The 72,089-nt window shown below is 32.1% G+C and overlaps 2 protein-coding genes across 2 annotated transcripts in view; one reads left to right on the forward strand and one right to left on the reverse strand.

The window, feature by feature from the left end:
• The first annotated feature begins 408 nt into the window (after nt 1–408).
• LOC124360670 (cyclin-dependent kinase 8) lies at nt 409–40,140 on the forward strand. Its single transcript, XM_046814489.1, has 10 exons — nt 409–615; nt 2,915–2,993; nt 5,743–5,853; nt 6,670–6,810; nt 8,927–9,116; nt 12,014–12,128; nt 15,007–15,105; nt 21,656–21,728; nt 24,082–24,179; nt 31,796–40,140. The coding sequence occupies exons 1-10, from the start codon at nt 485–487 to the stop codon at nt 32,118–32,120; spliced, it is 1,362 nt and encodes a 453-aa protein (XP_046670445.1). The 5' UTR covers nt 409–484; the 3' UTR covers nt 32,121–40,140.
• A 13,848-nt stretch (nt 40,141–53,988) lies between these two features.
• LOC124360671 (casein kinase II subunit beta-like) overlaps nt 53,989–72,089 on the reverse strand; it is a 19,097-nt gene continuing 996 nt past the window's right edge. The window contains exons 2-6 of the mRNA XM_046814490.1: nt 70,059–70,134; nt 64,905–65,007; nt 58,892–59,083; nt 57,833–58,022; nt 53,989–54,399 (exon numbers count right to left, since the gene is read on the reverse strand). Coding sequence (XP_046670446.1) covers nt 54,288–54,399; nt 57,833–58,022; nt 58,892–59,083; nt 64,905–65,007; nt 70,059–70,130 — 669 coding nt within the window. The 5' untranslated portion in view covers nt 70,131–70,134 and the 3' untranslated portion in view covers nt 53,989–54,287. The remainder of the gene's footprint in view (nt 54,400–57,832; nt 58,023–58,891; nt 59,084–64,904; nt 65,008–70,058; nt 70,135–72,089) is intronic.

The raw sequence follows: 72,089 nt of genomic DNA on the forward strand, positions 1-72,089 counted from the left end.
GAAGTACCACAGATTGAGACAACCACATTAGGAAGGTACATGAGATGTCCCAGCCATCATTTTTAGAATGAAAAAATTTAATTGTGGTCCAATTCTGAAACATTCTATAAAATAAACAGAATTTATTGTAAACTTATACAATTAGATTGACAAATTATTTTTAACCGTAAATATGTATAATAATAAAATGTAGTTTCTTTTTAATTTTAAGGGGGGAGAAATGGTTAATTTTATATCATGAGAAAAACTATCCTGATGAAAGCGTTAGATTAGGTTGGAGGACTGATCGTGACATAACTGTAATGCTATATAGAGTAGAGTAATAATACAACGGACAGTGTAGGTTGGTATTAGCGCAGTACGTTAGTTTACATTTTCTCGTTTCTTCTCAGTTCAGTTGACAGACTGGCAGTGACTGTGCTTGTGTCAGTTGAAGTTTATGATTGTTTTGAAGTTGTATTAGTAGCAAATTAATTTGTTATCAATGATGGATTACGAATTTAAAGTTAAAACTGCAAATGAACGGACTAAAGTGGAAGATTTGTTCGATTATGAGGGATGTAAAGTTGGGAGAGGTACTTATGGACATGTGTATAAAGCTCGAAGAAAAGACGGGTAAACTAACCTCATTACAGGCTGTTTATGATAAGTAGAGATTAGCTAGGGATTGTAGTTAAGTCTAACCAATGCGTGTATCATTTTAATGATTTTGTGTGATTTAAATTTATGATTTTACTTTATATTATAGCTCAAAGTTAAAATTTCAAAAAATATTTTTCAGATTACTGTATTTTTAATTAACTTTTTTATTAGCTAAGTGTAAGCTATTTCTACACTTCATGAAAAGTAATCTTTTGGGCTGCAGTTTAGTAAGTGGCCACCACCACCATTGAGGCACCAAATTAGGTATCGATTAGAAATACCTAAACTATGAATATGGCTGCAGTATAAGCATCCAACACTTGAGTGATCGATAATAACGAATCATTGATATTCATGAGTAAAGAATCCTCACTATAACTACTAAAACCAAGTTATATTTTAATTAGGTTGATTTCAAATTACAGTATAGTAATAATAATATTATGGTGAATAAAAACAATTTAGGATAGGCATATATGCATTTATAACATTTTACCAACAAAACAATATAACATTTAATTAGGCCTACATTTGAATATTTTGAAGAATAAATGTGTATGACAGAAACAAAACTTGTGCATAACCACTGCATTTGCTGTCAACATATCTGCAGATTTGGTGTGACAAGTAATTCAGTCGTAACCTTTTACCAGGATATTGTTGTTTTAGTAACAGCTGGGCTGAGTGATTTGTTATAAAAAAGTAATTTTGGATCTTGACCTCTCACATTTTGTTGACTTTTTGTATGGAAGTTGTACCTACAAAGACTAGTTAAAATGTAAAATATAAAATTTTACATTTTTTTGCCTCTAGGTTTTTTAGTGATAAGCTGTTAAAAATCCACAAAAAGGCAGTTGTGGTCATGTCTTAATATTTTCTAAGTAATGTGGTTTAAAGACTATTGAAGCTTAAGTGCTCAAAGCTTTTGCATTCTTTTCTATTTGAAATGCTCTTTAATTTTGATATATCACACAACTATGTTTCATACATTTTGAAATTTAAGTTATTTTGTTCATCCAAAAACTGTAAAAAAATTCCAAAAAATGCCCCCTTCGATTTTTTGGAAAAACATGTATGTTATTTACACTGTAACTGACTACATACATACAACATTTCAGAATAGGGCGAAACTGAGTTTTTTAAAACAAAATATTTTGTTACCGAAGTACACAGTAATTGGTGTGAGCTGCCATTGCTATGTACTCCGCATATTGTGCTCTACCCTATAGAATCACAGAATCTCAGAATTTGATATACAATTTTTAGCTAATTATTTTGACAAACTTGGTTTCAAAACTGTCACTGAAAACCACCATATTATGTTCTAAACAGGATGTCCAGTTATTGAGAGTCAACTGCTTTTGGACAAATGTGGTATTAATCAAACCTATTTAACGCTATTTTAGCAACATACTAGCAGTTACCCGCAGTTTTGCACATGATTTTGTAGGCTTTGTACATGTATTAGCACTTCTTTTTGAGTGATTTATATTTATGATGCCAATGTTGAGTTTGGCTTGTTGTCACGATCAAGAAAATGTATAAAAAGTGTGTATTTATTTATGGCCATTGTAATTTACTCTGATCTTAGTATTTTTGTTATTTTGTAGTTGATTTTGCATTGTTTCCCAATCAAGAAAATATATATATATATATACCATACACAGGTTTGAGAAACCTACTTCTGTACAAAGGCAATAAGATGGGTATTATTAACAGTCTTTAAATTTACAATAAAAGATAGTAACTTTGTCTTTTCGTTTTACACGGACCTAACCCTGCTTTCTTATTATTTGCTAAAATCTACAGGTAAAAGTATATTCGTCCTGTACTCAAGAGTGGTTGCAAAAAATTTTAAATATGAAGTGTTTATTATGAAGCTTAGCTATGGAGATCCAGTGGTTTTTAAGTGATTGAGTAAACACACACAGAAACATGCACACATTACACTAACACAGGAAGACACTATTAGATTTTTATCTAATAGTACAGATTTGATCTATTTTATTCTGATTGTACTCTTCCAGTAACACAAACTCAGATTTGTAGGTTTTCAGTAATTCAAATATTAATCCAACTAAATACTCCAAATTATACCTACCTTTTAGTAAAAAATAGATTTTAATTATTTAAACTTTTTGTTCTCAAATTCTGCAGTAATTTTGTGCATAATAATATGTATGTGACAAGTCACTGTTGAGAAACAATTTCCTAGTTTTGCGATGCAGTCTGTCTGATTCATAGAGAAAATTGTTGTTTGTTTGTATTTCAGGCCAGACATGAATAGAGAGTTTGCTCTGAAACAGATAGAGGGCACGGGTCTGTCAATGTCTGCTTGCAGAGAAATTGCTGTAAGTAGGTGTATGCACTAAGCCAATAATCAGTCACTAAACCTTGTAGGCCTACAAACTGTTTGAGTTGAACAACCTCTGTAAGTTTGTCAATCTGTTAGACCAATATACTAATGTTTGTTTACATCTTATCAATTATGTCTCATTACAACCTATGACTTTATTTACACCAACAACTAAAATTTGCACTTCATTTAAAAATGTTGTCTAGGACTAAGAGTTTGTTTAAATATATTTTTACTGTATGTATTTATAGTTTTAGCTTGTTTTACATGTTAATTGTTGTTTTAAATACTAATCATTTTTTTTCTACAGAATTTGACTGTAAAGATTGTTTTTTGGCAATCAAGAATATGATTATGTCTTTGACTATTACTAGGTCTATTCATCTCTGAATGTCACACTTCCTTAGTTTATTTTAACTTGTAATAGTTCTCTAAGTGGTCTCCCCTTAAAACTAACACCTTTCATTAACATCTAAGTACAACACAACATCTAAGATTTATTTCGTAAAAAAGTTCTTTCTCAGATAAATGATCTGATTAAGCCCTAGAACTGACAATGGTGAGCCTCTCTCTAGTGGTAAAGCGTTTTAAGATATAAACTTCATTATTTATGTAATGTACTGTACCGTACGAAATTCGTCCTAATAAAAACTGTACGTGTATTTAATAAAAGTTTTTTTATTGTATGATGCTCCCATTTTCATCTTTTAGATAATTATTTGCTATTGTGCATTATCATTATAAGTAAGTATACAGATTTCTTCCTGGACGTGTTTGGATTAGTGGGACTCCACTTATATATATATATATATATATATATATATATATATATATATACACACACACATATATATATATATATATATATATAATAATTAAGATGATAATAATATTACCATCTGCAATGAAACTGTCAATTTTATTTATGATCTTGTAAATTTAAGTTTGTACGTTTTAGATAAAAAAATTTGCAATTTGATAAAAATGGGTTGCTGCACAAGAATAATGATGAGTTTACTGAATAAATTGTATTTTTATGTTATTTTCACTGGTGAATTAGTTGTTGAAAAAATACAATAAAAATAATATTTTTTAAAATCCCAAATTATTTATTGAACACATTTTGAAAAGTTAGCTACGTAAATAGTGGTGTTAAAATATTTACATTTACATAGTTTGTCACTAATATTAATTGTCAACTTGTATTTTTACATAAAATTACACATTTCATCTTTCAAATTATACAACTAACATTACATAAAAAATATAAACAAACACTAAACTATCAGATTATAGCATTTCCTATTGTACAATTCCATGTACTTTTACATAGCACAGTAATAACTTATACCAGAAAATATTACAGTTTTCTATGAAAGTAAAAACTCACTAAACTACGCTATATAATAAAACCCACATTTTGAACAATAGAGCAGCAGCAAAAGCAGAAAACAGATGACTAGATTGTAGCGGAATAGTCATAGTCCACAGTGGTATTAGTGGTGTCACCATAGAGGAACAGAACAAATGACTTATTGCGCAGAGATAGCCATTTGACCTTTTGACCACAACATCAATAGACTTCTTCCTTGGACTAAGAACAAACCATATTTATCAATTTTCAAGTCTATGACATTTCTATCGAGTCATATCACACATACGGGTAGACTAACTGACAGATGTACTGCCCTTTGACATTTTGACCACAAGCTTAGTAGTAAACTTTCTTGGGCCAAGAGGAATCTATGTATCCAGTTTCAAATCTCTAGGACCTTTCTATTGAGAGCTATATAGCACAATAGGACGACAATATGATTTCGAGAAGGTCCTGTTGGTCCTAAATAAAATAATAATTGTTTTAAGTTAGCACTCCCAGTTTAAAGGAGGTTTAACCTACAGAAAACTCTCAGTAATGGTGGGTTTTTTTATTGTGAAATGTCAGATTAATATATAAACAAAAATACTTTTCGGTTTAGCTTATAGAAGGCATGCCCCGGAGCAGTAAACAAAAATTATGAAATCATTTACCATTCCTGAGAAATAGATACATAAGTGATGAAAACATTCACTTTTAGAAAAAACAAAAAAGGTAATAAAAATTGTTGGAACTTTACCTATTCATCTCCAAAAATGAGAAAAATTATTGAATAAAAAAATATTTTATGATATTTCAAGGAACTGTAATAACTTACTTACACTAAAAGAAATAACCAAAATTCGATTATTGTGCAGTGCTCTATCTTAAGATAATATAGCTATGCCCTCTTCAATACACCTATGACTAGGGAATATTGATTTATTACTAATTATAGTTTTGGTTTAATTGCCTTCTAAGTAATTAACTGCGTTTTCATCTGTTCATTGAAAATGGCTCTTCACAGTGAGGTCAAAGAATTTTAAAAATGTAATATTTTTAGCAATGTTTTGTCTCAGTGTATCGTACAAGCAGATATTAGTTGTCATTGGTCTTGTAAGCCTAGTAACTAATATAAAAAGCATTTACTAAAAAAAACTTGTAAAAATCAATCCAAAATAAGTAAATAAAGCAGGTGTATAGATGTGTAGACTATCTTACAATAAACAATAATGAATAAAATTCTAAAACCATATTTCTATTAGTCTTGGGATAAAAAGAATAATAGTTTATCTTTGTACCAATGGCATCATAATGCTTTAATATAAGATATATTTCTTCTACCTCACAGTATAAAAGGTTGTTTTAAAATGAATAAATCTGTTTTCAGTTACTGAGAGAGCTGAAACACCCAAATGTAATTAATTTGATTAGAGTTTTTCTTTCACATAATGACCGAAAGGTGTGGCTCTTGTTTGACTATGCAGAACATGATCTGTGGGTAAGTAGACGCAGAGTTATAGTTTAGCTCTTTTTTTATTTAAATTATATTATAAAGGGCATTCTTTTTATAACTGTCTTAAAACCCTCAAGCTCAGATGACTTGGTACCATGAAAAAGTCTCTTCCATGTATTGCTGTTTGGTTTATTTCAGTAGGTTTGGTTTATCTAGTTTTATGCCTAAGTTGTTTAAAATTAAATAAACTCATACTGTACCACACCTCAGGTTGAATATTTTTAGTCAACAAATTCTTATAGATGTGGATACTAGGTAGGACAAATATGTCCTAGTGAGGTAGCAAATAACGTTTTTATTTATTAATAATTTTGTTTATTTCATTTGTACTTAAGTTTTGAAACTACCTTATTCACAGATGAGTCCTAATAGGCTTTGTGAGGGAAAAAGTATCATGTGTTTGGTGATGAGGAAAAATCTTGTATCACTTTTAGAGAACATACAGATATACCTATATATTGTTTTTAATATATACATTTTATTTTTTAAATTATAAAATAATAATTATTTTAAATTATAGTTTTTTTATTATTGTAATAAAGTTATACTAAATAACGTTTATATATTATATACAAATGTGTAACTTAAACAGTTTTGTGACAAACAAATGTAAAACTCAAGTTTATTATTATTATTATTGTGTGTTAATACTAAACACACCAATGAAGCAACTCAAAACATTTTAAGTTCATGTTTTATTGGTTTCTTCCCATATAGCAAAATTGACATGTACATGTAGCTTTTATCTTAATTCCTATATTACAATTAATTACAATTTTGAAATATTTCCTTCTTTTACAGCATATTATCAAATTCCATCGAGCAGCTAAAGCTAATAAGAAACCGGTGATGGTTCCTAAAGCAATGGTGAAGTCATTACTTTACCAGATTTTAGATGGGATACATTATTTACACTCTAACTGGGTACTTCATAGAGATCTGGTAAGAGTATTATAACTCATTAGCCTAAGTTATTACTTAGATATATATAAAAAAGAAGACACAAATGTTCCAACAAACTATAGACCTGTTTCTATATTACCTGTATTTAGCAAATTTTATGAAAAGGTGTTTTAATTAGATTAAACAACTATCTTAATAAATAAAACATACTCTCAAAAAATCAATTTGGATTTCATTATGGTATCCACTACTACTGACGCAATAGTAAAACTTGTAGATGTCATTATTGATGTCTTAGAAAAATAATTTACAGTTAGAGTATTTTTAGACTTTTCAAAAGCCTTTGACTGTGTGGATAAAAAAATAATGCTACAAAAACTATTTGATTATGCAATAGAAGGAGTGCACATGGATGGCTTGAATCTTATCTCAAAAATAGAAATCAAGGTGATATCTCAGGGTTGTTATCTAATTATTTGGATATAAAGTATGCAGTCCCTCAGGGATTGATTCTGGGTCCTTTGTTATTTTTAACGTATATAAATAATTGTGACTCAACTGTCTTAATTCAGTAAATTATACAGTTTGGATATAATACTACTTTGTGCATGAGTACAAAAAATAAACCTGATTTGGAAATTAAGATGTTTGAGGATCTCAATCATTATGCATCCTTTTTTTTTGAAATTGTTTGAAGATAAATCTATTAAAATCTAACTGTAATACTTTCTGTAGTCGCTACACTAATGATGTAGGACCAAAATATTATGTTAAATGACTTGATTATGAATGAAGTCAATGATATCACATTCTTTGGAATATTCCTGGATATTATTAACTATTATTATTACTATACTATAAAACATTCAAAATGTCAAGTGTTTTTAACATTGCTACCAACAATATTGTTGTGAAGGCAATAAAGAATTTATTTATTTACTTTACCAGATATGGCATACATTACTTACACTCTAACAGGGTACTACATAGAGATCTGGTAAGACTATTAGTCTAAGACCTTTGTGAAGGTTGTGATTCCCACATTTTTAGTGGTACTCTGCTTTGCAGTAGTAATATACATTTTTTCATATATTATGAGAAAATAATCTTATAAGCTAGAATGAATCACACAATGTGTTGCTCAGCACTAATATCAACAACGGCTGAACCAATTCAGCTAATTCTTTTTGTAAAATATTTGTTGAATTCTGAGAAAGGTTTATATGAAACAAAGTTCTGAAAAGTTACCTGGAATATTTTGTAAATCGGAAAAGATGGTAATATTTATTTATGTTAAAATCCAAATTGAACTGACACTAAACATCTATTGACACTTTCAGTTGAAGTCCGTCAAAGATGCAGAAACATTTGTTAATAATTTAAATTTTAAATCAGTGGTTGATCAGTAGTGATACAGATTGCAAAGAATAGTTAATATGTAACTTTTATTCCAGATTGTGCCAGTAACAAATTTAAAACAACTAATGCATTTTAAATACGTACTATTATTCACTGTTATTAAACCTACCTTAATAAACCTTAATTATATATATATATATATATATATATATATATATATATATATATATTATATATATATATATATATTGGCAGTTCTTATTATAAGATTATTTCACATAATAAATAAAGAGAAATAAACATACCTAATTTTATAAGGACAATGAAAATAAATTTTTCTGTATTAAAATATATTTCACAATGAAATTAATTTCATATTTTTTGACATGTTTATAATTTATATTACTATATAATGGCTATAGAGTAAAAGTATCTTGATTTATAATGCATTTTTTCATTGCATTAATTTACTGGGTAATGTGAAAATATTTTATGCTCAAATATATGAATCAAGTTGTGACATTTACACATGTACTATATTGCATTTTTTATGATAAAACATTACATGCAATAAACTTTATTTCATTATGATGGTAAAAATATGCTGTATGAAATTTGTTTATTTTGTCAGAACTTGTAAAAACAACCCTTCAAAAATCACTCCTTAAAGAAAGTAAAATTTGTGAATTATTTCAGAAACCATCAAGTATTGTTTGATATAGAAGGCCATAGAGGTAGAGTGCTAATATGCTCTGGTTAAGCCTATGTACACGTTTTACTAATACTTGCATTTCAGAAACCAGCAAATATTCTTGTAATGGGAGAAGGGTCAGAAAGAGGTCGGGTGAAGATTGCTGACATGGGGTTTGCTCGTCTGTTCAATGCTCCTCTCAAACCTCTGGCAGACCTTGATCCTGTGGTGGTCACTTTCTGGTACCGAGCACCAGAGCTGCTCTTGGGGGCAAGACACTACACAAAGGCCATCGGTTTGTACACATTTATTGCTAATAGTTCAAATACATTTGTTTTTACTAAAGATAAATATATTTTTCATCCTAGTTGACAGTTTATAGGCATTATTTGGACAAATTTGATAAAAACCACAACACTTATTAAGTCAAGATTTATTAATGTTCTGATAGTGCGTGATCATAGCCGGATCAAAATTAGTTGGTATTACTCAGCAGAATTGATTTATCCCTAAATGTACTTTGGAGGTGAATTTTCATAGTTTTATTTGACTTTGGAAGGAACCTGTTCAAAGATCGAAATTATTTTACTAGTAATAATAAGTCTTTATTTGTCATACAGATAGTTATAATCATTGACAATGTCATGATACAGCCATTAGGCAAAGTCAAAACATAACATTAATTTGCATTTAAATGACATAATTATCTTTTGATTATAATCTTTAACCTAAAAATTTATGTCACAAATTAAAATTAGATTTAGTGGCTCTTTGGCATTTATATTTCTAGATTAAACTAGTGATTTATCCAATAATGTGTACATAATCAAAGAGTTATTTAAAATGCACTAGAACCAGATGAATAAAGCAATTAATTATAAAAAAGTATTTACATACACACAAACATACACACACTTATACACATAAATACATACACATACTCACATATAAACTGTTACACATCTAAAATTCAATATTTTTAATGCAAGGAATTTATAAAAGCTTTAGAAGGGGTGTTTTAAAAACCCACTATAAAAAAGCTTAGTGAAATTGTTGTGTGGATATTTATTTATGAGTGATTCTAAAGAATTATAGATATTCAATACTACTACTATACATGGCTATTTAAGGTTCTACTAGGATAGTGAAAATCAACTTGTAGCATTATTATTATTTTTATTTTGTGTGTTATATAAATTAATTTTGTTTTTGAATGTTACATATTTTGAATTTTTTAAGTATAGAAAAAGTATACATCTGTGGCAGTTTCTACAATGTATTTACCTCTATGTTAACAATCTGTTCCGTATTTATATTGTGTTATTATGATAAATGGCAACAATTTATGTCAGCCCTTTTGATTCTTGGGTATTCAGATAGGTAACGCCTCTGAGGAGCTTCTCTAGAAAAACGTTACAAAGCTAAACAATTTAAATACTTGAACTACAATCATTTATGTGGGATTAAAGTATTTTCCATAATTTTATTGGATTATTGGCACAGCAAGTGCAGTAATTACGATAAAGCCTATTTTATACTAGGCGTGTTCAGAAAGTACCATTTCATTCTACTGCCGCCGCAGTGCTGCAATCAATGTTCCAGGCATGCGCACTAGTCGTCCTTGTTCACTGGCTATCGACTCACACCATTTTAGTTGTTCTACGTTGTGTTTTCAGTTTTCCTTGAGCGTTTAAAATGTTTAAGACAATTAGTGATCCCGTTGATTGTGAGATTCGTTCTGTAATAAGATTTTAGAACGCAAAGAATGTGAAACCGGCTGAAATTTATCGTCAACTTCGAGATGTTTATGGGGAAGACGTGATGAGTGAAGGAATGGTGAGAAAGTGGGTTAGAATGTTCAATGACAGTTGAATAAATGTGCATGATGAGAATCAGAGCGGACGGCCTTCTCTCGTCACCGATGATCTGGTAAGAGAAGTTGATGAAAAAATCCAAGAGAACAGACGTTTCACTTTGACAACACTGACGATTTCCAACAAATTTCACACACTCTTTTGTATGAAATGGTTACGGACCGCTTACGTTATCGCAAGCTGTGTTCCCGATGTGTTCCAAAAATGCTCACTGACATGTACAAAACCAAGAGACTCGGAAGTGCTTTGACTTTTCTCACACGGTACAGTGATCATGGTGAGGATTTTTGAAACAAAATTGTGATAGGTGACGAAACCTGGGTCCGTCATGTCACACCGGAATTCAAACAGCAGTCAATGTAGGGGACACATGCAATCCCCAGAGAAACAAAAATTCAGGACGACAATGTCTGCAAAAAATCATGTGCACTGTCTTTTGGGATCGGAAAGGTGTTTTGCTGACTGATTTTCTCCCAAGAGGTGAAACTATTAATGCGGCAAGGTATTGTGAAATCTTAAGAAAACTAAGGCGGGCAATTCAATATACAAATGGAGAGTATTGCTTAGTAACTGAATTGTGTTGCTCCATGACAATGCTTGGCCCCATACCGCTGGTGACACTCAAACATTGGTTTGAAAATTTCGTTGTGAGCAGTTCGATCACCCGCCCTACAGCCCAGACTTGGCACCATCTGACCACCACTTGATCCTGCACATGAAGTGTGAGCTAGACGACCAACGCTTTGGAACTGACGATGAAGTGAAAAATGCCGAGGAGTCGTGGCTACATTCGTTGGCGGGAACCTCCTATGAAAAGGGTATAGACAAATTGATCTTCTGCTAGGACATGTTTGAACGCCGGTGGAAATTATGTCGAAAAATAGTTTAAGGTTTGGGCTTTCATATAAAAATAACATTTTGTTGAAAACTAATTGTTCTACTTGTATTTTTTTTTCAAACGTTACTTTCTGAACACGCCTTGTATCATTTAAGATTTAAGGGATGGCGATAAACTAATAAAATATTCAACACTTTATCAAATTCTAATAGTTTAGAGTCTTTTAGACTCTGTCCTGCAGTTGAAAAATATGTTCAATAAGTTGTTCTAAAGGAGCACAATGTTAATAATTTCATCACTGTACAATCCATGCTTTTGGTATTTTCAGCTTCTTCAATAAAATTCTTCTGATAATCTGGAAGTCAATATATTATAGTTGGGGCTGTACTTTAATATAAACAGAATATGTGTGTGAATGAATAGCTGAACAGTTTCACAACAATTTTCTTAAAGCAATAAAGATTAATTTGACTATTTTAGATATTTGGGCTATTGGTTGTATCTTTGCGGAGCTTTTGACGTCCGAGCCAATATTTCATTGTCGTCAAGAAGATATAAAAACGAGTAATCCCTATCATCATGATCAGCTGGACAGGTGAGGAATAGTTGTTATAGTGTTATCAATTAGCAGTTCCAGAAGTTTTAGGAATGTATAGGGATGAGTTTCCTGAATAATCTATAATGTCCCTTTGATTTTCGGTTTCATTCGGTTCAAAGGTATTGATGTGTCTTAAAACACATGTTTATATTTATCTAATAGATAACAGATGTTTATATTTACAATAAAGATATATGTTGTTTAGTTCAGAATAAACTGAACACTATAAGTTTTTAATATGTTTTATTTAAACTTTTAAGTAAGATATAATAATGGCGATGAGGAAAACTAGTGATAACAATGACAAACTCATAAAAGAACTACCAAGGCTACACAAAATGAGAGCTATTTTAAAAGGATAATTTACAAAAGCAAAACGAATGCTGGAGAGTACTTTAAGCACAAATGAGGTTAAGGCAAAAGTGGAGATAATAGAAGAATATTGGGATCGATATCAGAAGATTCAAAAGACGCAATAAAAGATTAAAGGAATAATTAGCAGCAAACGCCCAACTGATGTAAGTGAACCGAGAACTTTTCTACGACTTGCTAACTATTACAAGTTTATTAAAGATCTGGTTTCTAAACTTTTTCCACTAAATCAATTATCGTAAAAGGGTAAACCTGTTGATTGGACTCTAAGGTGTGAAAAAGGTTCAGCAAAATAAAGCAAGAAATTGTTAGTGACAATGTACTTGTATACTTTAACCCGGACTTACCTCTTGTTTTGGCGACCAACATGTCTCCAGTCGGACTAGGCGCAGTTTTATCTCATAGACATAGCGATGACACTGAAAGGCCAATAAGTTTCAGTTTGCGTACTTTAACACCATGTGAACGTAAATACAGTCAAATTGACAAAGAAGCAATGAGTATTTACTGGGGACTGAAGAAGTACTTCTCTTACTGCTATAGAAGGAAGTTTATTCTAGTATCAGATCACAAACCATTGGTATCCGTTTTTCATCCGTACTAAAATCTGTCATCAATATCGGCTACAAGGGTATTTAATTTTGCACATTTTCTCTCTGGATTCAATTACAGTATAGCGTACAGAAGATCAGATGAACACTGTACAGCAGACTTTTCATCTCGTTTCCCTATCGAGTATAGTGCAAAGGACATGGATGATAGCAGTTGTTTTCAAATTAGTTAACTTCAATCTCTGCTTGTTGATAGTAAAATGATTGCTGAAGAAACTGCTAAATATAAGTATTTATCACCAGTTTTAGATGCTCTAAAAAAATGCAAATCTGTAGAACAGTTTGGATATCATAACAGTGAACTAGGACTACAAGACAGGTGTATTTTAAAAGGCTGGAAGATACGTGTACCAAGAAAACTTCTAGATGCAAGTGTACCAACAGCAAGTTCTAGATGAATTGCTTATAGGACATTTTGGTATTGTACAAATGAAAGCTCTAGCTAGAAGTCACTGTATGTGGAAAAGTATTACTAAAGACATCAAATAAGTTGCACGCTCTTGTAAACAGTGTTTTCTTAAAACAAAAATATATTAGCCAAGGAAATCAGTCATCCTTGGCTAACTCCTAAAGGTACATGGAAAAGGATTCAAATCGATTTTGCGGATCCTAATAATGGTCAATACTATTTTATTGTAGTGGACGCTTTTTCCAAGTGGGTTGAAGTAATACCAACAAGGATTTACATAAACATGTTGGTGTGTTAGGAAATTGCAAAAACTGTTTACCACATTTGGACTCCCAGCTATATTAATCTCTAAAATTGGTGCTCGATTCTTATCACATATTTTTAAACAATTCCTGAAGGTAAATGACGTAATTCACAAAACTACTGCCCCTCATCATCCATCATCAAATGGCCAAGCGGAGAGATTCGTGCAAACAGTTAAGAATTCATTGTGTGCCATACAGAAAAAAGGAGGGAAAACAAGCGAACTGTACTATTTACTTACGCAACTAACGCAGGCTGTAAATTCGACTGGTTCAACATTATACCAGTTAATGTTTGGCAGACCTATCAGAACACATTTTGTACTGTTACACCCAAGAGAAAAACAGGAAGAGAATAACGTAACATTTGCTGGCAGATTTTTTAAAATTGGCGACAGAGTACAAGCTAGAGATTACAGCAACGCAAAATCAATATAGAAATTTGGAAAAGTTATAAAAAGAGAAGGAAGTCTTATATTCAAAATCAGAATGGATGCTGGATTTATCTGGTGTAGACATCTAAATAAAATACTACACTGTAAAATGTATAAAACAAATTAGGAGAGGGGATTGATGTGTCTTTAAATACATGTTTATATTTATCTAATATTATAACATATGTTTATATTTATAATAGTGATCTATGTTGTTTATTTGAGAATAAGCTGGACACTCTTAAGTTTTTAATATGTTTTATTTAAACTTTTAAGATATAATAGGTACTATGTATAACTTTTTAGCAAATTTCTTAAAACAGTCTTTCTGAAGGAAAAATTAAAAGATCACAATTTATTATTCATAATTAAATTTTCTATAATATTTTACAAATTTTATGTTTGTAATATTTTCTGAGATATACACCAGCAAAAATTAAAAACAGGAAAATAATTGTTTTGTATCCTTTTTTTAATGAAACTTTCTCTTTTACTTTTTCTCTTATAATATACTTACTGAATAATTAACTCTTTTGTATTTTTCTTTTTTAAATGTTTGTTTATATTTTATGAACACAAATCAATGTACTTATATTTCAAATTTTAATGAGAGCAATAAACTGTACGATTAATATTAATTGATCAACAGCATTTAGCATGATACGTAAACAATTGATTCACATAATTTTTTAACATCTCATAAGATTTCAAGATAGCAGCTCATGAAAGTTTTCTAAATGGTTTCAGAATATTCAACGTTATGGGATTTCCACTTGAGAAGGATTGGGAAGATATTAGAAAAATGCCAGAGCATCCAACACTTCTGAAGGACTTCAAACGCTCCAAGTAAGTGTAATGTTCACCAATAGGGATGAATTTGATACAGTTGGTGACTGTATAAGGTTGAGGTACGGATGGAAGAATGCAAATGTACCAGTCTTAGTAAATTATTAGTTCTACTGGGTATAATTTAAATAAAAAGTAAAGTCTAGTCTCTTATCCATATTTCGTCTAACCTTATGGATCTCTGTCTTGTGCATTGATCTTATCAAATAAGGGAAGGAACCTATATAGAACGTGATATATAGTACAGATAAAAATATGCTACTGTCACAGACAAGAATTTAACTCAAGATAAAACCTGATGATTATCTGTTAGTTCCTATAATAATAACTAGCAGTTACCCACAGCTTTGCACACAATTTCGTAGGTTATTGCACCTGTATGAGCACTTCTGATTTAAATGAGTTACTTTCTGAGGCCAATGTTGTGTTTGCCTTCTTGCCATGATTAAGAAAATATGTTAAACAGTGTATATTTATGGCCATTTATGGTAATTTACTCTGGTCTTAGTAATTTTTGTCCCATAATTGATTTTGCCTTTAGCCCGATCAAGAAAATATATTTACATACACAGCTCAGAGAAGCCTACAACTATTAAAAGACAACTAAGACAGGTTTCATAACAGTATTTAAATGTATAGTAAAAGTTAGACGTCTTCTTCCTCTAAGGGGTGGCCACTGCAATTAAGCCTCAAGGACGTTTTGCGCACTCCAGAAGTATACCATGAGGCCAACCAGTCTACGGTTTCAACAGTTCTACAAAACTGCAGAGAACAATCGATCAAGTCCTCCTGGAGAAATTCACCACCCTTGTCCAGACTACCAAAGATTACATAGCGCTCTCTTGCTATTGCAGGACAGTCAAATAGCAGGTGTTCAGTAGTTTCCACCTGATCGTCACACATTCTGCAGAGCAGATCCTCCCGAAATATGCAGACTTTGTGAAGATCCTTCCTTAGGTGACCATGTCCGCGTAATCAGAGCCATAACACTGATCTACTTAAGGAGAGGTCAGACATCACCGTAGGGGAAGGCGGCTGTAGAACCATTCTGCTCATTCTCAGAACCGGATGCAGCCTCCACCTCCTTTTATGATCAGCGTGAACCTATTTTAACACTTTGAGTGCTGGCCCTAAATGACATGTAACTCTGTAGAATGCTGGGCGTTTTTGGTGGTTTTCAAAAATTTATTTAAAAAAAAGTATTTAAGGTATGAGAAAAATACTTACATACCTTAATTCAGCTTACTTTCGTCTTTCTTTTAACGTGAGATTTTTTTGTGGTTTTTTTAAAAACTACACATAAAAAATGTTTTTTAAAAACATATATTTTTGGAAAAAAAAATTATTTTTTGAGACAATTTTTTTATCTAACTTACTAAACTAAGCATACATACAATTATTTACAATGACCCATTTACAAATATAAACTGTCCTTTGAATAATACAAATCATGTTTTTATGTTTTGTAGTTTTTTGACAAAAAACTATGCCGTCATATTGATGCGTCGGCATCACTTTCGCTGTCAGCACTGTTTTCAGCATCTGTAACATAATAATATACTATGTAAAATATGAATATATTTTTATTTTATTCATAAGAATAAAATATTAGTTGTATAAAGTTAATTTATTATAATACAAATTATAGTTTGATTCACGAAAACAATAACATAACCAAGCTTTTAGACTGATGTTTATATGATAAATAGACTTACTTATTCTTACCTGAAGTATGTGTCTAATCTTCTTCCATTAAATCAGGATCAATGTCAGAATCGTTAAAAATACTATCTACTCCAATAAAATTATCTTTATCTAATACATCACTGATCGCAACGTAGTTCAAGCTGCGAGAAGCCATGATTGCGACATCGACTGCCGGCTGCAACGAACGTCACGTTAGCGGCACGTAAACAACGCGACCGAAGTTGCTTTGTCATTAAGCTCATACAATACATCTGACGCTTTCTAGCGGTGAATTGTGTTACTAAAAACCCAAATAACATTGTAGAGTAGGCAAAACCCGTTTAAATACGGACAATGTAATATAATACCAATTGAAATGACAACCACGTAAAACTACGGGATTAGCATTCTTCGGAAGTTTCGCCGTTCCGTAAAATTACGGGATTAGCACTCTAAGTGTTAAGGTAGTCCTAAAAGATTCACACCTTGAAATACCACAGAAGGTTGAGATCTCATCATATTGGACACTGAGTCTAAGTTGGCCAGGGCATCAGCTCTTTTGTTCCTAGAGATCCCCTCATGACCAGGAACCCGTTAGTCACATTGTTGATTCTGGTAAGGGAAGAAACAGCTTTATAGCAATCCCAGACAAGTTTAAGGGGTGAACACACAAGAGTCCAATATCTTCAATGCTGCCTGGCTATCTGTAAAAATGCTAATCGTCTTACTCCTATACTTCAGCCAAAGATTCTCACAAGCACCTTCCAAAATGGCTGTGAGATCTGCTGAAAGACTGTGGGATAGGATCCCATAGGGACCACCAGCTCCCAACATGGTCTCACAACCACAATTCCAGCGCTTGTGGCACTTGTTGTTTTACAGCCGTCTGTAAACCATTCAAGCTCTGTTGGTGGAAGAGATTTCTTTCCTTTCGTCCAAGCCTTCCTAGAAGGTATAACAGTTCTGAAATGTTTGATGAAGGAAAATCTTTGTGGCTTCTGATCAGAGATCATGTGTAGAGCATTTCCCTGAATCAGGTTGCTAATTCTGCAGTGCCCCCTGTTGCAGTCTGAAGCCGATCAAAGTCCCGCCTGCTGAAGACAATAGACACTCCTGGCCATAGAATGACAATGTCTAGTGGGGGGTGAGGTTGAGGCAATAGTCTAGAGTTGTGCTCGGCGTACTTGGAAATGCCCAAGTTATAGATTGCAAGGCATGTCATCCTTTGGATGCTAACCATACCTGCTACCACCATCTTGGCATCTGTTTTTGGCCATCAGACATCAACCCCAAACATAAGTGCAGGTCTAACCACAGAGACATAAAGCCAATACAAAAGCCTCGGCTTGAGTCCCCAAGACCCATCTATCAAACGTCTGCATTGCATCAAAGACCATTTCCCTCTGGCAATAAACCTTTCCAAATGGGATCCCCAGTTTAGGACCCTATCAAAGATTACGTCCAGGTACTTAACCTCGGACTTTAACTCAATGTGCAAAGACACCAATACTGTTCAAAGACACAAGCAGGTTGTGCGCAACTAGGTTCCAAAGAAGAGGAGAAAGGATGCTACCCTGGGATCAGTCCCTCGTAGTCCTTGTACTGATTCTTGCTCCCATAAGAGTGGTAGTAACCACCCTGTCTGTAAGTAAGGGCCCTTATCCAGTCACATATTTGACCATCAATACCACGTCTCGAGTCCGCATTGACAATCGCCTGAGTGCCTATATTGTCAATAGCTCTCTCAGTGTCCAAAAAGACATCTATGGCTACTTCTTTTGCTAGCAACGCTTTCTAAACCCAGCATACCAATTGGTGGAGGGCTTTGTCGTATGATCTTCCTTGAGTGTAAGCATGCTAATTTAGATGTAGAGGGCGGTCCAAGAGAGATCTCTCCCAATCAAACCTAGCAATCAATCAATACCACGTCTCAAGTCCGCATTGACAATCGCCTGAGTGCCTATACTGTCAATAGCTCTCTCAGTGTCCAAAAAGACGTCTATGGCTACTTCTTTTGCTAGCAACGCTTTCTAAACCCAGCATACCAATTGATGGAGGGCTTTGTCGTATGATCTTCCTTGAGTGTAAGCATGCTAATTTAGATGTAGAGGGCGGTCCAAGAGAGATCTCTCCCAATCAAACCTAGCAATCATGTTTGGCACTCTTGGCTTGTGTAAGCGTGTCTTTCAAGTGGTTGTGCTCGCTTAAGCATTGACGGATTTTGTTAGAAAGAATACTGTTGGAATTGTTATATAAATTGACAAATAGTTGGTATCTTGTAATCTATATAAAACAGCTGGTGCCTATGAAAAGACAAAATGTTTGTTGCTCTTGTGCAAGCGTACCTTTAAATTGGTTATGTTTGCTTATGAACTGACGGATTTAGTTGAAACAAGTACTGTTGGAATTGTAATGAAATTGCTCAAATAGTTGGTATGTAGTAATTTTTTTATAACTATACAGCGTGTTTTGTGATTTGAGTTTAAATATTTTCAATACACGCCCTTTTTGTTAATATTAAAGAAAATAACGCAGTTTTTTATTTTCTTTTTATCTATTTAAACCTATGTGCCAAATTTGGATTCCTTAGCTTAAATAGTTCTAGAGATATTGTTTATAAAAAATTCAAAATGGCGGCTAGCGGCTAAGCAACATATTTTTCAACCTATATTTATAGGACATTTTTTGCTTGAAATGATGAATAAATACTATTACCCTCAGAAGTTTGTGACACCCTTTTGTGAACACCCTGCATATATATATATATATATACAGGGTGACAATTTAGTCTGGAACCCCCTTTTTAATTTTTGAACCACAATAGAAAGAAATACCAAAGTTCAAACGTGCTTACTGGTGATAGTAACGCACACATCTGCCCAATTACCGACCAGATATTCCCTTTGAGGGACGGTCCACAAGGAGTCAGACAAAATTCTTAAATAGCAGCATAGGTCAAGTTTGGTATCAAATTAAAGGTCTCACTTAGCAGAGTACAATGCCGCAAACCGGACTTCAAAAGGTGGATTCATTCGGTAGTTATAGCTATTTGAATTTTATAACAATTTAACAATGTAAATTATTAAGTATTACAAGTAAACACCAATTTTTAAGTACCTGTGATCAAAGTAAGTGTTCAAAATGTTCCCCTCCCATCGTCTGGCAATGTCCTAGGCGGTTTTAAAACCATCCACTGCATTTTGAAGGTAGTCACGAGGAATATCTTGAGCTTCTTGGACTATGAGATTTCTTAGGTGCGCCAAATCTCGAGGCTTAGTACGATAAACTTTATCTTTGAGGTATCCCCAAAGAAAAAAATCCAGCGGAGATAAAGCAGGGGAACGAGCAGGCCACTCTACTGCACCACGTCTTCCAATCCATCTGTGATGGAATATTGTATCCAAGTATTCTCTAACAAGGAGAGCAAAGTGTGTGGTGGCGCACCATCTTGTTGGAAATAAATTCTTTGAAATTGTCGACCAAGAGCAGCTTGTAGTGCAGGAATTATCTCATTTTGGAGCATTGCTAGATACGAGTCACCATTTAAATTACCATTGATAAATAATGGGCCCATAATTTGATTTCCTATAATACCTGTCCAAACGTTAAGTTTCTGTGGATGCTGTGTATGACTCAATCTGCCACTTTCACATTCTAACAGTAATTGTGTTATTGGTAATAATTATTGATTCCTGGCTTTGATTACTACATTGTTAGATGATGGGATGGGAACATTTTGAACACTTACTTTGACTTACATTGTTAAATTGTTATAAAATTCAAATAGCTATAACTACTGAATGAATCCACCTTTTGAAGTCCGGTTTGCGGCATTGTACTCTGCTAAGTGAGACCTTTAATTTGATACCAAACTTGACCTATGCTGCTATTTAAGAATTTTGTCTGACTCCTTGTGGACCGTCCCCCAAAGGGAATATCTGGTCGGTAATTGGGCAGATGTGTGCGTTACTATCACCAGTAAGCACGTTTGAACTTTGGTATTTCTTTCTATTGTGGTTCAAAAATTAAAAAGGGGGTTCCAGACTTAATTGTCACCCTGTATATATATATATATATATATATATATATATATATATAAAAAACTGTCTTTAATATATTGATCTACTCTTGCACCACAATATACCGACATTTTCAGGTAGTGATGTGCCGCTCCAGGACATCTATAGGATTACCCAAATTTAAGTGACACAGGTTTTTGCTGTACATAGGGTAGGTTCAACTGGAAGCAAAACCAGTATATATATTAAGGGTAGATCAATATATTAAAGGCAGTTTACTTGCCTAAAAATAATCTCAACAGAAGGTGGTCTCTGCCCCAACCTTACCCATCCGCAATATCTGTCATTCTGGAAGCAGTGCAAAGGCCCTTTTAGGGCTAAGTGCAATTTTTAAGCTTTTGTCCTTTCGAAAACAAAAAAGTATATTATAATTAAATTTATGAATTTTTTCAAGACTTTCACAAAAGTAAATTAATTGCTTTTAAGTTATATTTTTAATATAATGGTTTAGCAATACTCTTGTATTTTTTAAACACACAATTGTATCTAAATTCAACACAAATTACGTTCAGGATGAATAAAAAAGTATTGATTCTAATTAATAGTAATAACTTACCTAGTACGAAAAGTATATAGAAACAATTGAATTGTTCTTTTTTGTTGTTTTATTTTCTCCAGATTAATACATTTCTTCTAAGTGTTATGCAGTAGCTTGGCCAGTACCAGAGAGTACATTGAGATAGATATCCCTATCACAAAGGCATAGTAAATAATTAAGCAGGGAATAGAAGACACTACATTTATAATTAGACACAAGAGTACTACTGTGATATCAATGATTACAGCTACTCCAACTGCTCTTTGGTGAAGTATATGGATCGCCACAAGATCAAGCCGGACACTCGCGCCTTCAATTTGGTATGTCCTTCAGTATGTTACTTTAATTCTTTAGTTTGTACTTTCTCTTCCACATACAGTATAGAAGACAGTATTGTAATAGTAAAGCTTTTGAATTTTAGTTTTCAGTGCCAATATCTATTTTTTAACACCTCCCTCCGCAAGTAAAACATAGTGGTTATTGAAAATGTCAAACCATATGGTGTTAATGGGAGAGTGTATGTGCATACCTGCACATGCAATGCTTGCATTGGATGTGACTATACAAATGTTAATTTTGACCAAATTTGGTATGTTGTGGTGTTAATATCAAGAAATGTATTTTGAAAATTGTAATTTTAATTGTTGTTGTTTTTACCACATGCACATTTTTATTTGATTAATAATTTTTATAGCCCATTAGATGTTTAGCTCTTGAACAGTCTGTGCCAATGTGACGATTGGTTTTACTATAAAAAGGATTGCTGTCGCATCTAAGTGGTCTGTGTCATTTACCATTGTTATGTGATTCTGACTTATACTAAAGCAAAATATCCAGTTGTACCATTTTGAGAAAATTGCATAATAATGTTAGTAAAAATTTGCAATATCTATATTAATTCATCGATTTTGGGTATTATTTTTTTACAGTTGTTTTATCAAATTTATTGAAATATAAAATAAAAAATTCATTTTTTATGGATTAGGTTGAATAAAATTAGCCTTTAAGATGTTAACAAAATGAAACAAACTGTATCCTTCCTGAAATTCTCGTTCAAGAGTTACAAGAGGTTAGATACTAATTGTGAGTGAAATGGTAGTGAAACTATTATAAAACTTGTACGGATGGTATGATATTAATTAAATTCAAGCTGTATGTCTAATTTATAAATATCTCCAGACATCAATTTAATTTTTGAATATTGGTCATTGTTACAGAAAAAAGGTTCTGTTCAAAATAGTGTTTTTTTTTTTAATATGCAGCAAATTTGATTATAGCGTCACCATTTATAGCACATGCAATATTTAAAGAAAAGTAATGTATAACATCATTATATAAATTCTTTAAAAAATGGATTTATATAAAATTTAAAACATAAGATCCAAACACCATCTGAATCTAGATTTCTGTAATATTCTGGTAGTGTGTATACAACGGTAGCATAAATGATACATAAATGGTGAATAGTTATGCCATATTTTTCAGTATTATAGCTTTAATAACCATTATTATAATTCAGCTACCATTAAAAAAATAACTGATATTAAATTTCACTGTCATATAATGTATAGATTCTGGTCAAAAATTGTCTCATAATTATTGTTAATTTAGTAATAAAAATTGTATTTATAAACATTTAGCTGATTACCTTGAAATTATTATTTTTCATTCACAATCAATAGAGATGTGTTATCACTTTCTAATCAAGAGTTTAAAGATCCATCTGATGTCATCTATTTGCATTTGTATAAAATTTTGAACTGGACTCTTTCTTAACCCTTATAGTGCTAATGTCCTGTTATCTGGAGGACAACTAAAAACTATGCATAAAGCGCCAACATCCTGTTTACTGGACGTTGTAAAAGCTACAATTAAAATGCCAACGTCTTGGTGAAACAAAACAATAATTAATAATTCATAAATAAACATTTTATTTATTTAGAAACATTTTCTTATTTATAAACATGCACAAACCTCTCACAGACTATAATTAGCTATTTCTCTTGTGGATGACTTTTCAAGACAGTGGTTTTTAGAACAAGAGTCTAGACAAATGTGGCTGACCTAACAAATGTTATACTGAGGCATCCTGCTAGAGGTCTCGGAGGAGATACAAGTCCCAATATGTGTTTTAAAAAAATTCTAAAAGATGAAGAACTGCTGTATCTATACACTATTACTACGCACTATTGTACAACATTGTTTAAGGACATTTCTCATGATATTTCCTTAGAACATTCTATAGAAATATTTCCTTACTTTTCACAATTAATTTTTTTATGTTTATTTTACAGGTTTATACTAAATAACAAAAGAAAAACACTAATATTAAGGGTTGTTGAAACATGAAGGTACTATACATAGAAATACTGGTAAGCACTCATTAAAAATCAATATTGCAGCAAATTGATTTGTTAACATGACAAGCAGAATAACACTGAGACTTATCATAAAATACTCTGTACCCTTTGATCCATAGGACACTCCCATTGCCATGCAGGGGTCAATGGTATATCCACTGCAATGAATAGTACAGTAATTCAAAATCAAGGTCACTTTCTACCCTTGAGGTGACACACTTTATTAAATTTTAATGAATATTACAGTGCAATGTTAATTTCCAACAGTTTATTCTTATGGGAATCATGTATGAAAGTTTATGATTGTATTCAGCTACAGAAGCTACTGCTGATGGACCCCAATAAGCGAATCACCTCAGAACAAGCTATGCAAGATGGCTACTTCAAGGAGGAACCATTACCTACCCAAGAGTAAGTTCTGTGTAGGGAATAGTCCCTAATAAGTTAATGTGGTGTGTACCCTTATGCCAAGAACTCTGTATTAATTTTTCTAAATTAGTGTTTAATTTATTTTAGAATTGTGGATTTGCTGGCCTTATTAATCACACATTTTGTTTTGGATTATTAGGGTTTATATTGTGCCTTAATAAAGACTAGTACATTTTTTAGGTGTTAAATATACTAGACCAGTTAAATATATTGTGTGTGTATAATGTTTGTGTGCATGCACACACATGTGTGTATGCACTAGCAGTTACACATGGTTTCACATACAATTTCTTAAGCTTTCCACTGCTGAGTCAAGTGAATTATATATATGATGCCAATGTTCAGTTTGCCTTGTTGGGACAATAAAAAAAGTATGTTAAAAATATGTTTATGGATATTTTAATTTAAATTTTCCGGTCTTGTGTACACACACACACACACACACACACACACACACACACACACACACACACACACACACACACACACTCTTTCTCTCTCTGTCTCAGGTCTGAGAAAAGACAACTAAAACTAAGATGGGGCAGTCTTTAAATTTATAGTAAAAGTTAGATAGTAACTTTGTTTTTTATATGTAATAGTTAATATTTGCTAAAAATGTACATTTAAAAGTAACTAAAACTTTTAATTTTATTTTCTGGATATTTTCTTACTTAGTGCTCAACAGCAGTTGCAGAAAAGGTTGAAATTATGTGTTTGTTTACTGTCAAAGCATATTCTATGCTTTTGCACTATAAATGTAAACAAATTTGAAATAGTGGTTACAATAATTATGCATTGTGTTGCATAAAACAATGTTTACACAGAATGGTTAGTTGCATTTAATAGGCTACATAACGGTTTAATTACATTTAACCCATTGCGGATCGTGAAAAACGGCGCGCGCGCGGGCCTTAGAGTACGAATTAATCCGTATTACAACGCAGCACCCGCAGTGTTTGCACGCGCCATACCTGCCTGCTTAGCGCTGCTCGCTATTTATACATGTTTTGTTTGTTTATGTTGTTATTTATGTTATATAAACATTATACAGATCATATTAGACAAGTATACTATACTAGAAAAAATTTTAAAATACAGATATGTAACATTTTTTACTAACGTTTTTTGCGGTGTTGTAGCTGCTTGATGTAGGACGGATCAAATGTTTTACCACAATAAAAAAATGTTTCTAATATACTGTCACTTTCAAGAAACAACTAATCTAATATTTACAAAAATATTTACAATGGTATTTACATTAGTATCCGCGGATAATTATGAAAACGTGGACAAATACGCGTGATAGAACCGTCTCCATCCTCAATAACACTATCGATATCACTTTGATCACTTCCACTTTCTAATAATAGTCTATCTAATTCAGATGATCGTAAATTTTCACCCATTTTTTTTTTTTTATTTTTTTTTTTTAAACGTTACACGCACAGGAGGCAAAGGAAAATCGAACGCCACGGGACTGTACGCCTCAGACAAACAATTTGTTCGCAAATAATAACGTTATTGACCGATAACGAGGGGAGTATTTGTTGGACAAGTCTCACAGAGATTAGATAGGAAACCAGTCCAGGAAACAGACTATAATAATCTCCGAGGCTTATAACAGCGATAAAGCGTTCAAAACAAATGAGTCATCCGTACCACGTCATCCGCGTGAGGAGTCACGTCATTGTGCTTTTGGTCCACGCCTCGCTCCGCGGTCACCCTCACGTCGTTGATCCGCAATGGGTTAATAAGCTATTTCAATTAATATTTTCCAGCTTTAGAAACTAGTGGGAGCGTAGACCAGAAAGATTAAAAAAATAAGAATTGGTCTATATTCCCACAAAAATAAGCCTGTAATAGGCTGGTAAAATAGGACATCTTTACTTTTGCCTATATTCATACCAGGGAGACCCCGCCACGCTCTGCCGATCACTAATGGGAGAAGTTGGGATTGCATCAACACTAAAGTCTACTTTGAATGTATGTACATTTTTTTAAGTTGGACTAAAGTTTTAGGGCGCCAACCCCATATATTACGGCATCCATTTAAAACTCTTAATGGGGAAACAAGTCCTAGCCGAGCCAGAGCGAATATTGAAAAATTGTAATTAGGCTATATTTGAGATTTAAATGTTTCATTTATATGGGTTAGCTCACATTAAATGTGTTTCAACAATAATATTTAAAACGTTTAAGACCTTTAGAAAGGTACCATTTGAACATAAAATTTAAGTTATAACACGTAAGAAAACCAGTTTCAAATAAAATAATCTGTATACATTTATATTGTACTACAATAGTTATTACTAAAATCAATTAATATTTAACCCATTGGGAACATGCCTTTGCCCGAGCGTCTCTTGTTGCGGTCAAGCTGAATAATCTTGCCCGAGTGGCACTCGTTGTGCTCTTTCTAGACGCTAATGATCACTTATTTGTTTGTGTTTTCCACTAGATCACAGTTTTGTGCCCTCCAGCATCCTTATGAGCGATTATTCTGTTTCGATTTGTTATGTTTGCACCACTGGAACCACAACTAATAGCTTATTTTTTTATCATTTACATTTTACCATATGCTCTCAATGTTTAGTGTTAAACTGTTATAGTTGTTGAATGAGTTTTTAGTTCTTCCGCCACCTCATGGACAAGACAATCTGCGTACTTCAGAAATTAGACAGATACTTGGACAGCGTATTAAGATATCAAGATAGACTGGACCCAAAGTGAATTATATAAATTAAATTAATGGTCATTATATCTAATGTAAAAAGTTTATTTTAATTATCATCTCAATAATAACAATTAAATGTAACAAACAGTTTTATCTCATCTCCTAGACAACTAATTCAGGAGCTTGTAATAAAATTAGTCAAAAAAGTGGGGAAAAAAAATGCAAATACCATATTTTATTGTTGTTTGTTATTATGCTAATGATTATTTGTATTTTTTTTTTTGGGGAAAGCCATCAAACACTATTTAATTTGTAGAGCATCCAAACAGACTAAAATGTCCTGAAAATGGACTAATTTATCCGTATCCAAACTCATTCTGTTAATATTTTAGTGTACACGCATGCATTTTTGCCAAAATCACGGTTAATTGGTTCCTCAATGGGTTAAGCACACTTTAATAGCTAAAAACAAACACTATTTAACCTTTGACCGCCGTGAGCCACTATAGTGGCTCGAGATGTACGGTACCTTGACCGCCATGGGCCACTATAGTGGCTCGCCGTATGGCGGTATCTTGAGCGCCGCGGGCCACTATAGTGGCTCTGTGAACTTTACCCCTTTGTCCTTATAGTGTTTTTAAACATATATATAAAATATATTTATATTAACTTTGAATTGTATTGCTCTGCTTTCATTTCAACTATAAACAAGATTTATAAATTTACTTGTTTCTATGAGTAACAAAGTGTATCTTCATCTACCGTGGAATTTTTTGAATTTTACATTACACATTTGTTTTATGCAATTTCTGTGGGAATATATTTGTAACGCTTTTAGTATATGCTCAAAATAATACGTACTTTTTAGGTTTTAAAAAACGTTATTGAGCCCAAGTTACTTATTCAGTGTGTATTTTGCACCTCTCAGAACTTAACCCTTCCAACGCGGCTAACGCCTGTAGACGCGGAAACTGCAATGCTTTAAAACGCGGATAACATCTACAAACGCAAATAAGCTTATTTTTGAAAATGCGAAGAATTAGTTTGTTAAAACTTCCGTAAGAGAGCAGGTCGATGTTCCTTTCGACTGTCGGGACTAGACAAAAACGCTTTGTCACCGTTGGTGGACGTTGTACTGTATCTACTCGAGGTTTTGAAAGCAATCGCCGCCAATTTTTGTATGGCCTGTGACGCGGCATACGACTACAGACGCGTTCGTTTCATTCAGCTTGTTCTACGTGTGTGTTTTGGTCGTATGTTCTGTTTATATTGTTAAACAAGAGTGTTTTGAATCAGTACATTGTTACTCTTAATAGTGTTTTAGTTTGTTTTTACTAACATTTAGTATAATTTTTTGTTATAATGGCTAATCCAGATGATCCAAGTTTTGACAGAATTTGTTAGTAATATTATCAACATATTTTTGTATTTATTATGTGTAATTAGTTTTTCAATTATTTGTTTTGTATTTTATACCAGTTTCACCATACAAGTCCAGTTTTATTTATTCTAAATAAATAAGGTTTATAATATAACAATATTTGTTTCTATGCCCCTTGTAGGCTATCGTATAAATAAGTTTGAGTTGAATTTCCATATTATTACATTTCTAAATCTTATACTGAACTTATTTATTTTTATGTACTAATTATACAGTAACTTCAGTTACAATTTACTTATTATAAAATAACCTGTATAAATGTAATGTAATCTGTCAAATAGTGTTGCCTATGTACATTATCTCCTGCAATGCAGTTTATCAAAATTTCAAATGTTTTTGTGCGTATAAAATTCTTCAAAAATATGTAATATTACATGTTTATTATTTATTTTCTTATAAAGGTAATACCAAGGAATATGAAACAAAAATTAGCATTGGAAAATTAAAAAAAAATTTTTTAAAAATCTTAACGTTTGACAGTTAAATTTATATTAGCGCTTTAAGGGTTAAGATTTTTTTTTAATTACTACAAGCATACATACTACTAAACAAATGTAAAAAAAAAATAAAACTGTACTAATTTATTTACATCAACTGAAAGTACATCTCCTCCCCCTTCAAAAACAAAGACCAAAACTAAAAGGCTCTAGCTCAAAATTTATGAAAATTATTTAATTTAATATGTGACCATGCAAAAACGGGTGATTTTGCCGTGGCGGTTATGGATACCGTGCGGTTGCTCAAAAACATATGGCGGGTCTAGCGAACGACTGGCGTGCGGGACGGCGGCGCACACACTAAGGGTTAAACTAATACAGTTTTTGAGTTTGTGTGAAAAAACAGTTTGTACCTAGATATTCATCTAGAGGTCAGAAACAGAAACTTAGTTATAATTATTATCCCACCTCCAAGAATGTTTTAACATTTAAAAAAAAAACAACCATATTAATACAAGGTCTGTTCAAAAAATATTACAATTATTTTTTTTTATTCAAAAAATTATTTATTTATTCATCAATCTCAATTATGTCCCCTTTCAAAGTAATCTTTATTAGATATTATTCACTGTGTGCCAACAGTTTTTTCCAATACCTTGAAGTAAAGCACTTTCAAAAAGTTGTTTTTTTATCATGTTCAGTTCCTGTTTTGATGCGATTCTGTATCTCGTCAATTGTAGCATAGCTTCATCATTTCGTGGGTCTTTTTAGTTTCGGAACAAGAAAAGGGCCCATGGGGGCAGCAGATCTGGGGAATAGGGTGGCTGCAGCATCATTAAAAAAAATTTTTTTATGGCCAAAAAAAAAAAAAAAAATCGTGCACAAAAATTCGTGCACTGTTATATGTCTGATCAGGGGGCGATATCGTGGTGTAAAAAGTCAATTTTTATTTTTCCACAAATCCATGCTTTTCCCGCAAAAATTGCGCATATACTTATTGACAGTTCTACGATGTGGCAAGGACTTTCATGCACTACGCTCCTGCAAATAAAAAAAAAAAAAAAAAAAAAAACTTAAGCAAAACTTTCACATTTGTCTGAACTTAGTGCACTTTTTTCAGGGGTCTTGGCTTCGTACGGCAGCTTTCAGTCAGTATGATTGAGCTAGGTTTCTTACGTCATAACCTTAATACCCTTGATTTGTCACCGGTTATGTCCCTTTGGATAACAAATTTGGGTCATCGCGGACAGAGTCAATAGAAATTGTAATGTGCAGTTTTTGGTCGGAATTGAGCAATTTTGTACAAATTTTCGTGCAAACACATCTCATGCTCAAATTAATGGTAAAAATCAAATGGCATGAGCCAATCGATATGTTCTGCTATCGATATGTTCAGATCGCCGATATATATATATATATATATATATCGGCATCTTCTCTAACGGTGATTCGACGATTGGCCAATACTATTTTCTCCACTTCATCAATGTTTTTGTCTATTCTTGACATTCTGTTTGTCGTTCATATCTTCTCGGCCCTCTGAGAACTTTTTGAACCACCGATAAACGTTGCTTCCTGATGTACAAAAATCAAATTTTTGGAGATCAGTCAAAATCTTTATCAATAGCCAAACAGATTACGTAAACATTACAACCCGAAGAATGTCCATGTACAATTGCAGTCAAATCGGTTAAATAGTTTACTCGTGAAAGTAAAACAAAGGCTCTTTTGCAATTATAATATTATTAGAATATACAGGGTGTCACAGAACTCTCTTCCAATATTTTCATGTATTATTTTCTGGACCAAAGGCAAACCAAGATATCGTATTAAAACTTTAAAAAATTACATAATTACTCGAATAACCGCCATTTTGTTTCTTTTCATTAGCTATTTTAAATTTGAAATGGCTTGTTTTAATAAGTTGAAATTTGGTGGTACAACTAATGAACAAATACAGTACAAAACAATTGTGAATTTAAACGGTTAATGTTTGCTGTTGGCTGAACAGTTTCAGTCCAATACTCAACAATCAATGTTCAATATCGCTACAGCCAGATTTATTGCATATCTTTTGTACTGTATCAGTAGAGTTAGCCCCACATGTCCAAATTCGATTTTGTATTTTTTAAATAAAAAACTTAGGATTTATTAGCAGCCTTATTTAAATAAATTTATTATTTTTGTAGATTATAAACATTTTTAGTTTCTTATATTTTAATCGAAAGATTCCTAAATCCTGCATTAGATAAGGATATTATGACTGCAGTTCAACAATGTAACATTATAATCAGCTAATTAAAGCGGTTAAAATTAAAGCAGCTGGTTGTCGCTCACGAAGAGTGCTTTCAAATAATGACAGTGGATATTGTTTAATACTTGGTTTTTAAAAGCACATTATCTCCCTTATTTATAACCAATTTTCTTAAAATTGATATCGTTGAATTTGTAATTAAATGTTCTAACTAAAATTTAATAGTTGTGACTTTTATATCATGTTTTTTTTCCCCCCAGATATTTATGCTTAAAAATTTTAGGAAGTCACTATTTTGAAAATAAGGCTTTACAAAAATTGAATTTATATCTGTAATTAGGCTGAGGTTAGACGAGTCGTTGCAATAGTAACAGTGCTCAGTACGAGAGGAGCTGCAGGTTTGGACATTTGGTTTATGCATTTGATCGAGTGGCCGTTGGCTACCATCCGTTGGATGATATCACTACACCACAAATCCTTTACTTTTTTGATTAAATTATTTTGTATTTGGCTGTTTCTTTCATACATATTTAAATAAGCAAATGAACATGTGATCAGAAGACCAAATACCTGAAAGACCAAATACATGTCAAGTGACTTTAATACTCATTAAATTTGTATGAAGGCAATAGCCTTTTGTGAGCAAGTACTTTTTGTTAATAAATCTTGACTTAAAATAAATTAGGTTATTGCCAATATCAATAGTAATATTTTGTTGTTGACAAGATTGCTATTTTAGTTGAAATGTTTTTAGTTAATCCATGAAATTATATTTTATGTATTATGTTTTAGTGTGTTTTCTGGTTGCACCATCCCGTACCCAAAAAGAGAATTCATCACTGACGAAGACCAGGAGGACAAATCAGACACGAACAAAGCCCGGCAGAACCAAGCCAACAATGGAGGTCAGGGTGGCCAGTCTGCAGACAGTCATGGTCACAACCACGGTCATGGTAGTAACGCCAAGCGTGTCCGTCTCACCGCTCCTCCCCACCCGAATAACGGGGCAGGCATGGTGCAGCAGCAGCCACCCGAGTTCCATCATGTGACCCAACAGGGCATGATATACACTTCGCAAGCCAACACTCAACAGGGCAACTTCAGCCAACGGTTCTAGCCAAATTAGTTTTGCCGGACTTATTATTTTGGTTTTGTATTCTGATAGATCTTATACATTATTTTATTACTGTATACAATTGATAAAGAAATAGTTACTATTTTAGACATTTCAACTTAATGACAATTTTCAACATGACTGCATTTGACTGAATACAAACCATTAAATTGTAATGCTATTTATGACCTGTAGGTTCAATTTATTGCAATAAATAAATAATCCAATATGTTGCATGAAGCCAATATACATTCAAACATGCTAAGTACATATATTTATATTATCGTAAAAATATTGATTTATTGGAAGATTTGTTTTTTTATAATGATGTAGTAAAGTAAATAATGGATATTTGTCCTTATTAATAAAACTGCCAAAAAAAGTTTTAACATAGTATAGGCTTTGTATTGGGTTTTGCAAATTATATGTCCTGATTTTATAATATGTTAAATGAATTGTATGTGACGTAAACTATGTTGCACAGAAAGTTAAACAGTTATATTATATTTCATGACTAGTCACAATATGCAGCCATCATGGCATTATTATTAAAAAAGTCTATATTTTCTGTTTGTAAATTCATGGTAATTGAAGTACAATAACACTTTGCTGTTAAGAAAATCTTTGAATGTCCAACACTAGTTTTAATGTTGAAGCTTAATATCGCTTATTAAATAGTACAGAAACTATACACTCTATGAGTGTTTGGACAGTAACATATTGTGTTGATTGGTTGGCCATTTACAAAGATATTTAATGTATTATCTTTAAACAAGATGTTATTATTACCATTCAACCCTGTGTTATAATATTGTATATATCTCTTCCTATTGATCCGACTGACATATCATAAATTATATGCATAATTTAGTGTTTTATTCCTCATTTTCTACATAACAGTAATAAAATGTAAAAGTTTTTCTTACCATGTTGCATAGTAGTGACATGAATAGTAAAATAGTACTTTAAAACACTATGGTAATGAGATCAGAACACTGAAATGTAGACAGTTCCCCTTTAAGGATGTAATGATTGTAATGTAAGGATTGTAATGATTACAATGATATTTTTGCAAGAAAATCATTTCTTAATTGTTTTATTTGGAAAAAGGAAAGGACATTTCATTATCAAAAAAATAGGTCATGACGGTTTTTTGTAGTAGTTTTTAGGCCTATTTTGGTTTCACTTTACACTTTTTAATGATAACAATAAATTGGCATAATATTAGTTATTAACACTTTCAGTGCCAGTCATTTTTTTAATGTTAATCAATAGTGCCTAACGTATTTTTGCAAGTGCTATCCAAAAGTACCTTACCATTTTTAGCAATTTGCATATTGTTATTATAAAATTTCATAACTTTATTATTTATTGGTAATTGTTATATTTGTTTTGTTTTTTGTTGTGTTGTACAAAAATGTGTATATTAAAACTAAATACACTCAAAACTACAAGAAAAACAAAAAATAACAATAAAATGTAAAAAAATGTTTTTTGCTTTTCTAATTTTTAGGTTTGACACTGAAATAAGAACCCCAAACAATTCTCACACTCAATAAAGTCAACCACACTAAAGAACACTTTATTATAAACATAATCACTAATTTTTATCAAATTAACACCAAAATAAACATACTATAGCATTTTTTTAATGGTCACTTCTTTTATGAGGACCTAAAATGCATATCTTGAATAACTATAACACTGTAGGATAGAACAAAAGAAGAATAGGCCTATGATGATTTAATCTGTTTATATATATTTACAGAATAAAATAAATATAAGTTACAAAGTTGTCATTTAGGTACTCTTCCTCCACTACTAATCTAAAGTATTTTCATTCAATGGAGACCTTTAACAATTCATAATACTTCACTACACACCTAAACTAGACATATACACTATTTTTTTGTTATATTATACTTATAAAAAACGTAAACGTAACCACAACATTCTAACAGAGCATTCTCTGAAACAGCTAACTGACAAGTACGAAAACAAAGTGTCTCAGCTGCAACATCATTGTCGACTGGCCAACTTCATCATAAACTTTTGTTATTGTTACTGATAGATCAGCTGTGTTTGTACCCTATATATCATACGTAACAGAAAGTATGTTTCTTTTAATGCAAATTGATATAAAATACACATAAAAATATTATGTATTATATTCTTAATATATTTTCTTAAAAACATCCGGTTTACGGGACATTGGCAATTTATGCACGTTTTTACAACGTTCGGTTACCCGAATGACGGCACTTTATGCATATTTTTAAAATTTCCAGTAACGCGGACATTGGCACTGAAAGGGTTAATTTACGATTTATCATGCGCACATAGTACATATACAAGTATTATAATATCTTTAAGATTTAACTGAAATAACTGTACTATTGATGATGAATTATTAAATTTGGCAATTTTTCTCCCAAGCTGAATTTTTTTCTAATTTTATTTATTTTGAACTACAGTATTTTTGTTCAATATTGATGCTTATTGATAACATTATTAAATTTTTGGTACATACAAGATCTATTCAGAAAGTAAGGAATGTTTTGGAATAAAAAAAACCAAGTACAAGAAAAACATATTATTTTATACATATGAAAGAAGGACTAAAATACTACTCTTCTACATAATCACCATATAATTCAGGCACATATCATAGCGGTAGTCAAGCTTTGAAATTCTTGTGTCATAGAATTCTGCCACCAGTTATCTCCGTCACTCAGTTACGTGTACCTGGAGCTCCCCATTGTTGTCAAAACACTGTGTTGCTAGCCAGTTTTTCTTTTGTTGAGAACAAGTGAAAATAATTTTGAGCAAGATCAGTATTATAGGGGATATGAGAAAAACCTCCCAGTTGAACGAGTTCAAGAGTTCTTGAGCACGGTTTGCTGTGTGAGGTCATGCGTTATCATGCAAAAGCAAAATTTTGGATGACAATTTTCTTTGGCGCAATTTAAAATAATAAAGCTGTGAAACTTGTGACAGACATAGAGAAAGTTTAGTTTTAAATTGTAAAACAGCAGTTTTCATTAATCTTTTTGTCAACTTTGGCGACCAGATCGTAAGTTACAATTCTCAGACGTCCACTATTCTTTTGATCTTGAAAGTTTGTTCTGCCATTTTAAAACTGAAAGAACACTTTCTGACAAAACTTTCAGTCATTACGTTGTTTCCATACACTTCACACAGTTCCCAATGAATGTTTTTTGCCAACAAATAACTAATCACAGACCACACTTCACAACTGGCAGGATTTTCGATTGCAGCACACATTTCAAATTTGAATATAAAAAAAGGGCAGTGTGAAGATGTTCCAGTTCTTATGGCTGGACGCTGACTGAGGTGCCGAGCACGAGCACACCAATATATATGCGGTTGGCGGGCGATATCAGGTGGAAAAATTCCTTACTTTCTGAATAGTAGAGCTGTTATTTTGAAAGATAGTTTATTAATCATAAAGTATGTAAGGTATAATTCTGTTTTATAATAACTGTAATTTTAAAAGTATGTAATTTTTAAGTTTTCCATACCAGAAAAATTTGTAGTATTAAAATTTAATCTAATAAGTTATTTTGAAATCTTTTATGAACATAAAGAAATATGCTTAATATGCCATTGTTGAGCATAAAATGAGTTTTTACTCATTTAATTCATTCAACACATAGAAATTAGAGTGCCTATAAACTCGCTCTCTCACATTGAAGATTTTATAAAAGCTCTCATTAAACACTACGGGAGCCCACCCATTCCTGTGCAGAAAACTAAACCTATTGACCTACCCTTTACTCTAGTATCTCGACATTTGCGGTTAGTGATATGCTGCTTCTACAATTCATTGAGTTGCCTAGATATAAATGAACATCGGTTTTAGCTCTATTCCATTTAGGTTATACTTTTACATTTAGTATACACTAACCAATGGGGAATGCTCCTTTGGGGGTAACTGAGGTTCATTTTTAGGTAGGTTCCATATAAATCTGACTATTGCAATCATTGGGCACACTAGCTTTTTACTCTGGTCCTAAGAGATTATAAATCCTAAATATACTACAGTTACCTCTCAATTATCTGTAGTAATCAACGGCAAGCCTTCCACAGTTAAATCAAAAACACGGTTAAAACAAAGGAAGCCAATAACAATGTTAACCTATTAATTAATTGTTGTATAAAATGGTTTTATACTAAACTTACTTAATAAGAGTATTTTGTGATCCATTTATATTGTCTATTTAGTTGAGAGTAAAACAAGTTACTCAATTTAATACTTACGGAAATTAATAAGCAATTTTAAAAATATTTACAATTTAACAGATGAGTTATGATTACTTTTAACTCAGAAGAAATTGATAATTGTTTTGTGTGTTTTTGCAGCAACTTCTTTCCTTATTATTGTCAAACGTAACTTCCGCTAAACCAGTTTGTCACAAAGCAAACTTTCTTCCTCCCCTCCAAATACCTGTAATCTAGCAAACACTCAATGTGATTTATTGCTGCTCTGTGCACGACCTAGGGCTTGCCCGGCAAACCCTCCTCACACACTTACCCGTCACTTTCACTATCATCAATTCCCTGTGTACGTCTCCCAATTTCATCATCTGTAAAATTTTCAAAGGCTGGCAAGACTTTTAGTATTTAACCATTCAGTGACATTTGCCTCATCAACATTCTCTCCATCTTTAGCTATCTGAGTCAAAGATGCTGAGGATGTTACTTCATCATTATCAAAGCCAGCAAATCCATCCTCCTCAGAAATATATGGGAATATTTTTTTTCTATGATTTTGTCAATGTGGAAGCTTTTACTTTGTTTCAAGTGGCGGCAGAATCATATATGGTACGTACCTAAGAGGAAAAAATAATTTAAAATCTTTTCCCTCATTAATGAATTTTATAAACATCCTTGAGTGGTAATTCCGCTTAACACTTGCAATTACACCTTGGTCCACAAGCTGAATCATTGCTGTGACTTTTGGGGGTAAATATTTCACCAAATTTTTCATCTAACACCAAAACAGCTTTAAATTCTTTTGTTTTCAGAAAGTCATGAACTTGTGGACAGATTTGTTATCCAACCATACCTGCAAAATAAAATTTTTCATCCACCCCTTTTTTGGTCATAATAATGTACAGGCATGTTTGTCGCCCTTGTACCTTTAACTAATCTTGGTTTTTTAGCTTTTCCAATGATAAGCCTTAATTTATGTGTCCTGGTAGCATTCTCAGGTAAGTGTTTTTGTAGGTAAACATTTCCAGTAAATCTGAATTTGTATACATTATAAATTTGTTCTAGTAATAGATTTTAATCCTAAACAAATTTATTAAACTCTATTGAGGTTGATTCTGCTGCAGCCTGATCCCCACTAAATTTTTACCCCTGTATGTCATCAATATAACAGAAATACAGGCCCAGTGGCTTATATTCATCCATATAAGTCTAGTGCACTGAAAAATAATTCTATTTTTCCGCACATATTGGTCCATTAATTCGATGATCGAGAACATGTTGATTAAACCATTCAATCATGGCTTTGTCTAGATCATCATATTATGTTGATTTTTTCATAGTTCTGCTTTTCGTGGCGGCAGAATCACATGTACATGCAAATTTTAAAAGATTATCTTTTTTCTTTTTAAGTCTTGAACAATTTTTTTCACTGATCCCGTATTCTTAAGCTAGTATTGTTGCAATTCTACCCACTTCTACCTTTTCTAATTTCTAAACGATTTTAAGTTTTTGTTGTATAAAAAAAACCACATGTTTTCTCTTTTTTCCATTATAATAATGTATAATTTATATACCTGTACGAATACATTTTCAAAGAAAACCAACAAAAAGATAATAATATGCACTGTATTTACTGATCACTGATTTAGTTCATTCTCCCATAAAAGATTAACAACAACAAGTTTTTCGACAATTTAATTTGAACAATGGATGGGTTGAAGGAAAATCAAAAGGTTGTCTATAATAACCATAATCAAGACTTTTGCTACTAGTGAACTGGCAGACAGATACAGCGGTTGCCGGGTCATGCAGGGTACATGTGTCTGTCTGTGTGTTGTTACTTTTAAACATTATCTCTCCTCTTTATCTACAAATGCTGCACAGTGGTTCTTTTTGTAATATTTAGAATTAGTATTATTAAAACACAATTTAAATAAGATCATTATAATCATATTGGAAAAAATATATACACAATTGTTTTTAATTTGCATTGACTGTACAATTAATTTTTTACTGTCACAGAATTTTTTTACCCCAATTAATCCGCAACACGGTTGATTTGCTCCTGGAAAATCGGGAGTTGATTGTACTATACAAATTTGCACAGCCTATGATTGTTATGCTATATAAGTGAAATCTTCTACCCAGGAGGGTTCACTTCTGGCTGGTTTATACCTTCCAGTTGAACCCACACAGCAAAAACAGATGTGTCACTTAAATCTGGGCAACCTTATGAATGTCTAGGAGCGGCACATCACTAACCACAGTATTGAGATTCTGGGGTGCAAGGATATTTCAATAGGTCTAGTCTACTGTGTGAGATGACTGTTGGAGTTGGTGGGGTTCATCCCTTAAGAGTAAAAGGTTCTTGCCTGCCTAGATGTGTGCCACCCCCTGCTTGCTTTGACTGGAGAGGCTGGTTCAGAGCAGGCTTCCCCTTCTTCTGAAAGGACATGACAGATTAATGCCCTAAATTCTTCCTCATGGATCTCGACAGGAGGTGGTCCCTACCCCCAACCTTATCCATCCAAAATATCCTGTCATCCAGAAGCAGCGCTAAGGTCCTTAATAGGGCTATTTCTAAGCTTCTTGTCCTAAGAGAACAAAAATGAAAATTAAAATTTTATTTTTATAACATCATGATATTCTTTAGACATTTTCAAGATTAATTACCTATTTTTGGATAATAACCTGAAATTAGCATTAATATTCCAGAAGTTTTGGGGCCTATGGAGTGTGGATGTCTATTAAATTTAGATGTTACCCCCAGGGAACATGAAAACCAGGGACATAATAAGCATGAGATGCAAGGATGACTAAACTCACTTGCCAAAGGATGGCCTGTTGTTCTACATCAATTGCTTTAACTTTTAGCACATTAAAAAAAAATATTTATCCTACTTTTTGGGCTCTTGGATGTATCACTGGTCTACCAATAACAGTTAAAACTCTTTTTTGTAGCCTATATTGTAGAGCATCCAAACTATAAATTGTAGTAATAATTGGAGAAGCTTACTAAAATTAATTGTGTGACATTGTAGTCAAGTGTAATTTATTAACTAACAATATTTCTATAAAGTAATTTTATTGTTTCTGGTTTGGGTTTTGTTTGTTGTGATTTTAATAATGTGTTCAAAGTGCTTATTTTATTTAAAACATTTGTTATATTACTATCTTAATTGATTACAATAAGTTGTAACAGGACATATTAATCTGTATTCTCTAATTGCATAAATGTATATTAGTACATTGTAAATGAAGAAATAAAATCTCAAAATTGTTTACTTAAGTTTATATAAAAAATACTCCTTACGGATTTTTACTTCTAAAGTAGCAAAACCTATAATACAATACAACATTTCTTTTTAATAATATATTATTTAGTGTAATATTGTCACCAATGTAAAATGGTGGAACCAGTTGCACTGTTTGAAATAGATGTTACTGAGAAACTGATTTAAACTGTGATATAGTACTGTAGTATAATGCTAGGATTTTAAAGTCAATCATTTAATGCTGTTAACATTTAACATGTACAAAACATATAAAAATGTAAATATTATTTATATCATCTTTCTATGTACAAATGTTTTACCATCAAAATGTCATATTTAATTTAACATTTTTTTAAGTTTTCAGAAATTTTCTTAAATTGGCATAATTCTTATTCATACTAGGGTTATAATAATTTTAAAAAAATATCTAGAATTAGGTTTTGTTTTTTGAATTATTTGTTATATACACCATTGCATGTATTTTGGTTATGCATTAAAAATTTTTTCATTGCTGTTGTTTATATTTATCAAATCCTGTAACTCCCCTTATATGATATAATATATTCTTGTGTGTTGCAATGTAAAGCAACACAATACATTAACCCATTGGCCTTGTATCATGGAACGGTTCCGTGACAGCTAGTCTGGGCCCAAAATTTATATCACGGAACCGTTCCGTGACAAGTACAGTGCCATCTAAATAAATTTTTTTTAAACTCCTTTTTCAACCAAAATTTAGTATACATTAGACTAATATTGTTGTAACACATAAGAAAAACTGCAATACTACAGTTAATTGAAATTTAAATGAATAAGTTACTATAAGAATATTAGTGTACTACAAGAGAAAAAAATCAATATTCTTGGAATTTTCAGTATTTAGAAAAACATTTATTCTGACAAACTGCATATATAAAATTATATATATATATATATATATATATATATATATATATATATATATATATATATATACACATATTCTAGTATTGCTAGGTAGAGAAATACATTTCAAATAAAATAAAAGCAACAATGGGGTATTTTATTTTATATTATTTGAGTAAAAAAAAATTAAAAACAAAAAAAATCAAAAACTTTTTTAGTTTGTACAACATTATTATTTTTAAATTATGGCCAAATATATCACTATCTATTTATTATTAAAGCCCATTTCATGTTAATCCAAAAAGATATAAAATATAACCAAATAACTTGAAAAATAAATTTTTTATAAACATATAACAAAACTCTTACATTTTTAGCATTTTTAATAGGATAACTCCAGTTGAGCTGATAGTAAAAATATGTATAAGCCAATGGGCTCCAGCTCACCCTTCCATTAAAACAACACAGTTTTTTGCCAAAAACAACATGGCTACCAATCCACGTCCTGCCTATTCGCCAGATTTAGCCCCTTGTGACTTTTCTCTCTTTCCAGATACGAAAATGCATATGAAAGATCATTTTGACAGTGATACGTATGAAAAGAATGCTGGAAGTTCTTGACAGCTTGCGAAAAAAGCTGTTTTTTAATACTTTCAGTCGTACAAAAAAAGCTGGGTTCATTGTATCAACTTAAATGGAGCTTATTTCAAAGGGGATAACAGCCAGTAATAGCGTAGGGAAGAAAACAAAAATTAGCAGACCTAGTCCTGAACTTTCTGATACCACCTCATATGTTTGTGGATTAGGAAAAGAGTATGTTCATCAACACTGAGTATCTAAAGTTTTACTAAGATATTAAATAAAATAGAATCAGAATCATCTTTATTTATAATCTTAACCCGTATGCTCTGCTTTTTTTGTTTGTTTTTTTTTATAATGAAGACGGCACAAAAACTTCTGTCCTGTACAATTTTCTCATTCTGCTTGTATTTAACTGCATACAAGTTGACCACTCAACTCTGCAGTCCAGTGCAACTGGTCAAAACTAAAATTCTGGATTCTCTCTCTTGTTCAGTAGTGCTGCACAACTGCGAAGTTATTAAGTTATTTTCATGAATTTGACTCAGTGTTTCATACATGTACACACAAGGGACAGTGAGGATCTTCATCTTCTTAAAAGTTTCTTTCCAAGAACTTCTTCTGGGTGAAAATTACATTATTCTTTTAATCTTTTTTGGGATATTTAAAGCTATTTCTGCTAGTTCTACAGAGCTCCATAATATAATGCCATATTCCATAATTGAGTAAAAATAGTCATTGTATAGAATCATTTTTGTTTTTCAACTTGTGATGTGTGTAACACAATCCATATTAAAATAAATAGTATTGAGTTTTTTTTACGTAAGCTTTGTATTTGTCCTGTATGTCATGTTCATCAAAACAAACTCCTAATAATTTTACACCTTGCAGCTATTTATTTGTTTATTATATATGGTAATTGTAAATATTTCTTCTCAATGCTGTCTGTTTTTAAAGTGAACGTTTGTGTTTGTTTTCAATATTGAGAACCATTCCATTAACTTTAAACTACTTTTTTTAATTTAAGTAACGTTTGTTCTACTAATAATTTCATCAAATATAAGTTTTTTTCCTTGATTATGGCTGTGTTGTCATCAGCATATAAAACTAAATTCGTCTTTATGTCTTGTGATAGAGCATTTTTATACAATGTAAGCAGTAATGGTCCTAAAATTGATCCTTCCAGCACTATGTTTTCATAATGATACTTTTTATGCTCTGTATAAAAGTAATTTTTTGTCAAAGCAATTTAAAAATGTGGCCTCCACTCCATATATTTCCAATTTTTTCATTACGATCTCATGATCTACAATCAAATCCTTGGATAAATCACAGCACACTACCAATGTAGACGGCGATACATCTAAAGCATTATAAACTTCCTCTCTACAAGGTTGATAAGTGTAGTGTCAGTTGAGTAATTTTTTTCTAAATCATGTTGACATTCAGTAATCAAACTATTTTTTTCAGTATTTGTGTAATTGATGGTTTCTACTTTCTCTTTCTCATATAGCTTGGAAAACACTGGTAAAAATGATACTGAACTATAGTTTTTGACTTGAGTTTTCTCACCTTTTTTATAAATGTGTTTCACTATTGAATATTTAAGCTTGACTGGAAAAACACCTGTTCCTAATGATTAATTAATTTTAATAAAATTTTTTATTGGTTATGATATTCCCTAGTCTCTTACAATTATTGAGGGAATTTCATCCCAGCCAGTAGACCACTTGTTAAATAAAGCTAATGTTAATTTGTAAATTTCTTTTGTTCGTTTGTGGAGCTTTCTCTTATTTCTACTTGAAATTTGTAACTCTTTTATTATTAACTTTGCCCATGTTCCCTCTAATTTTGACAGATTTAAGTGGAAAAGAATAATTAAAGATGAAAGGGAAATCTCTTAAGAAATGATAATAGTTTTCATTCACAATTTTGCACTGCTGAATTCCCATTCTGTATTTATAACATTAATGACAAAGTCATATCTAGCTTTAGTATATATTCTCTGAATAACATACTGATACCTATTTCTATTTTCAAATACGGGCAAAGCTGTTATGATAGCATTGTGGTCAGAGAGGCCAACATCATTCTGTAACTACAAAATTATCAAGAATCAAGATCTTTATTAGTCTTCGAACACAGTAAACATATGCAATTGACTTCGTCAAAATACTTATCAGTAATAATCACAGTTATTTTGTACAACCACTCTAAAGTTTAAAATATTAGTAAAATAGAAGATTTAACAAGGATAATAAATATTAAATAATTAATAACAAGAACATTACAAAATAACAATAACAAGAGAATAAAAAACAACGAAAGAATGAAACGTGTCTAAAAATTTATATCACTAGTATCACAGGCAAAGTATTCATTGACACAATAAAATGCTTTTTCTTTTAACCAGCTATTAATTACAGACAAACCTATTAGTACTTACTAACCAAGCTCCTTCTGGCAATTTATTAAAAAGTTTTATTTCCATAAAAATGTGACTTTTCTTAGTTTTTTCTAGTCTAATTGGTGGTAAGTCAAGCTTACATAAGTTTCTTGTATTATAATCGTGAGTATGTCGTGAAATTCCTTTAAAATAGGCAAACATGTCTCTCTGTCTGGTACCCTTTTAATTATTCTAATAGCTTTCTTCTGCCATATAAAAGCTTTATTAGATACTCCACTGTTACCCCATAAATTGATACTGTATATCAAATGTGTGTGAAAAAAGTATAATAAGATATAATGAGCATTTCGTTACTAACACAGAACTTAAGCTTACGAAGTAAAAATACAACTCTAGCTAACTTTTTACAAACATTTTGTACATGGCAATCCCAATTTAACTTACTATCTAAATAAATACCAAGCAGTTTAACAGTTTTAAAATTTTCAAACATATTATTCATTGTAAAACAAGTATTTTCAGTTTTATTTTTATTACTACTAAAAAGTTAGCTTGAAATCACTTAACCGTCATTTTTAACATTGCATCTTGCTCTAATAAAAGATTTTCAATAACATTATTACTATGTAAAAGTGTGGTGTCGTCAGCAAAAAGGACAGATTTACATGGAACATTACAGGAAAAGTCATTGACTGCTATAGTAATAAGAAATGGGCCAAGTACTGAGCCTTGAGGCACTCAATTTTTAATTTCATTTAAGTTAGACTTATCATCACCTTGAACAACCATTTGTATCCTACAGCTAAGATATGATTATAAAAGATTCAGTTCAATTCCTGTAATACCTTAATGAGTCAGTTTATCCAAGATCAAACTATGTGAAATACAATCAAAAGCCTTGGACAAATCAATTAAAGTTACAGACTGTACAGCTTTATTTTCAAAACTCAAGATTATGAAATTAATGACAGATTCAACTACCATTACAGTGCTACAACCAGGCATGAAACCAAACTGTTCATTACACAAAAGATAATTAAGCGAGAAATAATCATACAGTTGCTCCTTAATACAATACTCGAAGATTTTACCAATGATGGGTACCAAAGATATGGGGCGGTAGCTAGATGGATCTAACTTGTCTACCTTCTTATATATAGGAATTATTTTTACCAGCTTGAGAGCATTTGGAAAAACGCCTTGTTCTAACATCTTATTATATAAATATACTAGAGGATCTATAATAACAAAAATGATTTTTTAACAAAAAAATTAGAAAACCCATAAAAATCTTCACTCCGGGATGAAGTAAGTTTAGATATACACAGTTTAACGTTCTGTTTTACAATTTTTCTCCATGCAAATTTTTCTCTTCAAAAACACCTATCACGAAAATTATTTTACGGTTGTAAAGCCTCACCATTATTTTAAATAATAATCTTATTGAGCTCATCTGACACACCCACAAAATGGTCATTACACTTTTGCGAATTTATATTAGATTGCTGACACAGGGTCAAACTCTCTACAGTCGGGGCCACCAAATTAGGCGGGTGGGTGAAATTGCGCCGTTGCCAGATTGGGCAAACATCGTGAAATAGAATAATCCCTGAATTGTATCCATTCTAGAGCTTGATGTTGTTTGCTTTCTCCTGAGATTTTGGTGACATCTTACAAGTTACAAAGATGAAAATCGTATTATTGGCTTCAGGAGAGACAGCTGATGATAACAGTATATAATTTTTGTATGTAAATACAAAAATGTAATTTTGAAATACTAAATACCTACAAACCAATTTTAATTCATTAACATGGTGTATTAAACATTTCAGTAAGCGAGGAAGTTTTTTATTTTTTGGTTAGGAACATTTTTAATGTGGCAAAGTTTTAGACAAAGGTATAAACTTTATTTTTTGTTCCAAACAAATTTTTCTCAGTTTACTAACTTCGCTGGGAAATGCGTGCAAACCTAAATTATTGAAATCAAACACGCAGAGCGATGCGTGCGCCGTGCGTATACACACAGTTTCTATACAACTATTTTTTTTAATAGCAATACTTTACTTTCTATTATTTTTATCATTACTCAACTATAGTACTATGTATTGTAACCATAGCGAAAATTAAATAAATATTTTAAGTTTAATAAAATTAACCATGCTTAAAACAATCTGTTTTGCCTTCCTTAGCAAAATTATTTTAAATATAAACATTTTAAACACGTGTATTAATAGAAATAATAAAGAAACATTTTTAAGTAATTATTATTAAACAAGTGACATTGTTAGTACATACTATTACATAATCACAGTGAAACTATGTCAGTCCATGGTTGATTTGATCACTTGGTGGTTCCGAGTTACTTGCTTTTAATCACGGTCACTGTCGCTGTTTTCACTGTCTGATGAGTCGTCACTAAGGTTTATAATAAATGGTTCCATTATGTGTTCAATTAACTTAACACATCATTGTTAATTGTTCCAAGAACACCAGGATCAGCTAAACCTTTCAGAAAGTTCAGTACATTAACTAGAACACATTTAGTTTGACTATTTAAATCACTTTTTTAATACCCTCTAATCGTCTCCTTTTCACAGGTTTTTTTTTTCATTTTCACGTGAACTACCAGCTTCCTCCATTTTCATTTTTTAGTTAAAATCACTAACTAGTCAGACAGTACAATACGACTGGCACTGGCACTGGCAGGGTGGCGTGTGGAAGCTGCAGCGTTGGCGCGACGCTTGGACTAGGCAACACTGTGTGCACAGTGTTGCCAAATTGTGCCTGAGAGCGACCGATTCTCGACCTTCCTCCGCTTCACCGGTCCCATACGTGGCAGCAGCGCAAATCCACCCACCCGCCTTATTTGGTGGCCGTGACTGTAAATTAGTTTTTATAACACTTCATGTAGCTTTACACTTATTTTTGGAATTTTTTATTAAATTATCATTTGTAGGTTTTTTTAACTTTGTCTATTTTATATCTGTATCTTTACTTAGCATGGATATAATCTTTTTTGTACAAGGCTTTTTTCTACATTTACACAGTTCTTAAACTTATCATATATAACCATTAAAATATCTCTCATTTGCTTTAGTTCTGGGGTAAACCAGTTTATTTTATTTCCAGATTTGGTTGATACTCTTTTTACAAGTTTAGTAGCACAATGTTACTTAAAAGTATCTGTTAAATACTCTATAAATAAAGTAAATGCATCATCTATATTTGAGAATTGTGTTAAATAATTCCAATCAGTTAAAAATAATTCATCCTTAAAATTATTAACATTATCTAACCTTAGGTTTCTAGCAGTACTAAAGTAAACATTTTCATTCTTGACACCACTATTGTCAATAAATTTTGCCGAAACTCCAGCATGGTCTGATAAGTTTGGCTGATATATAATACAATCCCTGTTCTCCACTCCATGGTTAGTGATTACATTATCCAGACACACACTCTTTCGAGTCAGATGTGAATTGAGACAAAATAAATCATGAGACTTCAATAAATTTTGAAAACTTTCGGCTTGCTGAGTATTTTTATTGATATCCATATTAAAATTGCCACAGATTATTAGTTTATCCTTATGTTTATTTTTTGCAAATTTAATAAAATGTTCAAGTTGATAAATGATAAAACATACATCAGAGTCAGGCGTACGATAGATGCTAGCAATAACAGTACTATTATTGATCATAGCTGCAGTAATTTCAAATACTTTCTCAATACAAAAACTATTTACATTTAAACTTTTAAATTCAATACCATCCTTCACAAATATACAAGAACCCCCTCTAGTTAGGGCAGGACATCTACAATAAATGTCGGCTATTTTGTAACCAGTAGGAACATATAATTAACTTTCATCTTAGTGCAACCAATGTTCATTTAAGGTTATGACATCACAATTTAACTTATCTAATGTTAGTTCTAAAGGTAAAATTTTACTTCTCAAGGACTGAATGTTGAGATGAAACACTTTCAGGAGCCTGAAGTCGTCTGTGATGACTGATGGTGGTTTGCCACAGTCGTTGTCAGCTGATCACTTCCCGCAGGTGTAGCTACACTTGCAGGTTGACTGTCACCAACATCCAGTGCTTCGCAGATCCTCTCCGCCAGCCACCGTTTACCATTCAGATTGAAATGCATTCCATGAGCAGTATGCAAATGTCGTTTCGCACTACTGGATTCCACAAAGATCACATTTGAGTAGTCCTTGCTCATGATTTTTAGAGCAGTATTTGTTTTTCTTATCTCAACATTAATTACAAGACCATTCTAATAAATCATACCTGTTTGGGATGTCCACCAGTACTACTCTTTTGTCCCTAACTTGGTCTAAAGTGGTTTTAATAACTGAAAGAGCCTTGTCTGCCTCATTCTTTGACACGTCATTTGTGCCACAAATAATGACCAGAACATCCTGATTTTGTGTTAGTTCTTCTTTAATGTTTCTTTCATTTAATACACGATCCGTTCTGCCACCCGGACTCAAAACCGACTGGTGTAAATTTCTTAGAGTTTTTGATTGAGTTCCGCAATTTCTGCCTTAGATACCAGGCCAAGTCTCTACCATGGCTATCTGCGCATAATAACATTTTGTTTTCCTCTTGCTCTTCATTTTGGCGTTCATTGCTTTTATCTTCCTCCTCGTTGTCAACCGGTCTTAAGACTTGATAAGGATTGTTACAAACAAAACTATTTTGTATTGTATGTGAGCACAAGGAGTTGGTATAGGTGTAGCCAGTTGTTTGGATTTTCCAAGAACTACAGATGAATATAGTTTTTCTTGGGTTTTTTTTAATGTTGAATGCTTAGCCCTTGATATGTTGCTATTGATTTGTGTAGAGAAAAGAGGTAAGCTAATCTGGTGGCGCTGCGATCTCTTATGTGAGACAGTGATAAAAGACAAGCCAGTTTCCTTTTTATTGCTTTTGTATTTCTCAAGTTCTTCTCTAAGCTTAATGATTTCTTCTTCCTTTTTCCATACTATTGTTTGTAGGTTTATTTTTTGATTCCGTAAATTTTTAATCTCTTCACGAGCTTCAGACAGATCTTTATCTAATGTACTCAAGATATAGTTGACATTTAGGTGACATTTTCAAGTTGTTCTCTCAAAATCTCTTGATTAGTTGTATTAATATCAGATTCATCATTACTGCAATCTAAGTCATTTATTGAGCTACATATGTCCTTTTCATAAATTTTTGTCATACATGCATTGCAAGACCATTGTACGTTTGATTTGTCAAGTTTACTAAATTCATTAGTAGTGAGGGTTGTACATCGAAGATGAAACCAAAACGAACAAGTTTTACACTATACTGCTTTAGAATTACCAGTGCTCTTTTTACATTTCCCACAAGGATATTTACTTTTCACCATAATAAGAAAAGATCAGAAAAATACTTAAATATTATTCAGATAATAACAGTTCACTTTTTAACATATAAATATTTAGTAAAAATCCTTTTTTATAATTTCCAATTAAAATTTGTCCATACAGTAGAGTCCTAAACTTGCAGTTCTCAGCAGGAAACAGTAAAACGTGTACTATGAAAATATGAAACTTTGTGTTACTGATAAAAGCTTCCTCAAGATTTATTGCTAATAAATTAATTAAATTTAGTTCTCTAATAAACAAACTTTTATCATTATTTGCTAATTAAAGTTCATTAGTGTTTATTAAAAATATAGGTTATAGTAACTGCAAAAATGTTTTTCAAAGTTACATTTTAATTTTACTTTAGAAAAGATAAACTTCAAAGTTTTTTGAGATAACTATGTATTTATAATTACCACTGGATAACTTTCACCTCACACTACTATAAAATCAAACTTATTATATCTTTTATACACCTAATTAAAATCACACAGTCATTGAAGCAGGTCCAAACAATCTCACAATCAATCTTAAATCTATGGTTTGTTATTATGTTATAACAAATAACAAGTGTTGCAAGTTCCACTTTTGTTGGTTTGGTTACTTCAACAATACTCACTTTATAGCTATTATAAGTATTTCAAATAATTTTTGTGTTTCTTCTTTATTTAATACATTAATGTTGCAGTACCGCAAAAAATTTAATATAAAAAATTTAATTTTTGTATTTTTAAACTTATTTAATAAACAACCCAGTTTTTCACGACAAATATTAAGGGTAAAATTATCTAAAGTTCTGTACAAATATATTAAAATTGTTGGGGTTTTTAAATCCAAAAGTTCTATTATACAACACTTAAAGTAATAATTGTCATTGTGCATTTTAAAATAATTTCGGGCTTTAAAGGTTATTCCGGAATTTTCTGACCAAGATTACCAAACCTCCTCTAGTACAGTTTTCTCTAACATATAAATCACCTAATTTGAAATATTCCATAAATGTACATTTTCTTTTAAAAGCCAGTATTCATTTAAGCATATCATTCAGATTTTTCTCTCAAATCTGCAAGCAATAAGTTAAATTCATCCAATTTGCTTATAATTTCCTGAATATTAACAAACAACTAGAATTAGTATGTAAATTAATATCACTAAAACTAAAATCTATCTTCACAGTGCAGGTGTTGTCCTCTACTTCCTGGTGTAGGTGGTTGACAGTTTTCCTTCTAGATCATCAGGTCTCCCTCTCAGACTGAGTTGTCTGCTTTCCACTGTAGTTGAACTCTCACTTCCACAATTTTGACACTTTTTTATGCATTGACGTGATATCCTTTACAGCCTTCTTGTTTCTTCAATGACACATGACTGGTGTGCAGTACCGCATTTTCCCTATAGGCCCACTAGGCCCAGGCCTAGGGCGCAAAATTTTAGGGGGCACATAAATTTTAAAGTACACAAAAGAAAAAAGTTGCGGCGGCGGGTGGTGTTGGCGCTCGGCGGGGCGGGTGGCCAAGGTCAACTAGGTCCGGGGTGCGACGTTGACTCATTCATTGGTTCATTGCTTTTATTTATTCAAAACACTCCTATATATATATATATATATGGAAATTATGGAAATATATATACTATTGTAATTATCTTTCATCAAAATTACGTAATTAAGAAATGTACTGGATTTCTACGTCAGTGTAATCAGAGTCCTCTGGGGGGGGGGGGGGGGGGGGGGGCGCTCTTTGGTCTGTAGGCCTAGGGGCGCCGAATTTGTAAATGCGGCCCTGCTAGTGTGCAAGATCATATCTATTTGGTAAATCTACTAGGGCCATATTTTTCTTCTTCCAATTTTTGTAGTGTCTGAAATGCAATTTATGGCTTCTTTTGATTCATTTCGCACTACATCGTTTTTCCACACATTATTACTAAAATATCTCTAGTTTCCTGAATCTCAGACCTAATGTCCTCCACATTTAGTACTTGTTTTGAATGACCACCACGTCACACAAAACCGATAGTGCTAAAAGAATGATGCAGTTTGTTTAGATGCCAGGCTACATCCTTACCATGACTATAAACACACAGAAGTATTTTCTTCATTATTTGTAGCAAGAGCTTGAAATCTGCTAACTGAAAACAAGGTTAAGTCCATTTCAGTGGTAGAAGTTGTAGGTTTAATTTTCCTTTGATTTATTTTAGGCTGAATAAAATCTCCCAATGGCAATGGTAAACTAGACCTTCGCTCTACACAATTTGTTTTGTTAGAATTTTTCTTGGTAATTAGTTTTTAAAATTTTATAAAATCTTCTTTATGTAAAATTAGATTTTTAATTATTGTCTTTCTTCTCCAGCTAGATAACCTTCTTTTACGCATTATCAATATCTGCACTCAATGATTTATCACTAAATTCATATTTTTTGGTTCTTCCGTTAGGGCCAGATTACATTCCACCTCATTGACATCCTCATATTCACTGTCAATACCATATACCGCTGCAATACATTTTGAGCAACTCCAGCTGACATAGTTTATTATTTCCTTGAAATTGTTAAGTTAAATCAATGCATTCAAGATGATGCTATTGTAAGCAGGAGTTATCTTTTTTTATCTGAAAATACATTTCTCTTTTAAAAAGCGTTACAAGTACATCAGCTCAAATTGTGATAATTGACAACATTAACGCAGATTTAACACGTTAACTGCCACCATAAAGAATTCTAGAGTTCCCTGTATTGCCAAAATTTTCTGTAGTCATTTTCTATGTGATATTGTTTTTGTGGTGAATATCACGGCAAATGAAAACGATTTATGCAAATTATATGATAATGGGATGTGGGGCTTTGGACCGATCGGGTTGGCAGATTTATTTTTCATCCGAAATTGTCTTAAAAAAAGTTCTTGCCAACCCGATCAGGCCGACATAGAAATTTCAGTACACTTTGGGATATTTAGTTTAAATGGCTGTGAAGACAGCGTGCGTTCCTTTTTTATTACTCTATGGTGCGTGTGCAATGAACGGATGACTGAACAAACATTCCCAACTGCTTCCTGCTCACAGCTGATACGTCATGTAGTTCGCGCCAATTTACATAACCTCACTTGCACTCGCTGCTTTCATTTTGGCTATTCGTTACATAGTTGTATGGTTGTTTATGTTAGTCTAAGCTTTATTAAATATCAGAGATGAATGGAAACCTGGATGAAAGTGATATAGAGATGTTTTTGGACGAACCAAGAGTAGTGAACGCGATAGATATGGAGGTAATTATGGTGAATTGCAAAATTACAGTGTATCTGAGTTTTCTGATTTGGAAGACATTGTCGATGCACTAGTACCACAAGATTGCAGAAGAACTGCTTCTTGGAACAGCTGTTGTCAATGCGTGGCTAGTGTACAAGAATGATGTAAATGTTACTGCTCAACGTAGAAGAAGTCATGTCAAACTGTTCAGAGAAAAGTTAGCATATTCAATCTTGGGTCTAGAAGACGAAATTCTGTCTGCATTGCCATCACTACATTTCTGAGTCAACAACTTTCGTTGGCGAGGGAAAAAGCAAATGGAGATCAAGGAAAAACTGCAAGATTTGCTACAACAAAGGTGTGCGTGAGCGAGGTCGACAAACAAAAAATCTGAAGAAAGTGAAAACTTTCTGTGAGCTGTGCCCAGGAAAGCCATACCTCTGCAAAGACTGTTTTAAGAAAGTCCACAAGTAGACCTAAATCTGTATTACAGAAGTATTAATCCTCTTTTATGTATCCAATTAAAAAATAAACTTTGTTTTTATAAATATTGAAATATTAGATATTTTTAACATCCAATAATTCCAATATAAATGCTCCCAAAATAGTCTTTCTAATTTTATTCACAACGATAATGAGGTAAATGAAGCGAGAATAATTATAATAAAACAATATAATCACATAATAAAATCAATTAATGAATGTATAGAAGAAAAATATATCAGCAATTGGCAAAAAATAAATTTGCCGACCCGATCGGGAGATAAAAGTTCATAATATTCAGCGGTGTTTTAGTGAACCTAAAAAATAAAGAAACAACTTCAAAAAACGTTCTCTGTTCATTCTTGTATCTATTTAGAACATTTAGTCCACTGGTTTGCCACCAGAGTCAAACGCAATGCTCGTAGCTGCAATAAAGTAAAACTATGTTATCGTTATGGTGAGGCCCGATCGGGTCGGCAGTGCATAGTAGCAACAAAATATTCGCCGACCCGATCGGTTCGGCATGGCAGTTAACTTGTTAAAGTCCTTTTACAGTTCCAAGATATCTACTGTGATCAAAGAGACCTTTGATACAAACTTGTCCTTTTTACTTACCACCATCTTGGAAACCAGAACTTAATTTATTTTGAAGATTAGTGCAAAGTTATGTAACTACAAGTAACATAACATTTTGAGACCTATTCCAAACTCTTCTCTAATTGTTATACCTTGAATATTTAACTGGCAAATTTATTAACCGTTATACAGTTTAACAACATGTGCCTGCATAATTAAATTTATTGATTAGTAAATAATAGAACATTTAGAAAACGTTGGGAAATTGAAAGTTTTACAACAAAATTTAACTTTGTTAAATGTACAAATAAAATTCTGAAATAATATTTTTTCTAAAGATGATTCTTTGACTATATTACTGTTACTTAACTTGTCTACGTAACTGGAGGGAATATTCGATGCATTGATAGGTATACTACGAAGTTTTTGTGCTAGATATCACCTAGATATAAAGAATGAGATTTGCACATCACACACCAGGATAACAGAATAAGTAAAAAAACACTGCATAACACATCAACGTACGTAATAAATCAAAATAGTGTAACAGCATTAGCTATTCTCCAGCAAGTCATGCTCCTTCATACTGAACTAAGCAGAAAATGCTGCATGCTCTCAATTGGCCATTCTTCTGTGCAAATGATGATAGTTCAAAAAACAAAAGAAAAAAACTACTGCGTTCTCTGAGTCCCAGGTGACAATCTCGTATCGCTGGAGAATCACATTTGCTTACTGTTAGAAAGTTGCTACAGCAGTGGGGTTGTCTCAAATGTTACTCTAAACAAAAAGAAGGGGTAAGAATAACATTCAATCCAATACTGAATACATTTATTTTTACCATACTAAAACACAGTTAATGTTGTTTTTAGCTAACAGCTGTAACTGTTGAATAAATCAATAGTTTAGTCTGTGATACAGGATTTATTATAAAATATAAGCAGCTATCTTATAATGACCACAACTCAAATATCATCTGTGTCCATTATCAGAGTGTAGATAACAACATAAACCTTAACGATGTCAACATTTGTTATTTTTGTCTTACACTTCATCTAGACACTTCCAACAGTAAGAAACACAGTAAACCTACTGTCTATTGATGTTCATAGGTCAACGCTTAGTACTGTTGCCATAGTTTAGAGCACGGAGTGGAGCCTTGAAGTTGGCTGCTGCTTGCTGTTGAATTTGATAGGCCAAAGGATGGATTTTAAACCCATATAACCTGCAAACATAAGACCAAATTTAAACAACAGTCTTTATAGTTAAATCACCTGTTTTCAGTTGTCAGGGGAAATTAAATAGATTAGAATAGTAACTATTTTTTGCTTGACACTTTCAAAAGTAAGACTTTCTGTCAGAGTTACTCTAATCCTATAAGTGAACAATTTTTAAACAGTTTGCACCAACACAGTATTGACGTTTGTTATTAAGGTCAGAGCTTGGAGTCACAAGTAGACAAATCAGGTAAAAAATTAAAATTACATCGTGTCAAAATGACTTCCGATTATTTTCTTTAGGGCAAAGGGTAAAGTTATATGGTGACAAATGAAATTCATCAGATAAAAATGGTATAGCAGATAAAGACATCTTTGATTCATTTGTCTTTTTAAAAGTCATTTGTGTTACACGTACTTCTGCTTTTCGCAACTAGCTCCTATAATATTTACTTTTTACATGCAATTATAATAATTGAAAATACTAATTGCATAAAGAAGCCCCTCCCCTCCCCATTAGGCAACAATTACAATACTGATGAAATGTTAAACACTTTAACCATTATTATTTGTTTTAAACTGTTTTTTAGACCTACAGAAGTCACAGTTTTACTCCAGGTACTATGCGATTCAATTACATAATACAAAGACGATAACACTGTCAACATTTCTCGAGGACTGCAAATTGACAATAATCTTTGCTAAGAATAAAAACTATATACTCATTTTATGTCTTTGTTTTGTATTTATTTTCTAACAAAAAAAATCAAATATACTTTCAATTATTCTATTTTTTGTTTTATCTAATTGGTTATTACAATATTGATACCTATTACAGGATTACCAAAGACCTTAAAAATTATATATAACATTACATGTGTTTAGAATTTAAAAACTTGGGCTTCCAACACCCCAGACCTACAGATTGTGGCAACCCTGTAATTATAAATTATAAATATATTTTAAATTGTTTTTATGAGTTGATTTTGTGGGGAACCATTAATTTCACTACTTAACAATAATCTATTCTATAATAATCCCTTCTCTCATAATCTATTTTAGACACCTCATTATGTAAAACACCTGGTTTAGCTGCTGTAAAAAGTGAATTTTTAGAAAAACCATGATCCTTAAAGCCAAATAATAACCATAATCAAAGAAAAATGCATAAAGATTACAAATAAATAAATTATATGGTTAAGCAATTTTTTCAATAGTCTTGATCATTAGAGATTGTCATTTGTAATTTAATAATCTTGCAACAGAAATTAGAAATAAAGATTTTTGTAAACCAACAAATAGTATTAGTTCTCAGTTATCTGAACCTATTAATATCACTAGAAAAATTGAAAGTAATAGGTTGTGAAGGTACTGTAACTAACACTGGATGGAAGAATAGAATCACTGACCAACTAGTAAATCATGTAGGACATCTGTTCGAGTGGAATATGGGACGCCTACATTTTAATGAGCTTTCTTTTTGACACATTTTGCACAATATCAATGGTCTAAATTTAAGAGCTAAAATCTTTTTCTTGGCCAATTGGACAACACTGGCTATGAAATACTCCTTTGGTAGATTACACAACAATGGATTGTTTGATTCCTGATGAAGTCACGAACATATTGAGCAAAGTTCAACAGCATTTGTTGAACATTTCAGGGAGATTGCCTAAAAGACTTGGAAAATCGGGACCCTGGTGATTTGTTCCATTTTAAATGGCTAATAGCAGTCAACAAAAAGTTCTTATGTTATATGCAAATTCATCAGATCCATCAGAAAACCTGAAAGAAATTGTCTTCATCTTAAAATCATATATGCCTGCGTGGTTATCAAAAAAGGGAGCTTGGTTACAGAAGCATCTTAACCTGTTGACGAGTGCGCACGGCATTTGCCGTGCCGCTATGACGGTCCATACTGAGTGCCTCATTGACCAGTGACAGACTTTTAGGGAGTAAAATAAAAAAAAAACTTTTAAATGTTAATAAACTTGTTTATTATAGTTTAAATGTACATAAAAATACATTGTAGATTGTTAAAAGCAATAATCTTGATTTAAAATTTTGCTAGTGTGTGATACTGCTCAAAACAAGGATATATACAAAGGGCGACCTCACATGTTGAACATTCATAGCTGGTTTGTTTTTCTTCTTTGTCCAGTTCAAGTGGTGTGTTTGCACACATAGCACTGCCTGAGTAGTTTACGCTTCTTTGTGTCATTCTGGGGGAGTGGCCTTATGAAATGGCGACCTTGGAGGCGTAGCGGGTCTTGTGTCCCGCCTCCGTAAAATAGTTTTAAAAGTTATCACCAGGTGCCACCACAATACAGGACTAGCAACACTGTACAGCGACACTATTAGGAACAACTGAAAGTTCCAAAAATCTCCGCTAGACGTCACAGTAAGTCAGTGAGAACAAACTGACAGTCATTAGTCTGCAATGGAAAATGCCGTGCTCCCTCATATGGGACCAAACGGCAAATGCTGTGCGCACTCATTTGGGTATGTTTTGCTGCACTCGTCAACAGGTTAAAAGCAAGGCAAACTGAACCAAAGAAGTTAGAACTTTTCTGCCCCCAAAGATGAATTTTCAAGCACCTGATTACACTGAAATTATCAATTTGAACTCTTGTTTGTCGTATCCTCCAGAAAATATTTTTTAATACCACGCACAACAATTAGATGTTTGGTTGGGTACAGCCGTGGGTGGAACTTGACGTCTAACCACCTCCACATGGTGAGTTCTGGGCTGTTTTGTATTAGCAAGATGAGTGTTGTACCAGAAAATATGGTGAATTATTGGTAAATTAAAATTAAAATTTGCTTCAAACTATGAGATATAAAAAACTACAGTGTATTTATCTAAAATGTTTCAATGTTAAAAATGACCAATATCTCTTAATTTTCCAAAAACTTCAAGTGCAATGCACAAACAGAAGATATTGACTGATTTTGATAATTTCAGTCACTTTTATTTTCATTTTATTTTTATCAAAACATAAATTTTTCCGCACCTTGTTCAGAAAAATATATTGATATTTTAATTCCACCCCATTGTTTCATTCTAGCCCAAGCTGTGGTCCGTGAATATGTACGCAGCAGATTCGTGGTGATGCATAAACATAAATACAAAACCAAAAGCAAAATATTATTTATAATACTACAATAAATTATTTATTAGATCACTAATCTACAAGTTTTCTACACAAAATCCATCCAAACTACGTTCTTGTGATTGGTAATTTGAGTAAAGCCAATAATTTATGATGTAGTGGATCTCTGTAGATTCAATTGTTGAATCTTGTAGATCGATTCTCGAATCCGAATCTTTGTTGAAGATTCTGAGGATTTGAGATTAGTTAACGGGTATCATATGTTATGTTTACATGTCTTAAAACAAGCATAATAGTTTAAAATATATCCGTAAGAAATAATATTTACCTTGGAACAAACTGGTTGGCGGGACGTTTAGGTCTGTATTCTGGATGAACCATAAACAACATGTGAGGAAATCCTGTGCCGAAGTAAGCTCCATCTGAATGGTGGAACCTTGACGACTTAGGCGTGTAAATGTCCATACACTTGGGACAATATGATTTCACCATAGCCTCGCCAGGTACATCTGATAGCCCTAGAAAATATAATTTCATTACTTTTTTAAATAATAAAATATACATTGTATTTATCTAGTTTGGGAGCTCCGATGGCCGAGTGGTCTAAGATGTCAGACTCTGGAGCTGAAATTTAAGTGCAATTCCCACACACAGGATACCCTGAAAACCTCGTGACAGCCATGTCCATGTTAATAAGGAATTACCCACTTTTATGTACAATTGCTATACCCATGTTAATATATTTCTTATATATGCCTGATAATATAATGCTAAACAGCTGTAAATTGATAAATTAGTCACTAGCAATATTTGCTTGAAATAAAAGAACACAGTGCTTAATACTAGTGATTGCTACAGCACTCTAATGGCTGGTATAATAAACCATATAATATATGGTAAATGTTCATATTACATTACAAGTTTCCACCAAGGTGTTTTAATTTTAACTAGTAGAAACAAAGTGGTGCAATGACTTATTTCTTACTTCTTAAAATGCAGATGAGGATATATTACTGTATTTAGATGTATCTAATTCTGAGTTAGGTTCTAATCTTGAAATAAATGTTAAAAGCTACTTTGAATGGGACTGTTTCAATGATCCAAATTTATCATGCAAACTCAATTTATCATGCTTTTCCCAACATAAGATGCAAACATCCATTTCAACATTTCAGTTACCTTAATTGCTACTTGAATTTAAATTATTTTTATAAATTATTTTGTATGATTGTAAAAAATAGAAAAAGCACATCTGGCATGACAGTTATTACAGCTCTAACAAAAACCTGACATTCAAGGGGTTAAAACAACATTAGTTGAAAATACATTAATGATATAAATAATAAAATTATTGACTATTTAGTACTAATCAGGATACAAAAATTACCAATAGGAAGCATGTTTTCAGAATCACAGTAAACTCTTGGGCAAACTCCGAAATCACAAGCCTGGTATTTCTCAATCATCTGTGCAATTCCATGGTTTGTCAGGATATAACGAGCATGAATCAAACCATATAACATCTCTGCAGCTTGTTCGATTAAATCAGATTGATTTGGGTTGTCTTCAAGTTCCTCATCTATAAATAAAACAAAACCATCAAATAGACACAAACTCTATGTTGAAGTAGTAACAGACTGATTTTGGATTGGGTTGTCTTCGAGCTTCTCATCTACAAATAAAATAAAACCATAAAATTCAGATGGAAAACACATAACAGCAAATTAAAGACGTTATAAATGTTGAAGTCTTACTAATGCTAAACATTTACATATATTTAACAAGCAAAAAATTATTTTCGTCACAATGAACAATCAATACTTTTCTGTTCTAGACATTTGGTATTAATGTTGAATTAAAAACCAAATATAAATATAAACAAAAATGGTTTTTAAATACAGTAAAACCTGTTATATCCATTCTAATGTGGTGGTGGAATAGGTAGGATATTATCGTGATATCCTAAATTCGGATATGGAATTCTAGTATAAAAACATAAATATTTATAGCAAATTTACTACTGATTTTGCAATTTTATTTCAATTAAGAAATGTTGAATAGTGTGCTGAAACTGTTTTCCATGAAAGTTTACATTAATTAATTATGATTGTACATTAATTTGTGATACAAAAATAGTTTATTCTATTTGAAATGTTTAAATTATATATATACAGGGTGTGCAAACCTTCTTAAAAGGGTGTTACAAACTTCTGTGGCTGATAATACTCATCATGTCAAACAAAAAATGTCATATAAGCATAAGTTGAGAACATGTCTTGTTTAGCTGATAGCTGCCATTTTGTATTTTTTATAAAAAAATTATCTTATAATATATATATTATATTATCTCTAAAACTAGTTAAGATAAAGAACCCAAATATGGCACATAGGTTTGAATACATAAGTGGGAAAAAAATTATTGCGTTATTTTCTTTAATATTAACAAAACGGCATCCTTTGAACGTTTTAAAAGTCAAATAACAAAAAAGTATAGTTATATAAAAAATGTACTAGTAAACAATTATTTAAAGTTTCATTACAATTCCAATGGTACATGTTTCAACAAAATTCATCAATGTATAAGCGAGCACAACCACTTTAAAGGTGGGTTTGCATAAACCTGGAACAGCAAACATTCTGTTTCTTGATAGGGATCAACTGTTATACATAGGTTATATAAAATTTACAGCAAACAATTATACCTCTTAATTACCTCACAAGAATATCTCTCAATTGCGACATGTTTGGTGCTCCCGTCTGGTTCAAGCATATCTTTAACACGTTCGCTGCGGGCGGTAACTATGGTTACCACTACTACGCTGCGCTGGGAGCGGGCGGTAACTATGGTTACCACAGTACCTTTGTTCTTAAATGAGGCCAGTATGCGGCCAGCACTCGAGCTATCACAACGCTGTATTTCTTGCTTCTCGGGAGGTATTTTTTCCGCATTTTTATGCACTTTGTTTTCACATTAGACTTTTTCATGATTTTTTAAGTTTTTATAGTAGTAAGTGATTGTGCAATACAATGGATCTTCCCCCGGGACCAAGTGGTGTACAACAGTTCTAAGTGTACAACAGAGCCAGTATTGAGTTCAGATGATGAGAATGACAACATGGACGATGTGGAGTACCAGACAGACTCGGAAGTTGAAGATCCTGATTACGAGACCAACCCACCCCAATGGAGCTCTCATATCTTTCATTCCGGATTGGAATGAAAGATATTCCGTTAACTAAGACAGTTCCTTTGCCAGTTTTAGACAGTTTTAGTTCCTTTGCCAGATGACAAATCTCCTAATTAGTTTTTTCACACTGCTTGTGGATATAGTTTTTTTAGAGGGAATTGTTAAGGTAACCAACAAGTACGCACTTGAGTTTTTTTGTGCGCCCCATACTGTACCTGGCTCTCGAGTTGGTAAGTGAAAAGACCTATTTATCGAAGAGTTGTTGGTTTTTCTTTGTCTTATTTTACACATGAGCATAATACAAATGCCCAGACTCTAAGATTATTGGAAAACGAGTAAGTTATTTTCTTCTTGTTTTCCGAATTTCATGTCACGAGACCGATTCTTGATTATCTCACATTGCTTGAATTTCGAAAGCTATCCTGATCTATCTAATCGCTCATCTAAAGTCCAGTTCCTTATTGATTACTTCAATAACAAAATGAAGTCTGTGTACTACCCACAACAAAACCTGTGTATTGATGAGGGCATGGTACTTTGGCGTGGTCAGCTGTATTTCCATCAATACAATACATAAAAGGAAAATGACACAAACATGGGATCAAACTGTACAGTTTGTGCGATCCCCATCGTTTGATTTTAAAGTTCTTTATGTATTGTGGTGTACTTGATGATTTTGGTGGCAAGGGACATGCGGCTAACATTGTACTAAAACTAATGCAAGGAAACTAAATTGCGGACACAGCCTTTACATGGACAATTATTATTATAATAGTTTTTCTCTCTCACCTCCACTCTTTTGAGAAGAAATACGAGCAGCACAGGTATCCTCAGATTGGATAGGAAGTACATTTCAATGGATGTTAAGTCAGCTAAGTTGAAAAAAGGAGAAACCATTGCACGCTATGCCGAAAGTGTATTGGTAGCTAAATGGAGGGATTAAAGAGAGTAGTGTCTTACATATCCAAAGAACACACTAATGAAATAGTAACTTCAATCAACCGCAACCAACTTGAAAGGAAAAAGCCTTTACCAATTATGAAATATAATCACTTTATGAAGGGAGTTGACCGAAGTGATCAGATGATGGCCTATTATCCTTGTGAGAGGAAAACTATTCGCTGGTACAAGAAGATTTGTATTCACGTGTTGCAGATGTTCATGATGAACGCCCATTACCTCTTCAACAAAATGCGAATTTTTTTAGTAGTTTTTGCTTAACAGGTACATAAATGAAATGTGTATTGTTTTCCCTTAACCCATTGGCCTTGTATCATGGAACGGTTCCGTGACAGCTAGTCTGGGCTCAAAATTTATATCACGGAACCGTTCCGTGACAAGTACAGCGCCATCTAAATAATTTTTTTTAACTCCTTTTTCAACCAAATGTTAGTATAAATTAGACTAATATTGTTTGTTGTAACACATAAGAAAAACTGCAATACTACAATTAATTGAAATTTAAATGAATAATAAGTTACTATAAGAATATTAGTGTACTACAAGAGAAAAAAATCAATATTCTTGGAATTTTCAGTATATAGAAAAAACATTTATTCTGACAAAGTATGCTTATATATACACATATTCTAGTATTGCTAGGCAGAGAAATAAATTTCAAATAAAATAAAAGCAACAATGGGGTATTTTATTTTATATTATTTGAGTAAAAAAATAACATTTTTCATTTAAAAAATTCCAAAACTTGTTTAGTTTGTACAGCATTATTATTTTTAAATTATGACCAAATATATCACTATCTATTTATTATTAAAGCCCATTTCATGTTAATCCAAAAAGATATAAAATAAAACCAAATAACTTGAAAAATAAATTTTTTTTTAAAAACATATAACAAAACTCTTACGTTTTTAGCATTTTTAATAGGATAACTCCAGTTGAGCTGATAGTAAAAATATGTATTAAGCCAATGGGTTAAACATGTATCAAGGTTTTCATATTTTCTGCAAAAAGTGACTGTTTACCACAATATTTCTTATGGACATCAATTTTTCACAATGGTCTAGTTTTGGAACTTAAGTAAAAATTGTTTTACACAGATTTAAAATTTCCATTCACAATCTTTGGAGACTTGTATAAATGTATCAAGATGTAGTCTGTAGTGGGTGACTTTTAAAAGATTCTGCAATATGATTCAACACATCAGGGTAAGAAAAAAAAGGTAATTTTTATTGAAGTCAGGTGTTATTTAGACCGCCAAGATGCAGTATTGTGTTTCACCATATTAGTTTTTCTTAACATGTTGCCCATCAAACAGGCACAGTTTCTAATATTGGGAGTGACACCATATACACTAATACTAGTTTTGGGAGTACACATGTTAGACCAGTGGTTCCCAACAAAAATTTTTTCAAGGATCCCCTCATCAGTCACTTTACTGACACAGACACCTCAAATTCTTAAACTTACATGCATAATAATCTGAGTTACATTAGCAGGGTGGCCAATTAAAACCTATTTTCCAATTTCCGGGTTTTTCTCGGTTTTCCCGGTCAAACATTTCCAATTATCTAGTCTATTTTCAAACCAAATAGGCAACTGTATTTCAGTACTGTATTTAAACCTTACGCCAAGTGCAATGATGACGTTTTATTGTCACTAGCGATATGCGAGAAATTCGGTGACGATTCTGTCTATCACCTATTTTAAGCTCCGTAGTTTGTATCTCTGTCTTTTGATGTATCGACATAACATTGTGTATACCTAATAACTTTCTTTTCTGTGATGTTTAAGAAATACATGTATCCAGTTCGGAAATACAAAGATAACAAATAAATAGCAACACAGCAGTCATTTTTCCTTTTTAAGTAATAGAAATGGTAGGTTATAAAATGAGCTTCCAGAATATATTACATTGACGTAAAAATGTATGGATGTATATTTATAGAGAATATATTTATTTACAACTACGCAAAGTATGACGTACGAATAAAATACGAATTAGCGATCGTCTGTTTACTATCGAGGAGCTAAAGTCCGCGCATAGAACCAGCAGACACGATAGCATTGAAAAATATAGACACAGAAAAAACCTTAAATTATAACATTATTTATAAATTACGTTATTCTGTTGCTATATGTTTATAAATAGTTTTATACACAAATAACTACAAAAATATGTTTCACCAATCAGTAATATGAAGTTCTGTCGATAGTTTTTGTCCACGAATAGACAGTGCAGACTCAGTCAGTTAAATTACATACAGTCAAGCACTAGGAAACAAGAAGACATAAAGATCCTCATGCACGTTGGATTATTTGGTTTGAACAGTTCGAATCGTCCGAACGATCGTCTCATGAGAGCTCTTGCGTCTGTTTAGACTAGCGATGTTTATTTGTCATGTATGGTTTTTACCACATTTTGCAATGATGATTTGAGCTCGCCTAGTTTAATTTTAAAATAATTTTACTGACTTAGTTTTGTGTTCTTGGTGCTTTTATTCTAAATGCCAAGGAAGCTTTGCAGGCTTTATACACTCATTAGAAAGACTTTCATAGCAAATCATATATTGAGGTTTAGGTTCATGTTCAGATCCAGTATAATGTAAAAACAAATCATCAAACAATCACTGTTGTTTTTTTCTAATTTGTACAGTAGGTGTATAGACACTCATAGATGTAGAAGGACTAGGTTCACCTCATAATGACTTATCCAACTGAACATTCACATCAAATAACTCCTTATCCTCTTCGTCAATAGGTCTATCACGTTTCAATGATCCATTGTCACTTGATAAACCTCGCTGAACAAATTAAACGTAGTGCTATAAACACGTGTACACTGTCGTGGCCGACTGTTGTTGACTGAAATGCCAAACATGCAGCACGCACGATCTCTAGTGGAAATTGACAAAAATACGACTTAGTAGATTAACATTGAGCTAGTGCTAGCTGGGTGTAATGATGAGTAACCTGCTGAACTTACACAGTAACTATAATACAATAATGGCTACTGAAAGTGAAGTTAAATATAAAATATTTTAATTTCTTAGAAACAACTTATGGTCCGCGGACCACCTGTTGGGAACCACTGTATTAGACTACAAGATTATTCTTAAATGTTTAGTATGTTTTGTTCAGATTAATTGATCTTTTTACTTTTTAGCTCAATTTTAAGATTGTATTTTATTTTATGCATCATCTTTGTCCAAATATATTTAAAATTTGTATGTTACAGGTAGAATGTACATACCTGGCTCCAAATCCAGGATCATATCCAAGGCTTGTCTATAATGTGGAACTTGTTCACTTAAACCTGTCAAGTTGAATTTGTCTTGTATATAATCTTCATCAACCTAAAATCATAACAAATGTGATTTTTTAATGTAACATCTAGTAAAGCTGAAGACTATTCTTAGCACAAATATAATATTAAATTACAGTTTGTTCAACGTAGTGAAGCCCGACACTCATTATACAAAGACAAATATTTAATCACATCTCACTTTCTGCTTGTCAACACTATTAAGAATTATATTTCATGTCCGATTTTTTCCAAATTTGTTGCAACACTTTCTCATGTAATAATCCAAACTTAAAATTTGTTATTCAACACAATGGGACTAAGGTGGCATAACTTCCCTAATAAAAAAAAACTATATTCAGCAAAATTATCATACATTACGTACAATAGCAATAGAAGTGATTTTTAATGAAATTTCCCAAGATCAAGGTCTGATTTCAATATTGCCAATATTGCCACCCGGGATGGAAGTGGTGGATCAAGAAACTGGTCTGCGCTTCTTATTATTAAATATATCTTATAAACATCTGGTATGGATATTGTACTGCTTCTTTCTTCCTGAAGCCTGATAACAAACACGTTTCAAGCCAAGGGAGAAAGTACCAAAATGTTCGACTTTTGAACTACTTTACTCGGAACTTAAGTTATTGAAGAATAATTTATAAAACTTGACTACTAAGTGACTGTGAATAGATTCTAAAGTCAACATCTGATTTCAATCAACTATGACTGGAGGCAACTTCTAAAAATAGTGAAAAAGAAGAAAGGAAAAAAAAGAAAAAAGCTGAAAGTAATAAAGCCAAGCTTTAATCAAGTGACTGGTCTGGGCTTCAAAGAAACTTCAATTGAGACAAAGACAAAGTGTAAACTTATCTTTCAAGTTCAATTCTGGCTAACCTATAAGGTTTGACCTAAATTCAAATGGCAAAATCCAATCAAATTTCATAATTATGTTTTTTCTTTGCAGCCAAATAAAATATCTCTCTATACAACTTGTTAAGTTTTTTCAAACACACAATATAGTATGCTTACTTGGTACTTTAGTATTATACAGATGCCACTATTTTTTAAACAGTTTTCTTTACCAAGGACCTAAGAAAGTATACTATTAGAGAGAACAGGCTTTATTTGACTCAATGTGATAATGAAAATTACATGTCATTATGAAAATTGGTTCTTGTTTACTGTCTCCCAAAAGGAAGCGATGTCGACTAGAAGGAGGCTACCCTGTTATTAGGCAATACGTATTTATAAATATAAAAAGTAAAAGTTGAAATTTGCAAGGGCTCAAATTATCTGAGCTTAAATTTTGGTACATCTCAAGGAATGTTTTTCTTTTTTCACCAGAAGTGCGGGGTGGTACTATATAGGTGTAATCTGCGGTCGGAAAAGTACCGATCAGAAATGCCCCTGGACATCAGTATGGAACTCGGTGGTGCCTCGACATAGTACTCAAATTTAACCTTAGATCTTAGATCACGTGAGTGCTTGTAAAAGTTATCTTAAACTTTTGTACTACTAGTAACAAATTTTCTAAATCTATTTACATTACGTATTAACAAGAAGTTTACAGGGACAGAGTGATCAGAGTTTTTTCTAATAATGTAATTTTTTGGCTCCTGGATAAGAAAAACTGTTTTAAAAATACTATAGTGGCCTCTGGATGATACTAAGTACAGTTTACTTTACTATTACATCTATTATGATTAAACTATTAAGTGGCGTAAAAAAGGTCGAAACCTTAGCAATTTGTAATGTTTTTTATTCCAGATTGGATATAGGTCGTATTGTCTATTTAAAGTTAGTGACGCTCCATTGGGTTGCCAAGATGTTAGTAACAATATCTGCTATTGCTGTACCCTGTGTAGGTTCATCTGACAGGTATAAATCAGCCAGTAATAAACTTTCCTAGGTGATAACAGGGACTAATTGGGCCTCCTAGGGGAGTAATTGGCTTGGGACTCTTTTTACTGAAAACCTATAATTTGGCATGGATTTTTCATGGTTTATGCGTTAACTGTATGTTAATATCTGTATTAACCCTTAAAATGTTAAAGAAAATTTGGCCTGAATACAGAAAGTGTGCATTTAGAAATTTTTTTTAAATCTGTGTTTACCAGTATTTAATTTATTTTCTGTTTCTTCGAAGAATAAATAATAAACAAAAACATATTATTTGATAAAAACTCTACCAATACATAGGTGGACGCTTTCTTAACATAGGAGTACCTTATATGTAGGTGCATGTGTGCTGTGGTGTATCCGCATGCTACACCATGTATTGCCCAATGGATCCATGATAAAGGAATAGCATTGGTTATTGATTTAATTTTGGCGCATTACACATTCCTGTTTGCTTCCCAATAGTCGTAAATCGATATATTTACACATCTGCGGCACTTTGCTCGCTCCACTTACATAGTTTACTTGCAGTAATTTTAAATGCACTATTTTAACACATTATAAACATTTATGTAATAATATAGATTTATTTATTTATATAAGTACTAAACTAAAATAATAAAATAAATCTAGAATAAGATTCAGTTTGTTTGTTGAAGGCTTCACACAGCTCGTGATTTTACCATTTTCTCCGTCACTGCAACTTACTAATAACAATCTGACAAGTTCTGAAGAAATGAGGTTATCGCCCATTGTAAACAAGAAACACGACCGACCGCCATTTATTACAAACAAAACTGAAAGTGAATGTGATCATATTAGTAACAGCTGATACCATTCCAGCATATATTATTTGTAAGCTACTACTGCAATAACTATACAGTACCAAACATAACTGTGAGCATCCAAGCGAATTCTAGGAGAAATAGCATGAAATAACAGTAATTGCTAAATGGTGAAAAGAGGACGCGTAGCTCACATCTTTTGGCGTTTGGTACACTTAACGGTCGGTTGTGTAGCGTGCGTATTTCACCCACAATGGGTTAGGGGTTAATATTGTTATAAGCTTAAGACATAGTTAGTAACATATTAATAACATAATGCTCCAGGTAAAAAATCTGAGAATAAATGCTTTAATGGTACTAATTACCAGTATAACACAAGACAGAGAGACGAATTAGCTACTCCTTCTCATCGATTGGTACTTTTTGAAAAAGAAAAACTACAATATGCTGGAATTAACTTTTACAAGAAAATACCTGAAAATATAAAATCAGAAACTTCTTTTTCAAAATTTAAAAATAAACTAAAAATGTATTTAATAAATAAAACCCTTTATTCGTTCAATGGACTATGAGGATAATGTACTGTACTCTATTTGAATTTAGTAAAAGATCATAAATACATGGTCTTAATTTGTAAGTTTTTGACACCATTCAATTGTATTCATGTAATACAGTGTGAATAAAGAATATTTGGACTTGATTAATAATGAAAATGTTTGAGACAAAAGAGGTTACGTACACATAGAGTGAATAGATTTTTACAACACTGTTATGGGAACAAATTGTTTGCAAAAAAATCCTTTACTAAACCTGACATAATCTGTGTTTGCCCATAATCCGATATTGGCAAAATACTATTTGTCTCAAATACGACTTGGTACTAAATATAACATTTATTAATTCTTTGAAATATGAATTGATGAATGTATCTTGATAGTGATTACACGACTTATTCTAGAGTTAAAATTTAATAGACTATAAATTAGATCATTTTTTCTGATAGTGTATTTATTGACTTATTTATAAACTTCTTCTTTTTACAACCAATAATTGTATATTTCTAACCTTATATATAGCAATTAGAAAAGGCCACCAACACAATCAAATCATCGATATTCATGACCATCTAAAAATACTGAAAACAAAATGTCGGATCAAATTAGGTAATGACAATATAGTTCTGCTGGTTTTAAATCTTAAAAATGAATATATTAATGAGAATTGAAAAATACTATCTATGCAATCTATATTTATACAATTTTACAAACAAAACAATTAACATTTAATTACCTTTTACTATTTTCAAAGATAAACATGACTCTTTGTACATTATATACAAGAACAAACGTACATCATCATTCTACTTGTCAATATTAGTTAAATACCAAACACGATTTTATTTTAAATTAATTTAGAGCAATAATGAATTAAACTGAATTATGTTTTGGGCTTTTAAAATTGTATAATAGTGAAGCTATACTTTTATATGCAAGAAATGAATTTGTTTCAGATTATTAACTAAACTTATGTTTGAGTAGTGTAGTACTTACGATTTCCCTAGTTTTTTAATCTGAAATGGTATTTCTTCATGTACAGATGCCGTCAAAACTACATTCATTAATTAAAAAGTCGTAGTTCGTTTGATTCCAACTAAAATGGTACACAATTTTCAATATATTCATAACACTAACTACGTTATTAATTCCACATTATAGGGCTATCTTTATATTAGAATAATGAATGGTCAACTAAAACCCTTTTTTTTAAATTATTTTATTTCGAGACACGTCAATTTAAAGACAAATCAAATCAAACCTCCACTCTGCGGCAGGGGCAGGGGAGCGCCCTTTGTCTAACTCCAACCACCTGCGCGTACATTTTGCGTCTCCTACAGAGCCACAACCAAACATATCCATGGCATGTATTACTGCTTTCTCGGTTGTCAAAAGTACACATCTACTACGTATCTGGTTATTATTCTCCATCGTGTGGTAGTGTTATGATTAGTTAGTTTTTAAATATTTAACTTATTTCATAGTAAAATGTTATTAAACTGAATTTTTGTTTAGTTACATTTTATAATGAAATTTAAATTTATTTAAGCAGTTTTGTAAGTAGTTCTTATTTATTTTTATCAATAAATACACTAATTTTATGTATAATGCCTTGTTTTATATTTTTTATTTTCCTTTTACCTTTTATAATTTAGTTACAATAAAAATTAGTGTTAAACTTAAAAAAAAAACTTGTTTACTTGTCTTGGTGTTATAGGAAAGTTAATGGATTTATTAGTGGCGATCGAAGGGGGAATTATGAATATCTATAGATCAAATGTCGTATTAAATAGTATCGACAATCATGATTCAATTGTATTGGTGGCAGCTTATTACCTTGAAGCTACACAAAAATTTCTTACCTCACAAAAAAATTCATTTCCTCGAAGACCACAGAACCAAGATATCCATGAAACTTCCTCAGAACTGCTCATTTTTCTGAAACATAAGTTTTTCCAATGCAAATATCTAACACTGGTGTGAATATACTTTAGCATGAATTAGCTCAATAAGAATTGTAATTTAAAAAGTATAAACATTTAAACCAATTTCTCCTGTATTTGGAAGATTATTTTTCTCATATACAATACACAACGTCAAGTAAAGGCTATATTTCTAATAAACATTTTTCACTTTTAGAATACATGGTAAATACTTATTCTACCCACTTCACTTTAGTTTTTGTTTTTTCCAATAGAAAATACCTAAGCAGCATTTACATTTAGTTAAGTTACTTGATTCAAGTTTAGTTGATTGTCAAACTTGAATGAATTTTACCTATGTCAACGCTTTGTGAAGTACTTAATTACTTTTCCAAGAAGTACTGGTACTTGATTAATAGATTCAAGTGGCAAGTAAAAATTAAACACATTTACTTTAGCCACTTTTGACACTATTTGTCAAAATCTAAACTTAAAATGAAAAAATAAAGATATTGTAGATTAGTACAATGAATATAAAATGGAGGAAAGTCTAAATAATAACTCAAATGAGATTGCAATAGTACCGATCGAAATGCCCCTAGGTATCAGTGTGGACTTCGATAGTGCCTTTGGTGCCAACCTGCACTTCTGAAAAAAAAAAATCCTCGAGAAATTCAAGCTATGATCACATGAGTGTTCAGTTCATCCAACTTGTTCTGTCATTGTCCCTATCTACTATTTGTTATTACGCAATATAAGTAGGTTTAGAAAAAGTTATCATAAATATGTTATTAGTTGTGCGAAAGCTGAAGATAACCTTTACGAGCACTCACATGATCTGGCTTGAATTTTGCTACTATCTCGAGGGATGGTTTTCTTTGTCGCCAGAAGTACGGGGCGGCGCTAACATCGAACCCTGCACTGATGGCCAGAGGTGTTTCCAATACTTTCCTAATCTCAGATCACATCCCAGGAGATCATTCAAGTTTTCCGACAACAGATCAGTTGGGATATCTGACACGTGATCTGAGGTCGGGATAATAACAATCAGAAATGCTCCTACGTTTGTATGTATAACCCTGGAGTATGAATCCTTCTGAGGATCAAGGTTATACCCTTGATTATGCACTCATAAGGATACATAATAAATGGTATAGCCAATAACAAATAGTAAATAGGGACAGAGTAGCCCCCTTCTCGCTAACATTGCTTTTTGTGGTAGGCAGAAATCAAGAATCTACTATAAAAGTGACATGCAATTTTCTCAGTAAGTCTAGTAAAGTCTGTTGTTTCTAATAATGTAGTTTTTGTAGGTTCTTGATAACAAAAAGTGTTAAAACAAACTGTGGCGTCTGAATAATACTTAAGCACCGAAATAAAAATCATGGCACATTTACAAAATTTCTACTAAAGAGGAGGATATACAGGGCAATGACCGCTACATCTATTCCACAAAGAAAAGGAATGTAAAATTCCATGTCGAACTCAAAACTACACAAAATTAGAACGTCCTTCGAACACAATAAAAAATTTGATAAACCAGCCACTACACATACTGTCCGTAGGTCAATAATTTTCTTCACTTTTAGAGTAAATCCAATCTTCTAGTGGGTTATTAACACACAAACACATCACAATTCGAATAGAAAATGGCTAGTATAATGGTAAGAAGAAAAAACAAAGAACGTCTTTATTTTAAAATGTAAAACGGAGCAAAATTTGACCAATCATGAAATGTTGTAAACAAGATATGCAAATAAGATGCGTATTGGAAACAAGGTAGAGGGCAGCAGAGAGAAAAAACTGCAATCAAACTTCACCATAGACGTAGGAAACTGCTGCAAAAATTACTACAAAGATAACAAAACCGTAAGCACTAAAATAAGTCATAGTAAAAAAGTTTCTATAGAGGAAGAAAATGTTGCAAACATTACAAAAAAGAAGGAAAAGAACTGAATAATTCTTGAATTA

This window comes from Homalodisca vitripennis, chromosome 4 (assembly GCF_021130785.1).
Source record: "Homalodisca vitripennis isolate AUS2020 chromosome 4, UT_GWSS_2.1, whole genome shotgun sequence".
NCBI lineage: Eukaryota > Metazoa > Arthropoda > Insecta > Hemiptera > Cicadellidae > Homalodisca > Homalodisca vitripennis.

Coding starts and splice junctions, on each gene's coding strand:
- LOC124360670 (XM_046814489.1), top strand. CDS start 485: ATGATGGATTACGAATTTAAAGTTAAAACTGCAAATGAACGGACTAAA. Junction 5,854..6,669: donor ATGCAGAACATGATCTGTGG/GTAAGTAGACGC, acceptor CTTCTTTTACAG/CATATTATCAAATTCCATCG. Junction 24,180..31,795: donor GAACCATTACCTACCCAAGA/GTAAGTTCTGTG, acceptor ATTATGTTTTAG/TGTGTTTTCTGGTTGCACCA.